The sequence below is a fragment of the Marmota monax genome, unplaced genomic scaffold, assembly GCF_021218885.2.
Source record: "Marmota monax isolate L192 unplaced genomic scaffold, Marmota_monax_Labrador192_F-V1.1 WCK01_AAM20220418_F8-fsc00071, whole genome shotgun sequence".
In the NCBI taxonomy this organism is placed as follows: domain Eukaryota; kingdom Metazoa; phylum Chordata; class Mammalia; order Rodentia; family Sciuridae; genus Marmota; species Marmota monax.
The window spans coordinates 9452356-9513303 of NW_026695217.1; the positions used below are offsets into that span (position 1 = coordinate 9452356).

Genomic DNA, 60948 nt, shown 5'->3' on the forward strand with positions numbered 1-60948 from the left:
TAATAATAAAATCAATTTAAAAAAATAAAAAAGGAAAACGAATAATAAGTGAATCTAGTAAAGTACAGGATACAAAATCAATACTAAAAAATCAGTTGCATTGGGGCTGGGGCTGGGGCTGGGGCTCAGTGGTAGAGCACTTGCCTATCATGTGTGAGGAAGTGGGTTCGAGTCTCAGCACTGCATATAAATAAATAAAATAAAGTTTCATCAACATCTAAAAAAAATTTTTTTAAAGTCAGTTGCATTTCTTTTTTTTAAAAGAGAGAGAGAGTTTTTTAATATTTATTTTTTTAGTTTTCGGTGGACACAACATCTTTATTTTATTTTTATGTGGTGCTGAGGATTGAACTTATCGCCCCACACATGCCAGGCGAGCATGCTACCGCTTGAGCCGCATCCCCAGCCCAATCAATTGCATTTCTATATATTCACAATGAATAATCCAAAAAGGAAAGTAATAAAACAATTCCTTTTGCAATTTCATCAAAAAGAAAAAATGCTTAGGAATAAATTTAACCAATGAGGTAAATACTTGTACACTGAAAACTGTAAAATATGGCTGAAGGGGATTAAAACACACAAACAGATGGAGATACATCCCAACCATGTTCATGGATTAGACACATAATAGTGTTTAGAATATAACAGTCAAAGCAATCTATAGATCTACTGCATTCCCTATGAAATCATTATGGGATGATGATGATGATGATGATGATGATGATTTTGCAGAAATAGAAAAACCGTGTGGAATCTCAAAGAACCCTGATTAGCCAAAACAATATTAAGAAAGGAGACAAAGCTGGAGAACTCACACTTCTGACTTCAATAGACATTACAGAGCTAAAGTAGCCAGGTGTGGTGGTATGTACAGCCTGGAATCCCAGCACCTCCGGAGGCTGAAGCAAGAGGATAGAGAGTTGGAGGCCAGCCTCGGCAACCTAGTGAAGGCCATAAGTGACTAAGTGAGACCATGCCTCAAAACAAAAAGAAAAAAATTAAAAGGGCTGGGGATGTGGCTCAGTGGTAAAAGTGCCTCTGAATTCAAAACCCAGTGCCAAAAAAAGAAGAAAAAGAAAAAAAAAAGACAGACAGGTGTACCAATGTAACAGAATAGGGAGTCCAGAAATAACCCCTTTGCATAAGGACAGATAATCTTGATGAGGGTGCCAGGGACACATAGAGGAAGCATGGTCTCTGCAACATGTGCACTTGGAATGCGTTTGCCATGTGGAAGGAGGAGGTGGACCCTGCCCCACCCCACACGAGAGTGGCCCCAAGTGCAGCTGAGCACCAACACAGAACCTAGAAATTCAACCCCTTCACAGAATGAGGTGGCCAGCCAGTGGCCAGGACAGAGCATCTGAGCCCAGAGCCTCAGCTCAGGAGCTGAGAGACCAAGGTAAAGGAAATGTGTCCAAGCACTTGCAGCCTGGGCTGGGAGTGGTTTGGTGGCAGAGCACCTGCCTGGCATGCATGAGGCCCTGGGTTTGATCCCCAGCACTGAGAGGAAAAAAAAGAAAGAGGAAAAGAACTTGTAGCCTGGGCATTATGTAGAATTATATCCCATATTGTCCTGATTGGAAACCAAGAATGAAAAAAAAAATTAAAGATCCCTAGTCAATACAAAAATGGAGAAAAGTAGTAAGAATTGAAATATCTTCAAGATAAAAATGAATTTAGTATAGTCCCAATTTTTCTGAAATCTCACTGTATCACATAAGTCTTTTTCCCCATGGTTTTGTTGGTGCATTACAGTTGTGCACAATGGTGGGACTTGTTATTATTGCATATTCATACTTGCCCTAACCCTGACCTCCTCCCTCCTACTCTACAGGTCTCCTTTTGATTTTCATGAGTTTTTCCCCAACTCTCTTTCCTTTTCTTCTCTAGCTTTCACATATGAAAACAACATGTGACCCTTGGCCTTCTGCATTTTGTTTATTTCCTTAATATAACATTCTCCAGTTCCATCTATTTTCCTGCAAATGACAGGATTTTATTTTTCTTCATGGCTGAGTAAAACTCCATTGTGTGTATATACCATATTTCCTTTATGCATTCATCCATTGATGGACACCTGGACTGGTTCCAGTTTGGCTATTGTGAATTGTGCTGCTGTAAACACAGGTATGCGTGTGTCACTGGAGTAAGAGGGCTTTACTTCTCCAGGATGAATACCCAGGAGTGGCATAGCTGGGTCACATGGTGGTCCCATGCCTAGTCTATTGAGGAGACTCCATACTGATTTCCATAGTGGCCATACTAATTTGCAGTCCCACCAACAGTGTAAAGTGGTCCTTTTTCTCCACATCCTCTCCAGCATTGGTGATTGTGTGTATTCATCATGACTGCCATTCTGATCGGTGTGAGTTGAAATCTCAGTGTAGTTTTGATTTGCATCTCTCTATTGATATTGAATACTTTTTCATGTATTTGTTGGCCATTTCTTCTTTTGAGAAGTGTGTGTTTAGTTCATTTGTCTATTTGTTAATTGGGTTATTTGGGTTTTTGTTGTTGTTGTTGTTGGTGGTGGTGGTGGTGGTGTTAAGCTTTTTGTGTTCTTTATGTATTTTGGATATCAATTCTCTGCCAGAAAAGAAGCTAGCAAAGATTTTCTCCCATTCTGTGGGTTCTCTGTTCACATTCTGAATTGTTTCTTTGCTGTGCAAAAACTTTTTAATCTGATGCCATCCCACTTATTAACTCTTGGTACTACTTCCTGAGCTTTAGGGGTCCTACTGGGAAAACTGATGCCTGAACCTGTGGTGCTGGCATGTTGACCCTGCATTTCCTTCTATGAGTTGCATAGCTTCTGGTCTAATTCCTTTGATTCATTGACCTGACTTTTGTACATGGTAAGAGATAAGAGATAAATAACTAGTCTTGTTCTTCTCCATACAGATAACCAGTTTTCCCAGCACCATTTGTTAAAAAGCCTCTTTCCTCCAATGTCAAGGACCAGGTGGCTGTATCTGTGTGGTTTGTCTCTGTGCCTTCTATTCTTTCCCTTGGGCTATGTGTCTGTTTTATGCCAATATCATGCAGATTTTGTCATATACCTCAGTAGTATAATGGGAAGTCAGATATTGTGATGCCTCCAGCATTGCTTTTTTGGCTTAGAATTACTTTAGCTATTCTGGGTCTTTTATTTTTCCAAATAGATTTTAGGACTGTTTGTTCTAGTTCTGTGAAGAATGTCATTGGTATTTTGGTAAGGATTGCATTGAATCTTGTGGTAGTATGGCCATTTTAACCATACCAATTCTCCCTGTCCATGAACATAGGAGGTCTTTCCATCTTCTTCTTGGTTTTTTTTTTAATTTTTATTTATTTATTTACCTATTTTGGTATTGGGAATTGAACCCAGGAGCCACATCCCCAACCCTTTTAATTTTTTTTCTTTGACATAGGGTATAACTAAATTGCTTAGGGCCTCACCAAGTTGATGCTGGCTTGAACTTGTGATCCTCCTGCCTCATTTACACAAGTTGCTGGGATTACAGGTAGGTGCCACCATGCCCAGCCTTCTTCAATTTCTTTCTTCAATGTTCTATAGTTTTAATTGTAGAGGTCTTTAACCCCATTGGTTAGATTTATTCCTGGGTATTTTTTAGGCTATTATGAATGGAATTGTTTTTCTGAATTCTTTCTCAGCAGATTCATATTGGTGTATAACAAAGCTATTGATTTTTTGTATGTTGATGCTGTAACCTGCTGCTTTGCTGGGTTTGTTTATCAGCTCTGGCAGTCTTCTGGTGGAGTGTTTTGGATCTCTCAGGTATAGAACCATATCATCTGTAAACAGTGATAATTTGACTTCTTCCTTTCCTATTTTTATCCCTTTTATTTCCTTCTCATGCCTAATTGCTCTGGCTAGAATTTCTGGCACTGCACTCAGTGGAGTGGTAAGAGTGAACATCCTGGTCTTGTCCTAGATTTTAAAGGAAATGTTTTCAGTTTTCCTCTGTTTACTATGAGGTTTGCTTTGGGTTTTTTATATATAGCCTTTATGGTGTTGTGGTAGGTTCCCTCTAACCCTATTACCCCTGTTATCTTGAACGGGTGCTGGATTTTATCAAACCTCTTCTCTGCATCTGCTGAGATGACTGAGCGACTTGCCCATCAGTCTGTTTGTGAGATGAAGTATGTTTATGATTTGCATCTGTTCAGCCATCCTTGCATCTCTGGACTAGACCCACCTCATGGTGGGCTATGATCTTTCTGATGTGTTGCTAAGCACGACTTGCTAAGTTTATGAAGGATTTTTGCATCTAAGTTCATCAGGGGCTTTGGGCTCGTTCTCTTTCCTTGATGTGTCCTCATCTGATTTTGGTATGGGTATGACACTGGCCTCATACAAACCTGGGTGTGTTCCATCCCTTTTTATCTTGTGGAATAATTTGAGGAGAATAGGCATCAGTTCTGCTCTAAAGGTTAGTGGAATTCCACTGAGAATTGACCTGGTCTTGACCTTTACTTTATTGGAAGGCTTTTGATTTCTACTCCTACTTCATTGCTAGTTGTTGGTCTGTTTAGGTTTTCTATGTCTTCTTGATTCAATTTTGGCAGGTCACATGTGTCTAGAAATGTATCTATTTCTTCTGGTTTTCCCATTTATTGGAATATAAGAAGAAATCTATGTGGTGCCACAGATAATGTCCTTGACATCTTTATATTAACCACTGTGATTCACACACTCAATTGCAGGCAGCATGAAGCAAATGGCATGCCGGTTGAGGACACTCTGCATGGACATCGAAGACTAATTCACAGCTACCTGGAGAGCCTATTTTGACTGTGTCAGTGTGTGTGTGTAAGAATTTACAGACTTAGTCTTATCAGCTATTTTAAGAATTATACAGAGTTCCACTATGATTTCTGAGTTGAACCTGGAATATGGAGAGATTTATGTAGCTGCTTGAAAACAGAACCCCATAGAGAAATGGAGGTTAAAATTGAGGACCTAACCAAGATCCAGTCAGATTATACCAAATGGAATAATTTGGCTTTCATTAATGAGATTCTTTTTATAAATTTTTATATTCCAATAAATATCTCATAAAAGTTATTTTAAATTATCAATAAGCAAAATTCTAAACCATTTGTCTCAGCTTATTTTCTGTTGCTATAACAAAATGCCTGAGGCTGGATCACTTATACAGAAGAGAAGGATTCTGTATAAACTGTGCCTCTTTGAGCCACAGTTCTGGAGGCACAAAGGCACAGTTCTAGCACCAGCTCTCTCTGAGGGCCGCTGACTGCCTTGTCATGGAATTCACTCACTGTAACTTCCCATGAGACCAACATTACTCTCTCCTGAAAATGTCTCCATGACCTAGTCACCTCCCACAGCCACACAGGGACAAAGCTCCCTGTACAAGAACCTTTGGGGACATAGGGAACCCATTTTGAAACAATTGCACCATTCTAACCTACTTTAAGATCATGTGAAATTTAAATTTATATGCCAGTGCTATTTGGTGTTCTTTCCATTATTTTGAAAATAAAATGGTGACTCTTAAATGTTTAATTTAAACAGAAACGCAGTTTAATCTAATAACTAATGACCAGGGCTTGCAGCTGTAGTAGACAGGAGCAAGTGAGGCATTCCCTGAGGGTTAGCTTTGCGCATGTGGACAGCGGTGTGCTTTGAAAGGATTGCTTCTCTTCCTCATAGTAGAAATAAATGCCTGTGAATGAGGGTGTTCATGGGGCATGGAGGGAAGGAGGTGAGCAAGAGAAAAACACGGGATGTGGGCCTGGTGAGGAGGAGTCAGCAAACATGCACCAAAACACACGGAGCAACGCAGGATTCGGACGCCAGTGGCTGATGTTTGTCACGAGCTCACAGTGCAGGAAGAAACACTCAGCTGTTTCTATTTCTATTATATATATTTAAGTTGGAAATGTGATGGAAAATGAATATGCTGACTGCCGAAGAGTGAAGAATATGCAATTGGCTCACCAAAAAGTGTTCAAGACTGAATCTACCCTCCATCCTCTCCACAGTTCTGCTCGGGAATGGTCATGGTGAAACAAGCTGGAGCTGGTGTAGGCCAAGGCCACTGGGTTCTGCAGACACTGAGCGCACAAGGTGCCACCCTCAGGAGAAGCCAGCGGCCAGTGAGAAGGATGCTGTCTTCATAAGACCAGGCAGAGGAACCAGGACAGGTTCACTGAGAAAAACGTGGGCCTGTACCAACATTTTAAGCTCTGTCTTTTTCTGCAGTGATGTATGGTAAGAAATTAAGGATTGATGTTTAAGCTGTGATCCAATTTTAGGCAGATACCTTGATTTGCCTAGAATATAAATAATTAGGTCAAATACTTTTCCTTTTCTTAGGAAGGTGTCCTTTCTTGTTGGCAGGACACCTTAGCTGAGTGGCTCATCAACCTGGGTGTGTCATCAGATGCAAGTCCCTGGGGCTTCACTACTGTGCCTAGCACCTAGCAAAGCCAGGACATAACAGTGGCGCAAGATTCGTTAAAACAATGAGTGAATTTTCTACAAAGATGTTGTTGGATGCAAAACAAGATGCCCTTGGACGCTTTTGTGGGAGCAGATGCAGAGGTCTGAGAGGCCTGGATGATAATCAAGACATGGTGTAGTTCTGGGGCCTCACAACATGAGCATGGCTGCAACCTAAAAAAGAGAAGCCCGATTTTCTACATATTACTGGGAAAAGATACATGACAGAATGGGACCTTGGAAATAGGGAATAATGTTTTATTTTTCTGACTTCCTTACTAGTAAAAAAGCATAAGTTTCATGAGGGCAGTTTTTCCCCCACCCTGTTTGGACAGATGGATGAGTAGAAGGGTAGAGTGAGTGAATAGGTAGGTGAGTAGATGGGTGGCTGGCTGGCTGGATGGGAAGGTGAGTAGATGGATGGATGGGCAGATAGATGCATGGATGGATGGATGGATGGGTGGGTGGGTAAGTCAGTAAAAGGGTGGATGAGTGAATGAGTGGATGAGTGGATAAGTAGATAGATGGATGGCTGGGTAGAGAGTGAGTAGATGGGCAGATGGGTAGATGGATGGGTGGGTGGGTGAGTAGATGAGTGGCTGGGTGAGTGAGTGGATGGATGGATGGATGGATGGATGGAGCTGGGAGCTCCAGGGCGCTTGGGGAACTGTGGTCCCTGTCTCTGTCCTACCAGCTACAACACACAGGCATGGTGGCTAGACTCTTTCCCCATGCTGACTGGCCCTCCCCAAGACATCTGCCTCAGCTGCATGGCCCCACATGGCTGCACCCCAGGAAACAGGAGCACATACATTTCCTTCCTTTTAAGGGCACAGCCCTATGGATACACACATTTGGGCTCACCCCCACTGGCCAGAGGGCCACCAGCTGCAAAGCAGGCTAGGAAATGTAGTCTTCATGTGCAGTAGCCACCCTGGGTAAAACTACTATCACTGAGGAAGGGCAGGGCAGGTTCTAGGACAGCACAGAGGACTGGTGGCAGTGTGTTGGGATCATCTGAAGAGCATTGTCCAGGGATTCTGGAACCAATGAAAGCTAAATCCCTGAAGCTGGCAAATGGCGTTTGCAGTTTCCAGTTCTTCATCTCTCCTCATGCTCCACTTTGAAGCACCTCTGGAAAGGTGAGGGTAGCGTGGTGAAAAGTCCTGCAGGACACCTTACAGGACCATGAGCTCCCTGCACACTTCGTCCCTGTGAGCAAAGTCCCGAGACGAATGGGTAGAACAACAGTGCCCCATGAGTGGCTCTGGCACGGCAGCCTGTGGGAGCCTTGTCCTTGGCAATTCTGTGGCTTGGTGACTACGCATCCCAAGTTAGCCCCAGGGACCTTGCTGACGTGGGGTTTCCTGGTACAGTGAAGTCTCTGGAACTGCCTAGCTGAATCAAGTCCCCAATCACAGGACTCCATGAGGGACCTCACGCCTGTGCCCTGCCTGAGCAGCAGCCTGAGTGTTTCTATGCCAGGGAATTCCAGCTACAGGTCACTCTGCTAGCATGCAGCCTCTAGCCTGAAAACGTCTGTGTCAGCATGATTTCCAATGGAAACACATTACAATGGCCAGCCATGTGCACAAGTATCCCTGTGGAGTGGGAAGTGCCACTAAAGTCACAAAGACCCAGAAACAACGAGGCCAGCAGGCACAAGAACTGTAGACCCCTTCTCAGCACATACCCACGCACACACAATAGGGCGACATTTACAGCTCTGACTAGAGATTCATTTATCAGGAGAGGGAAAAGGGACAGATCTCTTGCCAACCTGGGGCACTGGAAATAAAATAACAAAACTCTACAAAAAGCCCAAATCAGAACTGCTTTGCAAATACAATACGAGGAGCTGAGCACCCTGCTTCTCAGTTTTCTTAAATGATCTTTTCATGTTCTGCGGAAATTACAGACATAGCTCTTCTCAAAAAATGTGTAATTTGGATGGAGGAAAGCCCAGAGTTGGCATAAAATTCATCTCTACCCGTTGTTTTTCAGATGTTTCTGAAACAAAATAGAGCAGAAGTGATCTCACATCTCTGAGAAACAGCTATTTCCAAGAGGGGGCAAAGAAAGAGGGGACACCTGCAAATCTTGCAGAGACGAAAGAGATGCTTCCGCCTAGCTCTTGGGCAGTTCCACATGGGGAACTCAAAACATCTTCCTTTTTTTGTGCCCAAAAGCCCTTTGCCTGGAGCCAGACACAGCAACTCAAGCATATGGATCTGGGCAGACCAGAAGGCAGTGGTGAGAAGGCACAGTGGGCAGGTGCTCTACTATGTTGGCTGTTAGAACCCAGCTTCTGACGTAAGGGTGGCTAGGGGCCCGAGGTACCTGCGGCCATATCTCCCATGAGCCTCCTTCTTCTAAGCTTCTGCCGGGGGTGGAGTGAATGGGGTCTGGCCATCTGCCTCACCAGACAGCATGAACACCCTCTCTCCAACCCATACTTCCAGGAGAAATGTGGTCCTTGGGGCCTCAGAGGGTGCATCAGGTGACCTTGGCCTTGGAGGCCCAGTTCTGGAGCAGCTGGCTGTGTGGACACTGAGGCCCCCTGCTGTCGTTTCTGTTGCTCTGGACCCCATAGGGAGGGTCGCTCTCAGCTGGTTGGAGGGCACAGGATCCCGTCTCCAGGTGGCTCAGGAGGGCTGTGCAGCAGTGCTCCAGCCTGCTCAGTCCCAAATGCCCCCACCCGACTCAGCGGCGGGCCTCAGACCTGCCCCTCTTGTGCCCACCCCTCCACCTTCTGTTACCCCCAGCTGGCACTCTAGGCGCCTCTGTGCTAGCTACGAGGCTGGGCATGGGGTCACAGCCCTGGTTCTGGGGAGCTTGCTGTAGTCAGGAATGCTAACAACAGCAAGAGGTATCACAGGGTGGAGGCAGAGCGGCAAGACAGCCATGCCTGTGGGGAGGCCCATGGGCGTGGGTACTGGGCCTTAACACTGCACAGGAGGCCGTGGCCTGGGTCTGGCTCAGTGGAGACTTGCAGCTGTGGGAGTTGGGGCACTGGGGGCCCAGCCTTAGGCCTTGGGATGGTAGCACATGAGGTGGCACCCAAGAGGACAGACAGCAGCCTCCTGCCCACCAGCTCCTTACTGAGCTTCCTCCTGTATCTGGCTGCTACCTGAGGGAGGAGGCCAGGAGGGGCTGCTGGGGCCATTAGTCACTAGCAGAGATGCTCAGCCTTTCCTTCTTTTTCACCATAGGGGATGGAACCCGGGGGACTCCACCATTGATCTTCACCAGCAGCCATTTTTATTCTTTTTTCATTTTTAAAATTTTGAGACAGTGCTTCACTAAGGTCCCACACTGACTTTGAACTTGTGACCCTCCTGCCTCGGCCTCCTAAGTTGCTGGGTGCAAGGCCTGTACACCTGGTTCAGCTGCGGCAGCATCTCTGGTCTGGTGAGCTTGCTGCCTGCCTAGAGTCCCATCAGAGCTGCTACGGAGGCTTGGGCAACGTGGATACAAAGCTGCAAAGAACACCCACAGGGAACAGGAGGAGAGGCAGGGCATGGCAGAGTGACCATAGGAAGGAGAGGCTGAGGGCTGGAGCCCATGTGGAAGAGCCAAGGGCAGCAGAGCACAGGCAGACCAGGGCCCAGGGCAACAGCAGCAATGCTGCTTGTAGCCACACTGGGTGCAGGCTGAGCAGGAGGAAGGAGGAATGGAGCTGCAGCCCAGGCCTCCATGACAGCTCTGATGGGACTCGAGGCAGGCAGCAAGCTCACTGCCAGGACAAACATGGAAGTGCCACACCTGAGCCTGGATGTTCCCTGCTGGAAGGGGTCACAACCTGCACCCTACCTGTGCCCCACCTGCTCTGCTCCGCCCACTCCACCCCTCAGTGCCACAGCTGCACCCCACCTGTGCCGGTGTAGGCCATCCTGGGGCCAGCGTGGCCAGGCCCAGCTGTCCTTCCTGTCCCTGAACCTGGCCTCAAGGACCAACCCAGGAGGCAGGTTCAAGTTCCCATTGTTTAGGCCCCTGAAAGGTGGCCAGCTCCATCTTCAGGTGACCCTGGGAGGTTCCCGCTGGAAACTCAGCAGGGAAACAAACTGCAGCATGGAGCACGAGCAAAAGGCACTGGCGGGCATTAAGTGAAGCAGGTCAGACCCGAGGTCGTGTGTTCTTCCCTGCAAGAGCCAGAGAAAAGGTGTGGGGAGCGGGGGTCCTCATGAAAATGGAAGGGAGGCCAGCAGAGGAACGGGTCGGGCCCACTGAGAATGAAGCTGACTGGATTTCACTATTGCACCTGTGCAGGTATGAATAGGTAACAAGGAACCCTGTGTAATTATAATGCAACATAAAAGTAGGGGGGAAACGGGCAGGGAAGGACCAAACAGGCCGATGCAGAGGACTGTCCTTTCTACACGCAGCCAACGTAGGATGTACAATTAGACTGGGGATGGGAAGCTCTGGCTCTTTCTCTTAGGTATTCAGAGGTGTTCCTCTTTGCCTACTCCAGCCACATACACTTCAAAAACAGTAAGAAAATAAACTGGGCCTCTGAGGGCCACCATCCCAACGGTGCAGAAGTACACACACGGCTGACTGAAAAGGGGCATTGGGAGACTCCCACAAGACAGAGATCAAAAAGCAGACCTCCCAAATGAGACGGACAAGGACGCTGCGTGACCCTCACACAAGAAGCAAACACGTGACTGTGACACCACCCTCATCTTTTAGAGAAATGCAGCACATTCCTGTCAGGGAGACAAAGCCAACAGTGCCAAGTGACCAGGGCAAAGGTACCCCTGTACCTTTCCAGAGGGCAATCTGGCAACACACACAGAAGTCTTATAGCCTGACACAGTTTCCAGACTGCTCACAGGAGCTGGCCCTACACAAAGACTTGGCCACAGGAGCCAGCCACAAAAGGAGATGGGAAAGACCTCGACATCACTAGAGCCAGTCAACCCAGCAGCTGGCTCTGCTTAGTGGACCACTGTGCAGCATTGGGAATGACATCAGCCATCTCCACGGACCCAAGATGACACTGAATGATTACAAATGAAGCCACTAAGCAGCTTTTACAAGTGTACTTTTATCAGCCTCACTATGGTATGCTCACACATCCCTCCTCGTCTACACACAGGATAACGAGGTGCTCCAGGGTGGTGGCACATGGCACCATGAGTGAGTTTTCAAGCTTTCTTCCCTTTTCTTTTGCTCAAGTTGCTCAAATGAAAACATGGTGCTTAGTATGTTAGTCAGCTTTTCATCTAAGACGAAATATGGGACAAGAAGCACTTTGGGAAGCCAAGAACAGTGGCGCACACCTGAAATCCCAGCAGCTCGGGAGGCTGAGGCAGGAGAATCTCAAGTTCAAAGACAGTCTCAGCAATAGCAGAGCAAAAAGCAACTTAGTGAGACCTGTCCCTAAATAAAATACAAAATAGGGGTGGGGATGTGGCTCAGTGGTCAAGTGCCCCCGAGTTCAATCCCTGGTTAAAAAAAAAGAAGCACTTAGGGGAGGGAGAGTTGGTTTCGGCTCATGGTTTCAGAGTTCAGTCTGTGGTGGGCTGACTCCATTGCTCTGGGCCTGAGGTGAGGCAGAGCTCATGGGTGTGGTACAGGAAACTGCCAATTCATGACAGCTTCACAGCAAAAGAGAGCCAAGGAGCCAGGGACAAGACACACCATGCCCAAGGCACACTCCAGTGCCCCACCTGCCTAGTTACCACACAGTGCTCCACTCACATCATTAATCCATCCAATGGATTACTGCACCAGTGAGGTCCCCGCTCTCCTAATCAAATGTTTCCCTTCTGAACATTCCTGCATTGCCTGATGCATGTGCTTTTCAGGAAACACCTCATACCCAAACTGTTATCAATTAGGCAATGAAAACAAAATTATTTTAATAAACTGAATGGAAAAAATTAATTCCAAAATGAACATAGAGCAAAGCAAAAAGAGCCCTGGTGCCTTGCTAGGAGTAGCCACCCTCCAGACAGGTGCCAGGAGCCTCCCAGGTGCCTGCTGCTGTCTCAGCAGACACAGCTCCCTGGAGCCAGGGTGCTGTCTCCCAGGGACATCAGGAAGGTTCTCAGAGGGGAGGCAGAAGCATGGCATCTCAGGAATCTCTCCCCCATTATTTCTGGCTTGAATTTAAAAGGCAGAGGTATTTAAACAGGATTTAATTACAAACTCATGCACCAGAAGCAAAAATCCAGTTCCTTATAGCTGCTAACCTGGGGGGGCGGGGAGCAGAACCCACTGAGCCAGGACGAGAACCAGCAACCCTTCTACTGAAGCAATCTCATTCCAGGGTCTGCTTTCAGAATTCTAACGCAACACATACTTACAAAAAGACACACTGGGCCAGGGGTGTAGTCCATGGTGTGAGTGTGTGCTCAGCGTGTGAAGACCCTGGATATAATCCTAGACCAAAGGTAAGGAGTGATGACAAAAAGACAGACTGAACCACACAGAAGATATATTTAAAAAAACATGATGTAAAAATACAGAGTTTCCACAGGTCAACACGGCACCAGGACATTCAGGGCCTTCACCCTCTACACTGCTGAAGCTTCAAGGCTATGCTGCCCAGGCTCTCCGAGGGCGCTGTACCATGTGGCCCAGGTGGTATATCTGATCTCCTGCATGTTCGGCTTAGTGGTCCCTGAGGTAGTCACTGTGTTGCGAGGCCTAGGCAGTGTACCTCTTCTCTCCTTCATTCTTGGCTTTGTGGTACCGGAGGTAGTCACTATGCAGTTCTTTAAAGACGTCTCTGGCCCCTGGCTGTAGTGAGGTTCGGAGGAACTGGACATCAGGCTCAATGCATAGGTCCAGAATGAGGTAGATGCCCTCCTGCAGTAGGTCCTTCACAGCGGGGTACAAGGTCACCTGGGAAGCAAGGCAGAGCTCCATGAGGACACCTGGGACAGACCTCAGAGCCTTGGGGCTTTGGATATCTGATTTTTAAGGCAAGAAAAAGTCAACCTGTACAGTGCTAGGACCACTGGTCAACATACAGAACACCACTAGCAACGCCACAGTTCCCGAGACAGAGGAGCAGTTCAAAGCACTCACCCCAAGCCAGCCACAGAAAGCCCTGGTGGTAAAGGGGATGGGGCAGAGAAGACGAAAGCTGCAGCAATGTCCTCACCTGTTCCCATGGTGGCTGCTGACCACAGGCGGGACAAGACAACTGGGCTGCAGAGAGTTCTGCCTGGCATGTGCTCACCTGGGTCTACCCATCAGGAAGGTGCTCCCACTGGAAGCAGAGGGTGTGCAGTCTGTCAAGCTCCACCTGCTGTCTAGCACTTATTTAAACCTAAAAGCATTGGACTGGAAAGACTGACGGTGCTCTTGGTAGAAGCTTCCAGTACATAGGGAGCCTTTTTCTCATTACTGAATTTAAAAAACGATGAAGGCTATAACATACACTGCAACCAATGGATTTCAAGATTAAAATAACACAATGGATAAGTGAACACTAGGCCTGAAAACGAGGCCAGGAGACCAGAGGCCTCTCCTAAGGCAAGTGTCGGAATCGCATGACCCAGGGCTCCCATCACTGCTTGCTCTCTCGGCCTTAGTGAAGTGATCTTACTGCCTCATCGTATTCTTTAGTAAAAGAATAAGATGCTGATTTTTCTTTCATCAAAGTTTGCATATTAAAGAATCTGTGCTTGGAAATACCACAATTCACACAAATGCTACACAGTTGCAGTTGCCAAAGTAGGGGTGTGGGCATGTGCCACTCAAGGACCATGCAGGGCCTCTGGCGCTCTGTGGTCTGCACTCCAGCAGGCAAAGACCCAGCTGCTCAAACATGTGGCCAGGCTGTCCCCAGCCCCCACGTCCACACAGAACGTGGACAGGGCCGCTAGCTGAGGCTAGCACAGGTAGGTCATAAGATCACCCAACAGTCTTAGTCCTGCCTGAAGCAGGGACAGGGAGGCGTGCCAAGCAGTCCACTCAGCCAGACACCCTGGAGAAGGAGGCCCATGTCCCCAACGCCCAGTGAGCATCCCAGTGTCCTGATTCGCTCACCATGCCATGCTCGCTCCTGTGCACAGCACGCCTGCAGGGGAGGCTGGCTCCTTCACAGGGAGGCAGAAGCAGTAAGACAGGAATGCACTACACAGCAGACGGACACACGAGAGTGCTCCACATGGCCTGCTCTCTGGACCTGCCTAGGGCCACTTAAGAAAGCAGGTTGGTGCAGCCCAGTTCAGTCCTATGGCAAATGTACTGAGGATACCACAGGCTTCCAAAAATAAGCAAGGACATCCCAATGTGAAATGACTCAGGCCACAAACTCGTGACCCAGAACACTGAGCTGGGAAGTCGGACTAATCTGACCAACTCTGCCTGCCTCTTCACCTTGCTATCTGCTTTGAGCATCCGGGGCTGCTGAGTCTCACAACAGCGGCCCCAAGAGTTAAGATCCCTGCCACGCAGCAGAGGACTCAGATCACCAGCCCCTCCTCACTAGCCTGGTCCCACAACAGTTCTCATTCTTAGTTCTGAGTGGCATGCCACCTGTCAGATCACTCAGGGCATAGATCAAACTAGGTGCCGAGTTTGTGCTAGAGTGACAACAAGCCGAGGAGCCCTGGCACCTCCCAGGTGAGGCTCCACTCAGGCCTCAGGCCAGCCCATAGTGATGCCACACACACTTGGCCATGCACAGGACAGTGGGCTCAGGCCCACTTGTCTTTCAGGGAAGAAGCCACTCATGGGCTATGGAAGAAGACCTTGGGGCAGGGCACAGTGCCTGCAATGCCAGAAGCTCAGGAGGCTGAGGCAGGAGGATCCCAAATTCAAAGCCAGCCTCAGCGATTTAATGAGACCCTGAGCAACTCAGCAAGAACTTGCCTCAAAATAAAATAGGTTTGGGATGTAGCTCAGTGGTTGAGTGCCTCTGGGTCAATCCCCAGTACCATAAAATAAAAATAAAAATAAAACCTAGAAAGACACTCAACCTGTACTTTACCTTTTGCGCCTCCGTCACGTACTGGGCCACCAGGAAGGGGGACGACGTGGTGAACTCCTCGGACCGCATGGCAATGTGGCTATACATGCGCTCCACCAAGCGCGCACACTCCAGGATCACCGGCAGGTCATCCGCACATCCTGCAGACAAGGGCCAACGGGTTAGCTCCAAACACAGCACAGTCAGACCAGCTCCTCCAGTCCTCTACCATAAGCAGACACCTGAGTCTCTACATTTTCCAGGCTCTCTGATTGGCTTATTTTGAATAAAAGAGAAAGGAAAAAACATATGTCCAAATATTTACCTAGACACCCAGGGGAGAAAGAACATCTACAACACTCAAGAGTGCGTGGGATGTTGAAGAGTCCCACCAGGAAAATAAGACTTTCAGGACGACATCTAGAACTGCTCCTGCGTGTCAACAGGAGACGCACGTCTACAAGGTAGATAAAACGGGAAAAATGGCAAGTTGTCTTACAGAAAAACAACTGTGCACTAATATCACATGATTCAAAAAAATAAGATGCCAAATTGCATCTGTGCCGTGGTGAGAGTTGGACAACTGTGTGATGGACAGGTGGATATGGACCTCACCTTGTCACAAGGCAGCCTCTGGCCTTCTGGGACCCACTTTCCTGTAGTGCTATGGCCCTCAGGCCCTAACTCAGTCCAAAAACTCACACAGCCTACGCCTTCCCTGCTTGGCTCAGCTTGGTGGCAGCCCAGTTCTGTAAGTCTAGAAAACGCAGGTGAGAGACTGGGGCTGAGGCTCAGTGGTAGAGCGAGCACTTGCCTAGCACATGTGAGGCCCTGGGTTCCATCCTTACCACATAAAAATAAATAAAAGTATATCTACCTACAACTAAAAAATATTTTTTAAAAAATGCAGGGAAATGTAGTGACACAGAGCACATTAGCCACAGCTGCCTGGGGCTGGGCCAAGAGGTCAGAGCCCAAGGCACCCATAGGAAGCAGCGGTGGAGTGCCCCCCGCCGGGACTGCTGTGCTTTCCACTGCTGCAGGCTGTTGGGACTCATTCGGCCCTGCACTTTGAGCAGAGGTGGTCTGTCACACAAATGCTGGACCTCAGTGAGGCTGATTCTTAGACAGGCAACACGTTCTGTAAACACTGAATGAGTGTACGACCACCTCTAGGGGGTGTAGTCTTTCAATGCGATTCCTGTGAAGCTACAAGATGGCAGCGCCAGGGGGCACTCCACAGCCCATGGCAGCCCACCGCTTCTCCTCCTTTCAGAAGCTCACCCTATTGTTTCCAATGAGCACCTGGCAGGGGCTACTTCAGCCCCTGACTTCATGTATGGCCACTTAAGAGTGCACCAGATAAAGGGAACAAACAGATGCATGTAACTGGGCTAGACAATGTGTGCACGTGGCAAGACAATGACGAAGGACTCAGGGGGCAGGCCAGGCTGCACTCCACACCACAGGCCTCGGCCAGGCCTGCCCATCTCCCATCTAGGCAGACAGCACCATCAGAACAGTGCCCTTAAGGCGCTCGGATGGGATCTATCTGCGGGTCTCAGCACAGGACAGCAGGCAGCCATTAGCTGCGAGCCCAGGCTGGTGTGAGAGGAAATGTTCCCTAGCCCTGCTCTTCAGCAGACACAGTCCTCCATCCTGAGCACAGAAGGCTAAACTTCTCACTGTGCCGCTGCGTGGTCTCCAGCAGAGCAGCTGAGCACTGTGCTCTGCTCTCCATTGCAGGCCAAGGACCTGGCTTACTGCCGCAGCCTGGGGCACCTATGGGAGGTGTCGAAGCCTGCTCCTGTCAGCCCAGGCTGCTGGGTTGGGCTCCCCAACATAACCTCCCATCTGACCAGGGCATCCCGCAATACCTGGTCCCCATGCTTGAGTACCATGTCTCAATTTCAAAATCGTGACGTAAAACAGCAAGTCCTACTTCAGTGCAACCCTTCCCAATAATGAGAACTTCCCCAAATCAGAAATGCAAAGAGCATTCACACCTTCAAAGCTGAAAAAGACCCAGACACAGACCCTGGTACTGCCTGTGACAGGGTGAGTTTCCCTGGAGAGAGGCATGACCCTGTGGGTCAGGTGAGAGGGAAGGTGCAGGGCCTTGCCTCAGCTGCGTGTCAGTGGGAAGCTTGCACCCTGCTCCTTCTGCCTCCCAGAAACCACCCATTCAAGGGCAGGAGCACAGTGCCATCTGTCTCTGTCTCTTTTGGTGTTGGGGCACCTTAGCACTGAGCCACAGCCTAATCCGTTTTGACTTTGAGACAGGGTCTCACTAAGTTGCTGAGGCTGGCCTCCCCTGTAAGCCGCTGTGCCTGGCTGGCTGTAGTCATAAAAATGACTATAAATGTAGTCATAAAAATATCTCCTATATAAGCTATGTGGTCAAAAAAATTTCCTAAATCTACATACTTTTCTTTCCAGAAAAAGAATTGTTTCAATTAAAGGTGACAAACATGTCCATTGTTTTGAACAGGATAAAATGAGTTTTATTTTTTCTTTAATATCTTGAGTGTTTATTTGATGACCTAAACTCGGCTTAGTAGATTTATCTTAGTTACATCTGTGGCCACATGATAAATATACTTGGAACTGCCTCTGAGGCTGCTATTCTGAATTACCTTTGTCTTTCTGCCGCCCTTCATGCATAACTGAGAACACCAGTCTGTTGAAGGAGTTCAGGAAAGACGGGATGGCCTTCAGCACCACCTGCAATGGCAGATCAGAGAATAGAGTGAGCGTGCAAGCATCTGTCCACCTGCTTCTCTCTTCACCTTGCCTTGCAGGCTCACAACAGGCGTGCCCTGCTGCCAGGAGGCTCCTCTGGCCTCATCTCTGGTGTGACTGCTCACCCACCCTGCACTTGGCTCTTTAACCCTTGCTTCCAGTCTGTGGTAGAGGTTCCACACTGAACAATTCTAGAAGCTGGTGGATAAGCTTGGCCTAGAGCCTGCTGAAGCTGTGCTTTCCCCTAAGCTGGTTCTAACACTCCTGGAAACAAACAGCAACAACACCTGACTCATTCAGATAGAACTGGTGCTAGGGAAGGGCCTCACAAGCAAATCCACATAAAATGGGGAGCAAAACTCCTCTGTCCAGAGGGATGAAAAGGTCTGCTGGGACTGTTTTAAACATGTGCCAAAATGACAAAATGCTTCCTCACATTCAACCCTTTTGGGAGCAGACCACACGCCATCCCCAGCAGCCCCGTGGGATGTGCACACATATGGGGAGCAGACCACACCATCCCCAGGCAGCCCCAGGCAATGGGCGCACACACCGCCAAGGCAGCCCTGGACGATGTGCACACACACACCACATGTGCACACATGCGCCGTCCCCAGGCAGTCCCGTGCAGTGTAATACTCAGGTTAAACCAGTGCACACGCTAAGTACAGCTAGGTATGCATCTCTAAGTCAGGCCAGTCTGCAGACCACACATGGCCATGCTGTTAGGAGGCCAGTGGTCACTGTGCTGGACTATACAGAAGCCACTGAACCCTTTACTTGACAGCATTGCCCTGCTGTGACTCAAGCGTGGGACTGACTAGTGTCTTTTGTGAGTATCCAGCAACATTCTGAGCAGCACTGCACAGGTCAAGTCACTGCACGCCCACAGAAAGGCGGGCTCTGCCAGCATCCCCAAGAGCTGCCACTCCCCAGCCTCTCCTGATGCTCTGTCACCTTAGGGTGAAAAGCCACAAATCCAGGAGCAGACCCTCTAAACCACCTCCTCACATGACTGCAACAAGTCATCTGGCCTCTGTGTGTGTGTGTGTGTGTCTCAGCTTCCTCCTCAGCAAACGAGGACAATGATGGGCTCTCACAAGGACTGAGACAAGACACGTGGCCGCCAAGCGTGGCACTGGCAGCCAGCCTTCTGCTGCACCCTCAGGTGTCCCTGAGAATAGTGGGCATCTGTGTCAGTGTGGATTCACAGTGTGGTCACCTGTGTGTCCTCCCATTGCCTAATGTTCGGATCACAAAACGCTCCCATGTTCCTGTCTAGGTCTGCTGAATGCTCATGTGATCGTAGTTTCCTAGATCCACACAGCCTCTTCGCATGTCACCACTTCAGGAAATCCTCCATCTCTTGCAAAACTCCACAGCCTTGGATTGTGACTGACTGGCACTGCAGGGGCACTTCAGTTACCTAACAACTGACAAGGACCTGACAGGAGAGGCAGGGCCACGGGTGATGGCTGGCTGGGGAAGGCTCTGGAGTAAGCCCAACTTGGTAAGTGCTTAGCTTGCCAGAGATGATCTGTCTGAAAAACTGTGCTACTGGCAGGTCTCCCCAGAACTGCCGAACCCTGGAGAATACCTGGGTGCTTGTGAAGATGCGAGTACTTCACGTTCGGGAGTTCTCACTGCATGCAGTGAGCCTTAGAGCCCTGGCCCAGGACATCCCAGTGCTGACCTCCACTGCTTCACCACCAGAGGGGTGACTGCCTCCCTTGCAGGCCAGCAATGGGGGAGGCAGCAGGTAGGCAGTGAGTGCGCTCTGCTGCGTTGTGAAGCACCAAAAGCAGTCAGTCTACTCTGAAACCAGAGCCAGGGACCTCAGTCCTCCACCCACTCAAACTTGAGCCTAAGAGACTTCAGCAAAGCAGGGGTCTATTCAAATACGAGCCCTTGAATATCAGTAACGAGCACCATTTGATGTGCGAGACTCAGCAAAGAACGCACAGAGCCCAGTGCTCGTCTAAAGCCTAGAACTTCCTGGAGCCAGTCTGCTTAGCAGAGCACCCTGCAGGACAGGCCGTGTGCCCTGCTGAAGGCTGGAGTCCCCTGCCCATGCTGTGGAGACTGCTGGCACCCTTGCCCCCTCACCTTTGGATGACACTGCAGGATGGAGAAGAGCACATTGTGTAGCCCCAAGAAGACTCTGCCATACTCTGGTGGCCTCAGGTGATCCAGAGGGACTGTCAGCAGGATACTGAAGGCCAGGTTGACGTGGTGGGGGTTGCTGATGGCCTCCTCGCCCTGCCGCAGCAGGAGAGCCAGGACATCTAGAACAGGTTCAACCACTGTGAGGACCACGGGCCGCTCCTGACAAGCCTCTCGGCTTTGCAGCTAGAGGTTGAGAGAGGTAAAGGAAGAGAGCAAAACTGATTCTCCAAGAAACAACACGAATGCTGAGCACTAGCAGGCAGAGGAGACCGTCCATGCTCTAAATGAACTGGTGAAGGGTAAAGGAGGCCAGTCACACCCAAGGCACCTGCTGTGGATGCAGACACTTCTTGCTGGACTCATTTACTGCACAGAGAAGCTGTTTTCACAAAGGAGTTGACACATCCAGGTTCCCACAAGAAAACTAGACGTCAGACACACATGATAGCATTTTCCCAAAACAGGCCATCAGTTCCACATCTGGGACCAAACGTGACTTTTTAAACTTCTTATAAATCCCATCAAAGATGTCTAATCATTGTTCCAGAAAATAAAGAGAACAGACTGGAGAAGAGGGACAGCTTGAACCTTCCCCAAGTTCACCGGGGACACCCTGCGCCGTCTCTGACACTAAGGGCCCCTGCTGTGCTGGCCATGCAGAGGGCTTGCCACACATGAAAAAAGTGAAGTGGTTCCAACCTGCGCAGCATGCAAATGACCACATGCCATCAGCACCCGACCCCCCACTGGCCTTCCACTAGGGATGAGCAGCACACATGCGGGAACCACCTGCTTCAACCATGGTGCAGACTCGGGAAACACAGGGTGGGTGAGGGCCACTCTCCATATCCTCTCTCTGGGTGTACTCAGACCCAGAGCACATCCCTCAGATAGCAGGGCCAAGCAGCACTGGGGACAATGGTGAAACAGACACTGCCCTGGGCACCATCGCCAGGAGGTTCTGGTCAGGCTCATCCCAGGGTGGAAGTGCCAAGCCTGGACCAAACTGAACTAGGGTTTTGTTCAAGTGAAACAAAGTCAAGTGACCGCTGGACATAGGTCCTGGGGAAGACAACACAGGACCCTCCTGAACCTGACACTAGCAGCCACTCCAGGGGCATCTCCCTCACAGTGCCGCAGGCTTACACCCCCTCCAATGCACACACATTCTGCATTGAGCACAACATCTGTGGGGATGAAGCAAGCCCCAGCCCCTCCTCCCTGAGTCACGTCACCCAGTGCTTCTCATGCCTCCTTCCCCATCCCCATGCCAGGGCTGCAGACGGGACACACAAACTGGGCTGCAGCTCATAGCCACCAGCAGGAAGCAGCCCAGAAACACTACCCCAAGCCAGAGCCCCGTGCTGGCTGTCTTCAGGGAAGAGGGGAAGAGCAGGAGAGCACATCCCCAGAGGCCACTCACCGTCAGAGCCGAGACTATCTGGGGACATGCACGCCACAACAGGCTCGCTTTCTCTCCACTGAGCGGGCAGCTTAGTAGCAGCTTGAGCAATCCAACAGCAGACAAAACAGCCTGAAACAAGGGGGGCACTCAGCGCAGACAGCTCCCAACCTGGAGGAGGAACCTTCACTGCTGCTGATACCTTGACCCAAGAGCCCTGAGAGCCATGCCGAGGGCAGTGACAAGGCCTGAGGATGAGTTCTCACCAGCACCTAGAGGCAGGGAGGCGAGCACAGCTCTGGCAAAGTGGGGCCTTTCAGGAGCCTCTCAGCCAGGCTCACAAAGGGGCCAGGACAATGAACTCGGCCATTCACCAAGACTCTGCGGAGGACGCTGACTGTCCCTCAGAGCAGGAGTACCAGTTTTCAGATAGGAGGGGCTGGAAGAAGACACTGGGTGAGGTGCCATGGCCCAGGTGCTGGCCTCAAGCCACAGTATGGGTGCCCACCAAGCACATCACACCTTGGGTTTTGGCCTCATGACAGCCTCTTCTTCCCTAATACTGTGCAGCCCCACACCCCTGGCCCACACCCTGCTGCTGCTCTTGGCCACTAGCCCCGCTCACCTCTCTCTGGCTGTGCACTCTCGTAAACCCATGTACTCCCACACCCCTGCCCCTGAAAGCCTCATGCCCAGCCACTTCCTCCCCTACCCACCCTCTGCTCTGGCAGACCAGCACACTGCCTGCACTGTGCTTCTCCTCCTATCCCCCAAATCCTGCCATTCTTCAACCCTCAGTTCAAGCCTCCCTCCTCCTGAAGACCTCTGACTGGCTGATTTACATAGAAACCTGGAGCTAAATTGCCTCAATTTGCTGGAGGAAGCCCCAAAGTCCAAAGGCCAAAGTGTGCTCCAGAAACACAGTCCAAGTTCCAGAGATGGGTCAGTGCGCAGGCAGGGGAGTGGCTAGGTAGAGCCCTTGTGCCCACCAAGAGACTGTGCTATCCCTGGACCCCCCATTCTTCCCCAGAATTCCCAAATTACCCTCCCTAGCTCCCCTCCCACCCAATCAAAACTGATCACAAGGCATCAACTAGGACCAGGAGTGAAGGCAGCTGGACCAGAGGCCATGGCTACAGTCCTGGTCACCAACTGTCAGCTCCATGTGACAAAGTTTCTCTGCAGTCAATGACTGGGACCACCCAGAGGAGCTGATTCCAATACCCCAGTGCTGTGTGTGAGTCATTCCCAGTAGGCCACGCCACAAGGGCTTTCTTAGGACCTGCACTGGGCTGCGGGACTACATGCTTCTCCAGTGCTGGCCTGTGGACTGTGTTCATGTCAGGCTGTCTTCACGGAAGTGTGGCGAACAGGTGGAATTTAAGCATTCCGTGAGTCAGTATGCGTGTGTGTCACACCTAGCTTCTGTAAGGTAAGAAGGCAGTTTGTAACCTAGGACAGTCCCCTTTGAAATCAAGGGTTCCTCCCATGGCTGAGCTTCTGTTCTCAGCAGGGATGTGCTTGCTTACTTTAAGAATGAGTGGAATCCTAAACAAGCCCACTGGCGGACAATATGTGAGCCTGCCATGCGGGCAGAGGGAGGGTACCTGCCTGCATGTCTGCCGTCCACACATGACGGATGTCCAGTCCCTGGAGAACAGACTGGACCACCAGCCCAAAGTCCTCCATCGTCCCAGCCTCCAACATCTGGGTGAATAGGGCTCCCAAGTGAGGCTCAATGTCCTGGGCAGCCAGAGCAGGGATGGCAGGATCTGTAGGAAAAGAATCCAAGGTATAAAGAAGGGACAAAAGCCAGAGTGGCTGTGGGAGGCGGTGAGCAGCCATGCAGACTAGCAATCCCAGCTCGAGGGGCCTGGGACACTCAAGTGCTGGTGAACACAACCCTGGCAGTGCCACTGACATAGAGCTACACCAGGCAAAGTGTGCATACACAGTACACATGCCGGCCACCAACAGCAGGCTCAGCAACAGTGCACTCTGCCCTTGGCAGCCTGTCAACTGGTGCCTATTTCCTTGGTGAGTCATATAAATTCAGTTAGGGGCAGCAGTGGGAATGTACTTTTCACTAGACAGGAGTACTGGAAAGAGCAAGAGAAACTTAACCCCCAAGAATGCTACCTGAGTCCTCCAGCCTTCCTTCTCTGGCCCCAGCTTGATCCTCCAGCTGACTGACCACCCCATCTTGCCAGAATGCCTTCCACTGACCAGTGTGTGCCCACTACTCTCAGAGCTGGGGGCAAGGGACCAGAAATTCTATGAGACAGAGCTAGGTCTGAGACTCCTACAAGCTGTGAGACCCTAACTCCTGGCCACTCAGCCTTAATCCCCTCATCAGTGAAGTAGGCACTATAGCATACTCCTGCAGCTGGCAAAGAGGAGGATGTCATGGTGAGCCCTCTCGTGCATGCTCCCCTCCACCCACCCACCACCCTTCACACAGCTAGGCTTGGCTGCATGGTGTCCCCGAGTCCTGGCTGGGTGTCTAGAATCTCATGGCCTCTCTCCTGGGATCCATGAAGACGCTGTCACTTCTCAGACCAAAGCCAGCGGCTCACTGCTTCAGAGCAGGAGACAGTTCTACACCCAGAAGGACCAACGGTAAAGCTGGCTTCTGTGACCCCAGGGAGGAAGTCGTTCACTGCCAGGAAGGATTCTTCATAAAGGCTCATGTGTCCAAGCCAAAAGCCACACCTGAGCCACTAAGGAGACAGGGATCTCCACAGGGTAACCTGTGTGGCCACTCTTCAGTTCTCTGAGACCACCTTTGCATTCCCTGTTCCTTGCTAGTGCCTTGAGCCACTCCTTGCATGGCATCTCTCCAGATGGCTCTCTACTCTGACACTTCCCTGGACAGTCACATGGCTCAGGTGTGAGGGCTGGACTAGGGACAGGCAGCACACTGGTCTCACCATAGCTGAGGCTCTGTCCCTGGGGTCAGAGGCACTACATGCACAAGGACACAAGAGTCAGAGCTTAAAGACTGCCTCAACTTGCCACGGCTTGCAGGGGATGGGGGATAAGGCATTCTGTTAACAAAAGGGCCAAGCGGCCAGAGCTCCAGACCCCAGCTGCTGTTGCCTGGGAAGCCCACATAGGAGGCTATTGCTGGTCTCAGTGAAAGGCTCAGTGTTAGCCCCTGTAGGAAGGGGAACACCACTCCTTGAAAGACTAGCTGATAGGAAGATACAACATCATGCCGAGCTCCTTCAGCTGACCCAAAGTCCAGCCAGAGGAGGGCACTGACAACGGCAGCCTTGTTCAGACCAACTTCAGATTTGGCACAGACCCAGGCAGACCAGGTGGCTTTACTTCCTACAAGGCCCCACTGACCCTCACAGCTTCTCTGTGGAAAAGGGAGCTCAGCACATACTGAGGGTCAGGCTGGGCCCAAATCCTCAGCTTCACCTCAAAAGACTTGTCTTAGGTGGGTGTGGTGGCCATGACTGCAATTTTAGACACTCAGGAGGCTGAGACAGGAGGATCACAGGCTCAAGGCCAGCCTCAGCAACTTAGCAAGGCTCTGTCTCAAAACAAAACAAAAAGATTCTGTAGGTGTAGCTCAATGGTAGAGCATCCTGGGTTGAGTCCCTAGTACTATAAAGACAAGACTGTCTTAACGCCTAGCCCAGTCCTTTAGCAAAGCCCTATGCCAACCATGGTGAACTGTCTTAAAACAGGACAGACTCTGGTCCCACTAACCTTTGTTAGCCTTTGGAGAGAAGTAAAAGTCTATATTATTTTCATATACTAGTGACTGTAATAGATTTTCATGATTTTTTATTGCATTATCTACTTGTTTTTACATAGGCTTGAAAGAGGCACTCAAAACCACTAATCTATCCTTGCTTATAGTAAACTAAGTCATAGAAGAAAAGTGTTTATCCATTACGACATCAGTGTGAAAATGGTATATAAAGAGAGCATGGCATTGCCACAACACTTGAACACATGGCTGTTCTAAGTTCTGCATGTGCTTCCAGCCCTTGTATACATACATGTACACTTTCTGTAGTTGTAACGATAGCACATTTAGCACTTTATGTTGTGGGATTCTGGCTTAACACTGATGCTTGCCCATTAGTTCTAAAGCGCCTCCATAGTTATCATTGTAGGGTTTCAGTGACCCATTAACCTCAGCCCTGAGATGGAGGGAGAAACCAGCTCTTTCTCGCTGAGCTGTTTGAGGTCCTGGCTAGCTGGTCCATAGGGCAACCTCCACTAACATCCTGCAATGAGCCACAGGCAGCATGAGGAGTGGGGCTGGGAAGGTGGCACTATCATTAAGGAGCCATAGGAGGCCCCTACAAACTGAGCCATTTGCAATTTTTTTGAGTTGGCAGATTTTACATCTATTAAAAATCAAGGGCTGGGGATATAGCTCAGTTAGTAGAGTGCTTGCCTCACCTACACAAGGTCTTGACTTAAATCCCCAGCACCACACACACACAAAATCAAAAAACAAAATCAAGGTATAGCCCTGAGAGTCTAGGAAGGGTGAAATTAACTAATGCCAGGCATCCACAGCCAAAGCAGGTTAAAGGCCAAAAGAGAAAGGGGGGCTAGATTTCAAAACACACACACACAAGGGCCAGCAGAGCAGAGCAGCGGTGAAGCATCTGCCCAGTAGGTGTGAGGCCCTGGGTTCAGTCCCAGTACTAAGGAAACCCCCCTCACACACACACACACACACACGGGACCTTCTCCAGAGTCGGTGAGAAACAAGGCACTGAGGGGCACACCTGCAGGCCGTGCTGTGCTGTGGGAGAGCCACAGACCCACTGTTCATGCCTGCCTGCGGTGTAAACAGAAAAGGAAACCCTGGGGCCAGCACTGGGAGGGCACCCTTCCCACTGTCCCTGTGGGGCACCTTGCAAAGACAGCAGGTATCACTCCTTGACCAAAAGGAGAGGCATGCTGGTGACAGGGCTCCAGCTGCCCAAGCCCCTGCTCAGGAGAAGACATCTTACCTGCAAGAACTGTCCTCACGGCATGAAGTATGGAGACAAAAACAGGTCCTTCTGGGGGATGGAGTGCAGGGGCCGAAAAGAACAGAGTTAGAAACTGCAAAGCTGCCTGGAAAGACAGAGTGTCCCTTGCCAGGGCTGGCAACTCCAACAGCAGTCGGGAGTAAACACTCCGGTAGAGGGCAGCGTTGGTGGGCACTACTCTGTCCATCCCTTGTGAAATCCCAACCCAATCTGGGTGCTGGCTTAGGTCCACTTCCAAAAGTGTGGCAACAGCTGAGAGGAGGGCTGAGGGCAGGCAGTGGCCCCTGGTCCCTGGCACCAAGCATGGCTGCAGACCAGTGGCCATCTGCAGCATAGCCTGCTGCAGCAACTCGGGCAGTGATGCTGGTGCCTCCTGCAGCTGCCTCCGGTCCTTGACAAGAGGCCCCAGGACTTGGCACAACTTGGTTAGACACACCAGAAGCAGCTGGCTGCCCAGAGGGCTCTGGTTTCCCAACTGCTCACTGAAAGCTGCCTCAGTGTGCAATTTACACCTTGAGAGGAATGTGGTGATTTTCCCAAAATTGAGCACCAAGCTCAGTCTGCTCTGGATGAGCATCTGCATTAGCTGCTCCAAGAATGACCCCACCACCTGGAGGAACTGCAGCCAAGAGGGGTCATCCACCTCAAGGCAGAATCCACCACTGGTTGGCAGCAACGAGGTTAGCACAATCTCAAAAATATCACTGACGTACATGACCCTGAACACACAGCGGGCATTCCTTCCCCTCTGCAGGCAAGCAAGAAGCTGGTAGCAGGTCGTCAGGAACTGGAGGGCCAGGGAGGAACAGGAACGCCCCTGTGTGCTGACAGCCATGGTCAGTAGCAAAAGAAAGTAATGCAGATGATGGGGTGGCAAGAGGCTGTCCAGGTGCAGAGCAGAAATAATGTTCAGAAGCCCCAGGAGGTCTCCTAACTGTTCATCCTCCAGCTGGATCGGAAAGTCACTCTTGAGCAGGGACAGAAAGTTCTGGGCAATTTCTCCTCTTGGTCCTACACCTTCAGGTCCAACTTTTGCAAATCTGGATTCCCAGTGAGCCATAACTGTGTGGTCCTTTTCCAAAAGCCAGGGTAACTGCTGGCTGAGAGAACCCGGGCCACTCTGGGAACCGGAGCACAGAATACTGGAACACCTTGTAGCTACGCACCTCAGGAAGGCAGAATGGAGGGACTGCACCTCTGGAAAGAGAGGGCTGTGAAGGAGGGATGTGGACACTCGCTCAAGTGTAATGGATGGCTCTTCATCTGCAGAGGCTCCCTGGGCTTGGCTGGTTGGCAAAGTTCTTAACAGGACCCTGGCCAGGTATCTGACGTCATCCAGACATAAGTAGGGTATTAATATTGGGAGGTTTGACACTAACAAGTGCCAGTGTGCTGCAGGATATGTAGATGCACTCACTGTTCCTACCTGCCCGTCCCAGGAAGCTGTCATCCTTAAACTCAAGCTGCCCCTGCCAGAACCAAGAATATAGGCAGCATCACACCTCAAAGTCTGGAGGACTTGCTCGGACTGGGAGCTAGTCTGCATTAGTGTCCTTCTCATTCTCTGCAGGTAGAGCTGTTCCAAGCAATATCTACCAAGAGATCTGGACTGGGCTGTAAACTTCTCGACCTTCTTCCAAAGCCGTGCTTCCACACCTGGGAGTAACGAAGGGTAGTTGGAGATCTCCAGCTGGGTCCCAGCCACAGAGCAATACTGGCCACAGTTCAAACTGAGCATGGCATCCACCTGGGCCCAGGTATAAGAGAGCAGGAGTGCAGAGTCACTCACCTTCTGTAGCCACAGCTCAGACTCTGGGCCTGGGGTGTCCAAGAGAAAGGCCAGAAGGGGCTTCACGAGCTCTCCCAGCACCCTCTCCATCATACACTGTGCCCGCCGGATGACAGGCAGGGGTGTGCTACTGTCCAGGCTGGGCATGTTGAACATGACGCAGTGTAGCAGTGAGCTGAGGGACAAGGACTTCAGGGCCATGTCAACATCACTTTGCAAACAGGGTAGGATTAAAGACTGGAACTTGTCCAGCACAAGGGACCACATGTCCAGGACCTGACTTGGTGGCAGTTCCAGGAGGCATGCGCAGAGTGCAGCAGAGGGGCCCGCAGCCAGCACAGGCTGCCTCAGTGCCTCTGCAGCTGGGCGGCAGATCACTCCCAAAAGCTCCTCAAACAACCGTGGCACCTGTCGGAGTTTGGCATATGTCTGGAAGAGGGTGTGAATAAGCACCTCCTGGGCTTTTTTGGTTCGAAACTCTGTTACTTCTGCATCAATCCAAGCTGAAGACAACAGGTCATCCAGATCTGGCTCCAAAATCAAATGATTGAGAGATATCAAAATCTTGAGGCAGCGGAACCAGGCTGGCACAGGTGCTTGTGGGTGGTTTATCAACAGCTCAGCCACCCCGCGGTAGAAGTGGAACTGCGCCTCCCCATGTCGGATCCTGTCAGTGGCCACATTGTAGATGCTGCTGCTAGCCACGGAGCTTAGCAGCTGCTCCACTACCAGAAGCTCTGTGGTCCAATCTGGTATGGACATGGCTTTCCCTGGCTCCTCTTGAAGGTGTGAAATTCGCAGGCAGCCAAACAGCCTGGGGAGAGCCTGGAAGCAGAGAAACTGGTTTCCCTCCTTGAGGTAAGAATCCAGAAAGAGCCTGTACAACACAGCGACCGAGGTGGCCACAATGGTGGCATGAAGGTGCAGTTCACAGTGGCCAGCATCCAGCAGTCTGGTCACCACTGTGTCCAGGGGAGTGAGAAGACTCTTTGGGGTCCCGATCTTTGTGTCTCTTTGCTGCTGGCCCAGGAGCTCCTCTGTGTAGGAAGAGAGCATATCAGGCTGAAAAACTCCCCCTCGAAGCACAGCCTCAAGCTTATTCCTGACTTCCCGGCAGAGCACCTGGGGCACCTGGCCCTGGCCAGCCTGTGTCCATGTACCCCCAGAGAGAAGGTGCCTCAGGATCAGGCAGGGCTGGAGCAGGTGCCCGGTCATTTCCCCAAAGACACGTCTGGGGTTGGCCTGCTGCTGCTGAATCAAGAGGTAGTGGCCCAGGGCCAGGTGAATGACCTCAAGTAGTGGGGCTGCCACAGCTCCCTCTGGCTGCCTACAGGCTGACCAGCACAACTGGCTCAGCAAGGCCACCAGCAGTTCTTGTTTGGCCGTATAGATGACAGCCAGGGCAGGCGTCGAGAGGATGCCCCGGCAGCTGCTCAGGACAGCAGAGATGTTTCTTTGGGATCCTGAAAGAGAGAACTCAGCTATTCTCTCATTGATGATCTGAGATTAAGAGAGAAAGAAAGCTCATTACTTCCCTAAATTCACAATTACACAAAATAGTACCACAGAATCAATCAGCTCGTTCTTCTCCCACACTTGGTAAGAAAGAGATGTCCAGACTATCATATCTACGTGAACTTGACATTTGCTTAGAGCACTGAAAGGCAGCCAAGCGCCTGCTTTGATTCATTCACACACCTACCTTTTGCCAGTATCAACTCCAAACAGGATTAGTGCCTTTGTAGGTTTGTTCGCCATTTTTTAAAGGCTGGGCTTTAAAAGGTTTAAATGTTCTTCTCAGCCCCTGAATCTGTTAACTCAGCTCTGATAATACCAGGTAGGTAGACAGTGGCATTTGGATCATGACCGTGTGATCTAACATGTTTTTATAGTCAATTATATGTTTCCTTCTTTAAAAAAAAAAAAAAAAAAGATACTCTATAAAGGAAAGCAAATTGCCAGTCACTGCTCATCACTATACAGCAGACCCACTATCTGCTGCTCTCAAAATTCCAAAATTCAAAGACAACAGAAATGAGAGCCAAGCAGATTCCTAAATTCACTGACAGGCAGAATGACTCGCTCCCTATGGGAGGTAAGAATCCAACCTGTCCAGGATGCTACGCTACCTACGAGAAGCACCGTCACTTCCACCTAGCAAGGGCTGACTCCGAACTTCAGGGCTGCTCTGGAAAGCTGCAGCAGACATGCTGAGTCCTTAGAAGTCAATGTGCCCCCATGGGCTCATCAGTAAAAATCTTTCCCACTTTAAAAATTTAAGTGTAGTAAGTGTGGTTTCTTGAACATTGAGATGTTCTAAATATTCCTTCCATGCTCCAAAGGATGGTTCAGAATGACCCACTGTCTGTTACTTCAAAGCGCACAGTGGAGGGCCTCATCCCAAGAACCACCTGCAGCTCATGGCATTCTCCTCCACTTACTTCCCCTCTGCCCATGCACCCATGAGGGTGAGGCTTAGATCTGACGGCAGGCTTTGTAATCAGCTCCAGCTGGTTCAAATCCCAACTCTACCTCATACCACCCACGTGATGGGAGGCAAGTTATGTAACCTCTTTGAGCCTGTCCCATACAAAATACTCCTTAGTAGTAGTCCTTGTGTAATTAGCTATTCTCATGGCATTTCAAAGTACTATGCTGACAATGAAATTCACATCTCTGACTTCAGCTTTCAAAATTACTTTCAGTCAAAAATCTTTGAGGGCCAGGGGTTGTAGCAAACACTTGTAATCTTAGCTAGCCAGGAGCCGAGGCAGGAAGATCACAAGTTCCAGGCCAGCCTGGGCAATTCAGTGAGGCTGTGTCTCAAAATAAGAGATTAAAAGAGCTGGAATGTAGCTAAGTGGTAAAGTGCCCCTGAGTTTAATCCTCTGTATTGAGGGTAAAAATTAAGACTAGCATAATTTGCTGGCTACTTTTTCCAATTAAAAAGGTAATCAAAATCTGTTCTGAATAGTTCTAAGCTCTTATTTATTGACTGAACCCAGGGGCACTTAACCACTGAGCCACATCCCCAGTCCTTTTTAATATTTTTATTTAAAGATAGGATCTCGCTGAGTTACTAAGGCCAGCTTTGAATTCATGATCCTCCTGCCTCAACCTCCCAAGCCTCTAGGATTACAGGTGTGCACAATTGTGCCAGTCTAAGCTCTTCTTTAACATTACATATTATAAAAAGCTTATTAGCATAGTCCAGACCACTTGATATAAATCAATAAGTCACCTGAAATTTCCTGAATGTTCACAAGTTACCTTGACGAGGGAGATCTGAAGATTGATTGTCTTTCCATTCTTGAAAAGATTCTGCAATTTTCTGCTATGTAGAATGTTATCTACATAGGCCCAAAGCCTTTCAACAACATCTTCCGTCAGTTCAAGTTTTTTCTTATAAAATGCAACCAACGACTGTCTTGCCCAATCAAGTAAAACCTGAATTTGAAGGAAACATATAAGTAAATGAATTTCTTCTACAAGAGAGAAAGATGTTGAACACTCTGGGAACATCCAACCAAATCCAATTGCAAGGAGAACACTCTCCTGGAAAATTCACTTGTGGTAAAATTACATCATGTCAACGCCAGGGCATCTTAACATATTTGCTTTTAGAAGAATAAAAAGGGCCAGGCCTGGTGGCTCATGCCTGTCATCTCATCAACTAGGGTGCTAAGGCAAGAAGATCCCAAATTTGAAGATAGTCTCAAAACAGTACCAAAAAAAAAGGATTTGAGGATGTAGCTCAGTGATAAAGTGCACTTGGGTTCAATACCCCAAAAAGGAAAAGAAAGGGAAAAACAGCCAACTTTGTCTTCATCTGGGACCAATTAAAAATTCCAGAAGAAATGCTAACATCTTATCCTCTTTCCCACGCTGTGCTGAGTTTTAAGAGGTAGAAGCTCGACTGCTCGGAAGGTGGCCACAAGTGAATCACACACAGAAAGCAAAGGCGAAAAGAGTCAGAACCCTGGGATCTGTGTGGTGCTTCCCCAGTCCACCTTCAGCGCAGCCAGGAGACAGTCAGTGTGGACTGATGCACAGGGCTGGACAAGAGGGGATGCATACATGTGCCCTCCATGACTGTCCATGTGAGAGCTGTGAGAAGTGGTGAGGCCTCTGTTCCAAGTGCCAGAAATCCCAGAGCTGCCAGGAATAGTAGGAAGAGGGGTCAAGCAAAATGGGAAAACTCTCAAGGTAAGGACAGTGAAGATTCCGATCACACAGCCTGTCAGGCTACCCATATCCGACCCTGAGCAGCACCAGCCAGGCAACCACCAAACTGCGAGGATGACTCCATGTGCAACCAGGTGAGGACAGGACAGGTGTTCTACAGATTTCCCCTGAGCACTTCCACAACATGATCCATCTCCAATGTCTTATGCTGCCTCCTTTAATACCAGTATCAGGATGTGTGTCAGTCCAATCTCATGAGTCTTTAGTCGGCCATCCTACTGTTATCCCATTTTTAGCCAAATAAGCTTGAGCAAACAGCAATGTCTGTGGGACCAGCCTATTTCCAGCATGGCTTTCTCCACACACCCCACAATTTTGGGGATGAGACCCAATGCGAGGCAAGTGGTCTGCCACTAATCTATATCTCCACCCCTTCTCTGCACAGATTAATACTAACACTTTTCCACTTCCCAACCTTCAACCTGAAAGAAGTCAGGAAGATCTGACTCCTTTTTTCACTGACGTTACCTTTAATCAATCTCCAGCAAAGTTTCCTTCCCAACTTTTCTAATCTTTTTTTCTTTTAAATAAATACCAACATGCAATTTGTACAGTGATTATTTTATATCATAAAAATATAAGTGTCACATTAAACTTACTTGTTCTTTATTTGGAAGGAAGCACTGGTGGGAAACCCAAGCAAAGTGAGCAAGCTTTAGTTTATCTTCCCAGGAAGTCGTCTTGCTCTTAAGCTTAAGGGAAATGCCAGAATATACAGCAGCCATTGCCACCCGTTATCTATAATCAAAACAACAGAAAGTTGTATTACAACAAGAGCAAACTTAACAGGCATCAGAAAAGAAACAGCAGGGGTCTTATTGTATACTATTAAACATTTTAACAAATTAAAACACATCAATGACAAATTTCCTAGGGGAAATTCAGACAAAAGTGTGCAGAAGACATGTTACAAATATTTCTGCTGTGAACACACGCCCAGAGGTAAGTGCAAACAAGGCAAAAACCAAACCACTGGAATGGAAAGAATCATTAACTCTTCACATAACCTCTAAAGTGTACTATGTATTACCTGTTAAGATAAATTCTGTTAAGCAGTGCAAAGAAATAAATATGCAATACAGTATTAGAAAAAGATGTTTCTCCAAGGAAAAGAGGGGGCATTAACTCATCCCAAGAGAAACACTGTTATCTCTGCTGCAACAGTAACTCCCCACTGTAAAGTCAGTACTCACAAAGAAATTTACACATCCCACACACCCCCACATACATATCTGCAGAGAAGACTACAACAGATACACCCAGTTATATAAAACTGAGGCAAGCAGCTTTGGATTTAAGTCATAAGCAAAATGTTAAGTTATTTTCATCACAAAAAATGAGCAATTTAGCTCAAGAGAAAAAACTTTCTGATACACTACATACAAATAGTTATCATAAATAAAAACAAAATAGACTAACTCAAGAACTGAAAAAACATCACAGTGATTTTTATCTTTCGGTCAAACCAAAGGAGGGCTGCTGCAACTGCAGCCACCTGGCAGGGGCATCCCTCCCGGGGGCGTGGCCACCTCCAAGCCCCCAAGCTGGCCCAGAGCCACCAGGGAGGAGAGCGGGTGAGGCTCAGTTCTGGTGGGTTCTCCCTCTGGTGGGGCCCAGCCCTGAGCGAAGAAGACTAAAATGGGGGAAGGGGCTCACCCCTTGGGGGAGATTCAACGCGGGGGTGGGGTGGGGGCGCCGGCACTCATCCCTTGGTTGGAGGCAAGGCTTATCGCTGGGCTGTGGGGATCCCGGGGATGGGGGTGGGGGTCTCATTCCAGGAAGGAGATTCATTTCTTGGGGGTGGTTCATTCCTTGGGGAGGTATGGGGGGGTTGTCATCCTTGGGGGGGGGCATTCCTGGGAGGGTCCATCCCTTGGGAGTGTCATCACAGGCAGGGCTCGCCCCGTGGGCGAGGGCTCCTGGATGGATACCTCATCCCTTAGAGGCATTATGGGGGGTAGCTCATCCCTGGGGCGGTTCGTTGCTTGGGGGGCTCATTCCTGGGGAGGTTCATCTCTTGGGCTGTTATCACAGGCCGGGGTCGCCCCGCGGGAGGGGGCTCATCCCGTGGGGGCCTCGTCCCGGGGAGGTCCATCCTTTGGGGGTCCCACCGCAGGCGGGGCTCTCTCAGCCCTGCCGCCCCCACCCGCAGGGACAGCCCCGGCCGAACACGCCGGCCGCGAGGGGCTCACCTGGCAGCTCCGCCGCTCCGCGCCCCATGCGCTGCGGGCGCTTCCGGCCGACGCTGACGCGACGCCGACAGGGCGGGGCGAGGCGGGGCGAGCTGGCGCGCAGGCATCGCCAGCCGAGCGCCGAGTGCGCCCTGGCCGCGGCGTCGGCGTCGGCGGCCCAGCCCGGCGCGCCCGCTCCGTCTGGCGGTCATGGGGCGGCCGCGCAGAGCCGCGGGCGCGGCGGGGCGCGGGGCGCGGGGCCCGGGCTAGTGGCGGCGGAGCGAGGCGCTGCAGCGGAGGCGGCCGGTCGCGGGCGGCGGGGCAGCCGCGGCCGCCTGGCATGCTCAGTGAGCGCGGGCGGGGGGCGGGCTCCCGGGGCGGCACCTGCGCGGCCGGGTCCCCGCGGCGGGGGCCGCACGTGGCGGCGGGGCGCCTGCGCGGCGCGGGCGGCGGGCACCGGGGCGCGGCGGGAGGCGGCTGCGCGCTGGGCCGCGCTCGGCCGGCGGAAGTGGGCGGCGGCGCGGACCTCGCGGGCGCGGAGGTTCCGGCGGCGGGAGGTGAGTCCCGGGGCGGGCGAGGGCCGTGGCCGCTGCGCTTGGCTGGCGACACGTGCGCGGGGCAGGGGCGCGGGCCGGTGGGCGAGCTCCGGCCACGCTCAACGCCGGGAAGCCCGGGGAATCCCTGGCGGCGGACGGAGCCCGGGGACCCGGGACCCGGATTGCAACCTTGTAGCTGGCTAGCTCTGGTGTAGCCTTTCCCAGTCCTGGTTTCCTTCTCTGTAAGCCAGGACGGTAACTCGCCTGGACCTTTTGGAAGGTATCCATATCAGGGTGCAACCTGGCGTGCAGAAAGCACTCTTAGGAGCTGCTGTGACTTTCTTTGGGGCTAAGTACCTTCTAGGTTCCCGGTAGGCCTAATTTTCTTGTGTTGAATGTTATGCATGCTGACTTTCTCTTTTCTGTTTATTATAAAGCCTTTCTGCCTTAAACGTTAGTGTTTATCCAGGACACCAAATGTGGGTTTGCGTGAGCGTCTTCCTTGCCATCAAAGATTGGGTTAGGATATCTCAGGAAGGCCTTGTTCCTGCCCTGTCCCTGCTTCTAACTGTGAGGTTTGGGTGTGGTCTGTCACTGTGAAGTTAGGTAGAGACTTCATCTGACTACTTGGTAGCTGATCTTATTTTTGTTTCTGTAGTCAATGTATTCCTATCTATGAAAGACATCTCAGGAAAAAGTAATTTTTTTCTTGATTGGTGTTAGCTGAGAGGGTCCTAGGAGTCCGTCAGTTGTTAAGCTAGTACTATTCAGTGCACAGTACTGGCTGTCACATTCCAGCCCCTTCCTCTAGCCATCAGCATCCCCTGTGGGATTGTGCTGCTCTCTCTCAGCAAGTGTCTGGTGTGCATTCTTCGTTCTTGCTCCCCCAGGAAGCCCATGGTCCCATGTGAGATCTGTGGAGAGCTGCAAGGTCCTGCAGAGAGCTGGGGCCCAGATCCTGCAGCCAGTTAGCCTCAGTTCCCATGTAGAAACTGTGTGACCTTTGGGCAAATTTTATGACTTGTGTGGGCCTCAGCTTCCCATCTGAAAAAGATTGCCTGCCTGGTAGACTGGTTGCAAGCTTAGAGGAGACACTGAAGCACCAGTGCTGTTGTCAGTAGGTGTGAGCTCCTAATGGTGGTGTAGGAGACACTTAGTGGCATGGTGTTCTTGGGTTCTGTGGGTAGAGAGAAGCAGTGGAAGCAGTAGAGGCTTTTAAGCCTCACATTAACCTTTCAGGAAGATGGTGCCTAGCTACTTCTTGGCCTTGGTTTGGAAGTGGGAAAGACCATGATTACTTATTCTAGTAACTTTGCATCTATTTAGAGTCTGAAAGGAAATGATGGCTTCCATAGATGGGCTTCCAAAACCATCTGGAAGTGTAGAGAGCACTGACAGAAGGCACAGAGCAGCTGCTGGGCTATCCAGGCAGCTTCCCCCTGAAGAGTGCATTCTGGCATGTCTGATGACTGCCCATAGAGGATGCCACCCCAGCTTGAGGACTGTCCTACTGCACAGTCCCTAAGTCACCATCCTGAAAGGGCGCTGTATAAGAAAGATGAACTAGGTCAAATAGTTCTTCGGTCTTACCAAATCGGTTGTGTGAAGGAAAAACCAGGAAGGGTTTAGCAACTATTGCTTAGTGCCTCATAGTGAAAGTGTCAGGTGCCACTGGAAACAGCTTGTGCAGGTGGGGGGCAGGGTCAGTACAGTAAGTGATTAGTGGAAAAAGTGCCATCCACCTGCATGGGTTGATGGCTTGGGATAAGATTTCCAGTAAGAGCATCATGTGGATTCAGGAAGTTTCTACAGTAAATGAGTTGGTGCTTGTGAAGGTGAGGTGCTCTGAAAAGTGGAATTTGATGTTCAGAGTGGTTTAACTGGTCAGGTTACTGGTGTTTGAGATGTATGCAAGTGGATAGAGTAAAAGTTTTTCATTAATTAGTATGTTGTCGTAAGTATTTTTAAATATGTGTAAACTAATAGAGATTAAAATTAAACATTTTTCCTTCATCTACAATGCATACAGCTCTTACTATTGTTAATTTCCATATTTTAAGATGACTAAAAAGATTTCTTTCCACTTCCCATTTGTAAGAGTGAGGCAGGCTGAGCCTACCTTTGGTTGGGCATCCTTCCTTCCTTCCTGTTTAGACAGGTTGAAGTGTCTTACCCTGTGATGTGATGTTTGTCAGTGGTAAAGATAGCTCTGTCTTTACAATCAAAATGCCAGCTTAGGGACAGTTTGTGATTAGAAGTGTCATGAGCCAGCATTTTCAGCTCAGGTGCGATGCTTCTGTTTCACTGAGTGAGTGCGTCCGGAGCTCCTTGGTCTGCACGTGTGGCTGCTAGAGTTCAGACACAGCTCCTCAGGTGCAGTGGCCGCACATGCTCAGAACTCGCACGGCTAGTGTCTGCCGTGACAACCTGTGTGGACCAAGGATGGACACCTGAGGACTGTCCTGTTCCAGGCTCACTCACGTGGATGTCCTAATGTCATTAAGGCATCTGAAATCTCATGTGCCGCATTTAATTCAACCTTGGGAGCAGTGGTGAGCACAGGAAGCACTCACCCTATTCCCCACGCTGAGCACTATGTGTCCTACCTGCGGTGGTAACAGCATACACCAGTGTTTCATCTGTGGCAGACGTAGGCAGAGGTGTATAAATACCCTGTGTGGACATCACCGTCTGCCGTGGTAACAAGGCTGTGTACTGGTCAGCTTTTCTGTGTTATGGAATCAGTACTTAAGGAGGAATAAAATATGTGTGGCCTTTTCATTTTATAGAAATCACAAAAGACCACAAGCTAAAGGGAACCATCAGGAATTTCCGGCAAAAGCTGGACAGTGCTCCATTAATTCTTCTCCAAAGGTGAGAAGAACTTTCCCCAGGGTGCTACACCTGCTTGGGGAGAGGGAGGAGCAGGGACCCCTGGGATGGGATGAAGATGGAGCTGTTGTTTATTCTGGCAGTGTCCAGGAGTGATCTGGGTGGGAGTGCCCCGCCCAGTGGAGAAGGACCTGTGCTGTGGGCAGGGAGCAGGGCAGGAAGTGAGGGAGGGGGAGGGGAGCCTGAATGCCAGGCCTCTTGCTCTCCAGGAGTGCTGGTTAAGGAGGGTCTGAAGGTAAGACTCAGTCTGTGCACATGAGTCTTGCATCTGCATCGTCCACATGCAAGTGTCTTGCCAGCCCCTTGCTCAGGAGGGTGGCCTGTCTGAAGACTGAGTCTCCTGAGGGTAGTGCGATGCTGGGACAATGAATGGGGGACAGCAGAGGACCCGCTCACAGGGAGTGACCTAGGAGAGTCTGAGGGAGGAAGTGCGCCCAGCACAGTCCTGTCAGCCACGAGCCCACCAGGGACAACACAGTGCTGAGAGGCAACTTGGGTTGGCCAAGAGTTGGGTAGTCAAGGTCATAGTCAGGTGGGACCATCAAGCCAGGTGAGGAGACTGGCGACTGTTGAAAGCAGCCAGGGTGGGGTGCAGAGCATTGTGGTTGTCCCAACTACCTGCGGTTTCTGGTGGCATCTGCTGTGGTTCTCTGCCTTTGCCTGTGGACACCTTGGACAGGAGCACAGCCTATATAGTTCAGGTGTGGCTGTCAGCTGGGCAGAAGGGTCTGGGAAAGCCAGCATGGTTGTGGGATTTGCCTTGCTCAGGGAGCAGGGGCAGTTCCTTACTCTCAGCTCTAGTGGTGTTTCTCAGCCAGGTGAACACACTTGTCTAACCATGAGTGCAGCACTCTGCGTTGAGGTCCTACCTAGAATGACCTTTCGACAGACCACTTAGTGGAGAACTAGTGTTAAGCACCTCATGGGTACTTGACCTCATTCAGCCAAAGTACAAAGTGACTTCTCATCTGTTTTAAGCATAAATTTACAGTGGGAAAAATATATTTACTTGACAATAACAGAAATTACACCCACTAGCCATTGGTCAGAGATTCCTGGGAGCTGAGCCAAGGGTTTATTCTGAACCACCCTGCTCAGACTGCCGCCTTGTGAAGGATGGGCCTCCATGTGATAGCTTTGTGTGATTCATGATGCTCAGCTGGGACATGGTGGCCTGGGGGTGCTCCCAGACGCCCTCTGTCAGCCATTCACATGTGCACCAGGTGGGAGGGGTTGACATGCAGTGTGTGGCCAAGCCTGAGGCCCATCATGGGCAGGAGTCAGGGCTCCAGGATTCTGGCCCACATCTCCAAGGTGGTCGTCCAGAGCCACCCATTGCTTCAGTTGAGGTCATCATGCTGGGGGTCTTGGGGCAACATGGAGTGTAGGTGGAGCAATAGGAGAAAAACACACTGTCTGAACCTCCTTTCTGATTTCTAGAAATACAAACCACATAAAAAGAAAGGTGTTTGACGTATGTTTTGCTTTTAAGGATTACAGTTGAAAATACAGGAAATTTAAAATTTCAGCAAGGGGTGTACAGTTATGTCCAGACCTGGTATCCACTGAAGGGGTTCTGTGGCTCCAGGAAACATGAGGTGGGCAGTGGAAAGTGCAGTGCTGGGCGGGTTCTGAGCCTGGAGTGGAGGGTGTCGTAAGGAGGTTCTTATCTGCGGGCATTGATCTGTGGAATGCAGCCTGGGGCTGATTTCTCTGAGGTACCTTCTCATTTATTCCTCTCCAAGTATGGCCTGGGGATCACACCAGCAGGGGCAGTTGCACCTTGGCCCTGGGCTTCAGTCTGCATGGCCAAAGGAGTCACACCAAATGCCTACCCTGAGATCTGCAACCCCACAGTTGGTCCACACCACCTGCAGAGAGGTCCTTGCCCCAAGTCCTGGCATGGATCAGACAGGGTGCCCTTGGGCCAGGTGTTGGCACACTGGCTTCTTGCCCAAATGCAGCCATTCTGCACCGATGGCAATCTTGTGTTTGTCCTTTCAGAACATCTGGCCTTTTCCCTCCTCTACAGACACCCTGTGTCGGGCCACCTGCCTCCCACTGGTTGGTTGGTCCTGCATCTCATAAGCAGGTTGTCCCTGCAGAGGGGTCTGACTAGACTGCTTGGGGACACGCTCCCCCATCAGTAGGAAGTGGCAGCGGGCCACCCGGTGGGCCATCTCTGTTCAGGAGGGCAGTGGGCTGGTGTGGACAGCAAGAAAGCACCTCCCGCAGCTGCTGTGTGACTCCGAGTCAGAATCTAGTCCAGGGCTGATATCACTGGTGCACAAACCCCAGGAGACTCACACAACAGGTTAGGGACCATGGAGAACCAGAGGCACAGTCGCTGACCTCGTGCATCCTAATGTGGTGACTAGTGGTCTGTCCTCAAGGTGGATGGGTGATGCTGAGAGCGGAAGGTCACTTCCAAAGCATCAGAACTATGTCAGCAATTAGGAATGTCAGCCAGGGAAGAAAGGTGGGCTTCATGGTGAGACAGCCTCTGCAGGTCATCCGGGCTTCTCCCTGTGCTGCCAAGCCACGACCCAGCACCCCCAGTGCTGCTCCTTTCCAGGTGTGCTTTGTGTTCCTTGCAGTCCCCTGGAGAGGAGTTCTGGGTGGCACCGTCTCAGTGCTTGTGGTGTAGCAGAGTGCTGTCTTCTGCTGCATGGATGTGGGTGTGGGCATTGTCTGTCCAACTCCTGCCTCCCTGTCAGGAGGCCCTGAGAGTTGAGCCAGGTGCCTGCAGAGCACCACCAGTCAGCATGGAGGAAGGTTGTGCTGGCCACAGGGGTCCAGGGAAGCTCCTCACCACAGGCCATGCTCTAAGAAACTGCAGATGGATGACAATTTTCTGGAAAAGGTAGAATTTTTCATTCTTAAATAATGAGAGCACTCAGGAGAAGACTGCCATGGTCCTTCTGGAAGGTGGACCCAGTGGTGTGGGTCAGAGGCAGGCTCCACGCCCTGCAGCCCTGGTTCTCAGGAGCCCACTGGGGTCGAGGTACCTGTGGGGCACTGTAGTGGTGGCCCATGCCCCGATGCTGGAAGCAGACTACTCCCTGTGTATATTAATGGGGGAACCAAGTGTTCTTCGTCCCACTGTCTAAGGTCATCACATGATAGTGTCTTAGATTCCTGCAAAGTTGCATTTGTGGCCATGGCAATGCTAGAGGTTCCTTTAGTTCTTGAAAGTAAATTTAGTAATGAAGGAAAATAATTCCTCTGCTCGTTCCCTTTGTGTGTGTGTATGTGTGTGAGAGAGAGAGAAAACACTCCCTGGAATGAGTTCAGATTATTACAAATTATTAATTTGCCCCATTCAGCTCATTTCCTGCCACTTTTCTTCCTGCCTGATGAGACCTGAGGTGTTCCACATACTTACTTGCCCTCTAGCAGCTGTGGCGCTTTTCTGTGCCTGTGGTTCAGACAATTTGCACAGAAGTGATTTGTTTCGCATGAAAGCACAGTGTCTTGACCCTCGCTGTGGCGCTGGCAGGACTTCCTGACCAGTTGTGGGTTTTGTGTCTTGGGTTCTCTGCTGCCTCTGCCCACGTTTAGTGGTCTTGCTGCTGATTCACACCGCTCAGGCGGGGAAGAGACAGGCCTGGCCCGCTGCCTGTCAGCTGCTCTGATGTGGGGTCCTGGGGCTGACTGAAGTAATGGTGTTGGGGTGGCCTGTGAGTCTGTTGTGCTGCTGTTCCCACTTCCACGACTGATGTTGGCGATGTGATCATGGGAAACAGATGAAGTGGAGGAGCATGCAGTGGGCAGCTGGCTTAGGTTGCACGTGCGGCCGCATGGCCAGTCTTCCTGGCCCCAGCCGATCTCTGGTGCAGTGGCCCGTCGCCCTTACAGTCCCACCTGTGCTTCCCCCATGAAGGTCATGAAACGTGTGCGCACGGAGCAGCTCCAGACGGCAGTGTCCTGCTACCTCAAACGCCGGCAGTTCGTGGACTCCGATGGCCCCTTGAAGCAAGGCCTGCGGCTATCACAGAGTGCAGAGGAGATGGCGGCCAACCTCTCAGGTGATGCTGGGACCCTGCAGGTGGCCTGGAGCCGGGCTCCTCTGCTTCTAGATGCTTTACCTGTACCTGGTGGTTTGTACAGCCTCTTTGTCCCCCAAGACCCTGAGGGGCAGGTCCCCTCCACTGGTGAGAAGCAGTTTGCAGGGCGAATGAGCACTTTGAGGACAGTGTTTTTTAAAAGATCTTTCTGTGTACAACCAGAGACTTGGAACGTTGTGCTCTATTTGTGTACAATGAATTGAAATGCATCTGCTGTCATGTATAGTTAAGTAGAACAAATTTCAAAAAATGGGGGAAAAAATGAGCCTCAACAACTTAGTGAGACCCTAAGCAACTTAGTGAGACCTTGTCTCTAAATAAAATATATAAAGAGCTGGGGATGTGGCTCCGTGGTTAAGTGCCCCTATACCAAATCCCCAGTACAAACAAACAAACAAACTTAACTAATATACAAAACCATAAAAGTTGTGCATATTAATGGGGGACCAAGTGCTGTTCTGTAATGTTAGGGCTGGGGTGTAGCTCAGTGGTAGAGCACTTGCCTAGCATGCATAAGATCATGGGCTCAGTCATCGGTACTGCAAAAGTGATAAGTAAATAATAAATTTTTAAAAAGGTCTTATTGTTCTGAAATCGGGTTTTGTAGAAAAACCTGTCCTCCACCTGGAATAGCAAGTGGTGATTGCTCAGCCATTTTGAGTTCAGGCTTCTCTGTAATGTGACTTTCTCGGCTGAGTCCCTGCCCAGTGCTGGGGCTGGGGATGTGGGCCAAGGGCCTGGTGGCTATGTGGAGGTGGAGCAGGAGCAGCGCCTTCTCTCTCTATTCCTGTACTTCTGCTCTTGCAGACCCCATCCCCATCTTCCATCCTTGCTCCCCTCACTCTGCTGTCAGCACCCGGCCTCCCTGCTTCGAGGGTGGGTTGACTTTGCTACAGGAAGAAAATAGGATGGTGAAACCCGAGGATATCCTCAGGCAGGTTCCCGGCTCCCTCTGAGGCTCTCGCGGGCCCAGGGATCTTTAGACTGTCATCCTGGACAAGATGGAGCCAGGTGCTAGTGTGGTGCAGGTTAAAGGGCCTGGTCTCCTGGAGCAGCCCGAATTGACCTCGCCTGTGGCTGTGGTGCAGTGATGGGGAGCAGACAGTGCAGCCTGATTCTAGCCTGAGATAAGAGGAGAGTGCTGTTTGGGGAAGGAGAACTAAACACGTGGTAGTGGAAAGGAGAACTTGGCAGAGGACTGAAAGTCAAGGAGGCCTCCAAGGAAATGATAAGACCCCCCACTGCCCGCACCATTGCATGCTGTTGCACGGGGAACTCAGACCCGGCATTTCCAGATGTGCCTTAGCAACGTGACAGGCTGTCCTCTTCCCTTTCATGGGTCCCATGCTCTCTGCCTTTCCATTCCTCTGCCCTCACAGTAGGGTGTTAGGAAAGAGGGGGCAGACAGGTCAGCAGCACACTGGCGGCCACCTATGGACTGCCTGTGCCGCTGGGACAGCCCAGCACCTCCCCTGGCCCTCCACCTGTCCTGCTATTAATCTCATTCCTGCCTTTCTCTTTTCCTCCTCAGTCCAGTCTGAATCGGGTTGTGCCAACATAGTATCTGCAGCCCCTTGCCAGGCAGAGCCCCAGCAGTATGAAGTACAGTTCGGACGGCTGCGGAATTTTCTCACTGGTGAGTGCTCAGCTATGGGAACCTTTCCTAAGATAGAGCAGTGCAAATTTTTCTCAGAGCTTGTCATATAGTGGGCACAGTGTTGAGACTGTGTGCAGACAAGCCTCATGGAATTGGCAAGGGAGTTGAAGTTCTTGAGGCTAAAGTTCACAGAGTCCAGAAGAGAGCTCAGGTGCTTGTTCTATCTTGCCACAGCCCTCAACACAGGGATATGATGTGTGCTGAGTAGCTCGAAGCAGGACCAGCATGGGGAATGCCCCTAGGTATTGCGCCAGTCACAGCACGTCTTGAGGTGGTCTCAGTCCTGTGTTTCCAAAAGTGGGAGACTGCAGTCCTCCTGGATCAGCAGAGGCTGCAGGACAAGTGATCTCTGTAATGCAAGTCAATAGACGGGCATTCCATCTGCTCCTTTATCACCATGAGGCCAGCTCAATGCAGCCACTGTTGAAAAACAAGTCACTTAACCTGTCTGGGACATCTGGTGTCTGGGACAGAGGCAGTCAAAGGCTGAACCTACCCGTCCCTACAGCCTTAGGTGCCTGGTGCCCTTGTGGTGCTAGGAGGTGGCAGCAGAGAAAGCAGTGAGCGGCTGGTGTCATCTGTTGTGTGCCCTCTGTGCAGAGCCCCTTGTAGGAAATGGGGAGCCTGCCCCACCCTTGAACCACCTTTGGTTTAAAACTTGGAGCCTTTTTTTTTTTTTTTTTTTAAGTGCTAGGGATTGAACTCAGAGGCACTGGCCCACTGAGCCACATCCCCAGCTCTATTTTGTATTTTATTTAGAGACAGATCTCACTGAATTGCTTAGTGCCTCGATTTTGCTGAGTCTGGCTTTGAACTCATGATCCTCCTGCCTCAACCTCCTGAGCATTACCGGCTTGCGCCACCACGCCTGGCACTTGTTCTATTTTTATTTGAACAATTCACGTGTTAATAATTTTTAATGGTAATGATGCGTTTGAGGAGACCCACAAATACAATGATGCCCCTGGACGTATACATGAGTAGATTATCCTAGTTTTCTTTGCATAATTTACGTCCATAAAAACCCTAGGAACAACAAATCTGGCCACCACCTCTGTCGCCGGGCCCATGGTTGTCACTTCCCAAAGCTTCCCACTCCTCCTCCACATCTTCTGTGGGTGCTGTCATGAATACCATCTGCCCTGGGCAGCCTCCTCTGACAACCCCAATAAGCACATTCTGCCCACACTCCCTGCAGTGGGCCCACGCCTCAGCACAGTCATCCTGGCTTGGCACAAGCTGGCGCTGTTGCTCTTCCGCAGGGAGACACGGGTGGAAGAAGGCACACGCTGGTCGGAGGGCAGGTGCCCCCATGGAGAGGAGCTCATTAGAGTGAGAAAACGTCAATGCAGGAGCAGGGTCTATGGTGGGAGTGCCTCGCCATCCCCAGGTCCTGTCAGTGGCCTGTCTGAGCACGTGGCCACGTGCAGAGGGAACAGAAGCAATATCAGTGGGTGCTGAGCAGTGGTAACTAGGTCTCCCCAGGCTTGCTGAGCTAAAGTAAATGCCTCTGTTTTGCAAGTAAGCCTAAAATCAAAATTCTAAGGAGTCAGAACAACCTGCATCTCTGCAGGACTTGCTGGAGGTCAGGCAGGATTGGGGCTTCTGTTCCTGTAGTTGGTACATAAAGCTCATCGCAAATTGCAATAGTTAAAGAAGCATCAGAATCTGTATCAGCTGGGTTCCCGGAGAAGCAGAACTAACAGGATATGCAGAGAGGAGTTTGAGGAATTGTCTCAGGCAGTGTGCTAGGGGTCCAGGGACAGCTGGGGTTGTAGTCAGAATTCCTTTCTGGAGCACCTGGGTTCTTTTCTACTGAGGCCTTCAACTGATTAAATGAGACTCACTCACATTATGGAGGTCTGTTGCTTGAAGTCTGTTTAGCCATTAGGTCAGCTGACTTAGAAACTACTTGCTTGCAAAAAATGCCTCCACAGCAGTAGTCTAGAATAACGTCTGACCAAACGTTCGGTGCTGTGGCTCAGCTAGCTGAACACAGATTCACTCCACCTTGCACCTGTGTGCCGTGTGTGGCCTCCAGCATGCTCCCTCTTTAGAGAAGCAGCCCTTCAGGAGCTAAGCAGGAGAAATAGGAGATAGGGACAGTCACATACCTGCAGCTGGCCACAGCCTGTAGGCTGAGCCAGGCCTATTGCCTAGCACGCTCCACCTGCACTGGGCTGTGGTTTTCACAGGCTGATGGGACAGCCTCGCCGAGAGACACAGGGTGACTTCAGCCATGTGGTCTTCCTTGCCCTACATGGAACAGCCATCCAGCTCCCCTGGGCAGTGGTGCTGTGCCCTGACCAGCCAGAGGCTCTGAGCTTCACCTGTGGGCCAGAGGTGCCAGCAGCACAGTGGTCAGGCATCTCACCCCAGGCAGTGGGAGCATTTGTTGCCATTGTGGACAGTGGTCTCTCTGTGGAGGAGGGGATGGCTGCCTACACCACACCTGGCACTGTTCCCTGTCTTTCGGAAGGTGGACGTTCGGAGGGAACTGTGGGGATTGCTGTTGCCAGGTGAGGCAGGCGGGTTCTCCCACTCAGCATGCCTGCTTGTGCCAAGGAAAGGCCTGCAGAGCACAGTGCTGACTTGGAGTGCTGTGTGACCTGTCTTCATAGGACGTTATGCTGCATGTGACCCTCATACCTGCTGTGTCTGTACAAACCCAAACTCACTGCAGATGAGGACAAGTAAAGTCAAAGTAGTCAGCGGAGCTCAAAGTACAGCAAGCAACTGGATTTTACTGCCACTGTGCCCGTGTCCATGTGGCCCTGGTAGCCATACTGCTGCCCTACTTTCTCACTTGGCTGCCCAGCCTGACAGCATGAGCATTTAGTATCTCACACCTCTGGTCTTGTTATCCTGTGACAGTTAAAGTTGGAAAGTTTTCTTTAACCTTGTTAGTCATGTAGTGTCCCAGTAGTGAAGTCTCAGTGTCTCAGTAGTAAAGTGAGTAGTGTGGTCCTAATGGCATCAGAATGTCTCCTTTGTAAATTACCACTGAAAAAGTATTAGATTTTATGGCACATATCCCAGTGACCCAGGAGGCTGGGCAGGAGGATCGAAGTTCAAAGCCAGCCCCAGCATCTCAGTGAGACCCAGTCTCAAAACAAAAAGGGTTCAATTTCTAGAACTGAAAAGAAAAAATTATATTTTAACCAGCAATGTCTATATGAGGCTGCAGGTGGGTGGTTTTGGGTGTAGGTTGATTCAGTGTCAGGACACTTCAGTCTGGAGAGTGGGCATGTTAGATGCCCATTGAGTAGTGCTCTAGCCTCGGTCCAGCTGTGTGCAGCTAGAGTGCTTGGGGAAGAGGAGCTGGAGACCCATTTGCTCTTGCCACAACTTCTTGCCACAACTTCTTGCCACATGGCCATGTGAGTGTTGAATAAACTTGTGTTCATTGTTTTTAAGGTGATCGCCATCCATTTAGAATTCATTCTCCCAAAAATACATTTAGGGCCAGGCTGGATCCTAGGGCCCTTGCTTTTCCTTCCTCCACCAGAAAAACTTTGAAGTACAGAGTTCCATTGGGCTGCCACATCAGGGCACAGTTGGAGGAGGAGCGGTGTGGCAGGGCTCCCCAGCCGGGTCACCTTATCTGCGCATGCTGCATCTTGAAAGCCCTCTCTGTTTCTCATTGCAGATTCTGATTCCCAGCACAGCCATGAAGTGATGCCCCTCCTCTACCCTCTCTTCGTCTACCTCCATCTCAACCTGGTCCAGAACAGCCCCAAGAGCACGGTGGAGAGTTTCTACAGCCGCTTTCATGGGATGTTCCTGCAGAATGCAGGCCAGAAAGAGGTCATTGAGCAGCTGCAGACCACACGAACGGTCCAAGACGTCCTGTCCGACTCCAGGCTCCGCGCATTCCTGGACAACAAGTACGTGGTCCGCCTGCCAGAGGACAGCTACAACTACCTGGTGCGCTACCTCCAGAGCGACAACAACACCGCACTGTGCAGGGTGCTGGCTGTCCACATCCACCTGGATGTGCAGCCTGCCAAGAGGACAGACTACCAGCTCTACGCCAGTGGCGGCCCCCGTGGTGAGAGCGGTAGCCTGGAGCCCCCAGATGTGCCCAGCCCTCTCTTGCAGAATGAGGCCGCCTTGGAGGTCTTGCAGGACAGCATCAAGCGCGTAAAGGACGGGCCTCCCTCCCTCACCACCATCTGCTTCTACGCCTTCTACAACACGGAGCAGCTGCTCAACACCGCTGAGGTTTCCCCCGACAGCAGGCTGCTGGCTGCCGGGTTTGACAACTCCTGCATCAAGCTCTGGAGTCTGCGGTCCAAGAAGTTGAAGGCGGAGCCCCACCAGGTGGACACATCACGCATCCGCCTGGCTTGTGACACTTTAGAGGAGGAGGTAGGAGCACCACTCCCCACATGTCCTTTCTGACTGCTAGCGTCTGCCCAAACCTGACAGAGCTCCCAGAGAGCAGACACCCCTGCTCCCGTCATGCACAGAGCCGTTCTCATGCTGCGTGCCTTAGCCACTGAGTCCTGCCCATGCCCAGCCCAGGATTAGATGCCGTTTCTCACGGCATTATGTAGCACTGTTAACCAGAGGTCAGTACCTACCCCTTCCGAAAGCATCATTGAAGACCTCTTGCCAAAACTGGATGAGGCTGCATCTGGGTGACCCTGGGCGTGTGTGGCAGTGCAGGTAGGCTGCAGGGCCAGGTCTGTACTTGTGCTGGGTAGTGTCTCTCTCACAAGGCAGTAGTGCTGTAGACACCACAGCACAGTAGAACGTGGTGTGGAGGGATCCACCCTCTGACCCAGGCAGAGCCTCCCTGCCCCTCAGGCAGTGTGGCAGCTGTTGTCAACCTGTTACTGCTTTGAGTTGGTGGTGTTAGGCCCAGGGCCAAGGTCCTGGTCACCATCATCACTACCTTAGGAGAGCATGGGACAGGGTGGTGTTGTCCTGTCACCACTGACCCAGGTGGCATGGCCTCAAAGTACCTGAGTAGGAGCTCTGCACAGCGTGGAGACACTTAGCAGGGAAGTCACTCTGGGCACGTGGAAGTTGCTGTCAAAGACATCAGGACCTCCTGGGCGCCTTGGGAGCTGGCTCCCGCTCTGCCTTGAACCCCCGGCCGTGAGGTTCTGAGGCAGTGCAGTGGTCTCCCCGCTGCACCCAGGAAGGGAAGGTCTCCCGCCAGGAAGGGACTGGACCTCACGCTGTTCCCTGGTCTGCAGTACCCTTAGCATGCTTTTCACTGCTCTTGAATTTGAATTTTCAGACTTTCCTCCATTGGAGCAGTTCCAGCTGCTATTCACCTAGAGCTGAGAGCCACTGCCCTCTGCCACTTGATTTTTTTTTTTTTTTAAAGAATTTAGCCTTTATTTATTTGTGTTTATGTGGTGCAGAGGATTAAACCCTCTGCCTCACACGTGCTAGGTAAGCACTCCACCACTGAGCTACAACCCCAGCCCGTGACTTAAGTTTTCTGTAAAGGAAAAAGAAAAACATTCCTGTGGAGCTTGGTGATGCCGGCTTTGCAGACAATTCTGGTGCTCAAAATTAACATAAAGGATGATGACTTTGGGGTTTTTAGGAGTCAGAGGAGGTGTGTTTAAGGTCCAGGTTTAAGGATTAGCGGGAGGGACTCCAGGAATAGTCAGGAATGATGGGTGATTGCAGCTGGGGTGGGGCAGGAAGCCTGCAGCTGTGCCTCCCCCAGTCCTGGTAGCTGAGCCGGGGCTGCAGCCGTGGGAAAGAAGTGGTATGGGGCAGAGCCCAGTTGTAGGGTGATAGGCAAGTGGGGGAGTAGGAGGGCACTCTGTGGGACACACTGGGGTGTGCTGCCCACGTGCCCACTCTTACCAAAGGTGCTACAGACGCTGCCTCTGCTTCACTAGGCTCAAGTGCCTCTAGCCAAGGAGCTGATGCTGAGGGCTTCCTGCTTGAGTTTCTGCACTCCACCCGTTTGTCATGGTGGTTTGGGGAAGTGTCTGGTTTCTAACAAGGAGCATCTTGGGAAAAGCCAAGAATGATTTTGTTCTGGTAGTTGTTTTTTAATGTTTCTCCAGTGAGAACTTGGACTTGGCTTTTTCCTTGTAGAATTTATAGTTAAAAGTAAGACTTGTACTGTAGGGGTCACTAGCTCACATGCCCTTGGAAGGTAACAGGTAAAAGTCAAGGTGAAGCCCTGAAGCTGTAGACAGGTGATAAGAAACAAGAGAAAACCATGGTAACCAGGTTACAAGGCCAGCACGCAGCCTCTGCTTTGCTCTTTCTGACGCAGTTGTTGCATGAATTAGTGGACTCGAGGTTTTGACGGCAGGCTGAAAGTGTCCCGACCTAGCAGTCCCGTTTCCATGTGTATACCAGGGGAGGTGAAGATGTAAATCCTCCGAGAACTGGTATGAGAACCTTCATAGCGTTGTTCACGGCAGCCAAAGAAGGAGGCTGCAGCCCAAACGTCCTTCAGCAGACAGACACAGGGCATGGCCACCCCACTGGGAAAGCCAGGGCACCACACACTGGCAAGATGAGCCTGGAAGACTCGTCCTGTGTGAAAGAAATGGCCAGTGGGGAGAAGCATGTTCCCATCTCCCCGTGACCAGGAGGGTGGAGCTTGGCAGTCACATGGGAGACGTTGTGCAGGACTGCTGGCACACAGAGGACCGGTTGACCATGCCAGGCGGGGTTTCTAGATGAGGCCATGGCAGTCTTGGCAGGTAGTGATAATGGCCACATGTGCACAGAGTCCTGGTGCTCTATTTTTCAGAAATGTGGATCTGACAGTCTGTAGGTTCTTAGCTTAGAGGTTGACAGTAGGACTGGTGTGCAGCCTGCTGCCAGGTGCTTGCTCAGCAAGTGCAAGGCCCTGGCTTCAACCCCTAGCACCACAAGAAAATTCTAAATAACAATCATCATAATAAGACAATAACCAAAACTCTCACATGTGTCAATCGTCTCTAGGCAAGAAGGGTCTCATGACGATCTGCAGCGCTAGCCCATTCCTCGGTTCCCCACTTGGCAGTGCCCACGTGGCTGTGAAATTGTACGATTGGCCAGGCAGGGCCTGCTCCCCCAGGGCCATGTGCCCAGGGTGAGACCTCTGCTCTCTGAGTCCTCCATTCTCTGCCTGTGCTCCGTGCGACACCAGGCAGAACCACTCCTGCCTCTGGCCCTTGCTGGCCACAGGGCAGGGCTGCAGACTCCAGGCTGGGGTTGCCAGCATAGCACTTCTGCACAGTCCTTCAGGCCTGGGGACTCCTGCCCTGCCTTCCATCCTTGAATTTGAAAAGTAAAGAGGTCAGAGTTTCAGTCAGCCCTGTAATTTGTACCTGAAACTGTCCCTTAGGTCTGCAGTGGTCACATGATATGAGCCCTAAACCTGAGTGGTCTAATAGTTGCTTTAGAAAAGGTTAAAAGTGTCAGAATCTATTTTAACAGTGTGTTTTATTTGATCCAGCATGGACAAAATGTCATGGTCCGATCGTGTTGGCATCATGAAGCCATCAGTGAAACAGTGGTCTCTTCCCATTCTAGTCTCGGGAGCCACGATCCACGAGCACACGCAGGCGCCATTGCTGCCACAGGTCAGGCAGCCATTGACTCATGTTTGGTGGGCTTGCCCTGTTTCACTCCTCACAGGCCCCGCCACAGGTGACACTGCCAGCTGCAGTGCAGACCCCAGGAATGCGTCTGCCCCAGGAGACACGAGTGTGAGCCATTGCCCCATTGCCAGTGCAGTTGCAGGCAGCCTGGGCAGCTGTGGCCTAGGAGGGGCCAGCAATCCACAGCCCCCAGTGCCTGAGATGATGTGAGGGTCCACCGTGCTTGGTCCCTTAACCTTTAGATCTCCATCTGTTGCGAAGTTCCCAGTGTACATAGTGTAGCTGATTATTGTATGAAAAACTGCAAGCTGACACTTGTGCTTGGGGTGCATGCTTGTTTACTGTGGGGTGCTATGTCAACACTGTTGGGAGCCAGAGCCCCGGCACTGGGGTATGTATGAGTCGTGTCTGGGGGCCGTGGTCCTGGCAGAGGGCTGACAGTGATGGCTGGCAGGCATGTTCTGGTGCCTGGTTCCTGGCCTCTTCAGTCAGGCAGATACATCTCCAGGCCTGGGACAGTTGAGGACCTCTGTGGGGCAGGTGCCCAGTGCCTGCGCATTGTCTCTTCTTCAGGCATATGCTCAGTGCCCGGTGAGGTGGAGACCCTCATGCCTTAGCCCACAGTCCATTCCCAAGGGTTTTTGCTCATGTGCCCAGGGTCTCCTTTGGTTCCACAGTCCTCAGCGACTTCCATGGCGGGGCAGTGAGTCGTGCTTAGAATTTCTAAGTGTTGCTGTAACCTCTTGAGAGAGGAAATTGCTGATATTCTGGGCAGCCCTTGGTAAAACGCTGAGCTCCCAAGAGCTGACATGTTTTTAACCTGGAGTGTCTGCAGTTGCCATTGGAGCATTCTTGGACACCAGTGTTGATTCTTTTAACTTCCTAGAAACATGCACAGTGGAGACATTGATTTCCACTTTCAAGTTGGAAAAAGAGCATCCTAAAAAATGCTTCTCATGGTTGTGGCTCAGTGGTAGAGCACTTGCCTAGCATGTGTGAAGCACTGGGTTCAATTCTCAGCACCACATAAAGCCTTGAAGCAGGCTGTCCTCTGAGCATCGGGGCGGCCATCTCCTTTCCATCCTTGGACCGGGGTGGGGGGGGGATCCTAATGCTGACAGCTGCCCTTGCTTGCCTCACGCAGCCATGCTCTGTTTTGGCTAAAGCCTCCTGAGTTGTGCCTGAGCCCTGAGGCGAGGCTTGTGTGCTCCCGGTGCTTCCTCATCACTGACTCCCAGAGGTGGCAGGGCGTGGGGGCATAAAGCAGCCAGGGCTGATGAGGAGACAGTGTGTGGAGGGGGCCCTAAGGGCTGCCTCTGGATCAGGCTTTGAGATGCGTAGCTGCCCTCACCCGGGTGTGTGCTGGGCTCAGTGCTCTTGGCAGGGACCCTGCTCTCTCTCTCTCTCTCTCTCTCTCTCTCTCTCTCTCTCTCTCTCTCTCTCTCTCTCCCCTGGCTGCAAGACCAGTTAGTTGGTAAGTGGTGAGAGCAGTTCGTTGTCCCGTTCCTGGCTGCCCTTCAGGGTCACAGCTGCGTCTCCCAGGAACCCTGCACGTTGCCTTTCCCTCTCCTGATCCTTGCCTGCGAGACCACTAACCGCCCTCTCATATGTGTTTTCTTTCCTGCCACCCCCACACCCAGGACACTGAGGATGACGGCACGGGCACGGAGATGAAGACGCTGCGGGGCCACTGTGGACCTGTGTACAGCACACGCTTCCTCGCGGACGGCTCAGGGCTGCTCTCTTGCTCTGAAGATATGTCCATCCGATACTGGGACCTGGGTACCTTCAGCAACACTGTGCTGTACCAGGGGCACGCCTACCCGGTGTGGGACTTGGACGTCAGCCCCTATAGCCTGTACTTTGCCAGCGGGTCCCACGACCGCACTGCCAGGCTGTGGTCACTGGATCGGACGTACCCCCTGAGGATATACGCAGGTCACCTGGCGGATGTGGACTGTGTCAAGTTCCACCCGAACTCCAACTACCTGGCTACAGGCTCGACCGACAAGACTGTCCGGCTGTGGAGCGCCCAGCAGGGGAACTCTGTGCGGCTCTTCACGGGCCACCGCGGGCCCGTGCTGGCTGTTGCCTTCTCTCCCAATGGGAAGTACTTGGCCTCCGCAGGCGAGGACCAGCGGTTGAAGCTGTGGGACTTGGCCTCCGGGACCCTCTTCAAGGAGCTGAGAGGCCACACAGACAGCATCACCAGCCTCGCCTTCAGCCCAGACAGCGGCCTGGTGGCCTCTGCCTCCATGGACAACTCTGTGCGCGTCTGGGACATCAGGAGTGCCTGCGGCAGTGCGCCTGCCGATGGCTCCTCCAGCGAGCTGGTGGGCGTGTACACGGGGCCCATGAGCAGCGTCCTGGGTGTGCAGTTCATGGCCTGCAACCTCCTCCTGGTGACGGGGATCACACAGGAAAATCAGGAGCATTAGCCTTTTATCTTGGTTAGGGTGGACTGAGCCGTAGCAGAGGCCTCTGGCTGCAGCCGTGGACGTGTGGATACCGAATCACTGATGGACTATGACAGAGCCCCTCCCTTCCTGCTGGGCCCCGACCACGCTGCAGGCCCATGGGGCTCGTGGGGTGGGCAGAGCATTGGTGCCTGGGCATGGGCTGAGGACTGGCCCACTCCCAGGGCGGCTGCTGGCCTTGAGGACCCCCGGGACCTCCTGCACCTCCCTCTCCTCCTCGACTGACCTGCCTTCTCCTGTCCGCAGGCTGCAGAGTGCCCACAGCAGCAGCGCAGTGTCACTTTGGCCACCTCTTGCTTCTCGAGGGCTCCTGTTGGAGGCTGGGGTGGGGCCTGGGGAGGGCTCATCCTGGCAGAGTCTTTCCTTTTTTCTTAATGACAGAGAACCAGGATTTTTTTAATTATTGTTATTATAATTATTATTATTATTATTATTATTGAGAAGAGGAAACTAGCACTGGCAGAGGGGCCCTTCTCTGCTTTAATCTTTCAGGTTTGACTCCTGGCACTGGCTGTGATCCTGGGAATTTTAAGGTTCAGGGAACTCTCAGAAGCTGGCAGCACAGTGTATTGGGAGAAGGGAAGTCTCTGTGTGGCCTGGTGGTGCCAGGGACCTGTTTCTGGAAGCAGGTGAGGGCGCTGAGCACTGGCTCTGTAGTGGCCCTGGGAAGGGAAAGTCCTTTTCTCAGCTGCACTTTTGTCAGAAATTCTCCCCTAAAAAGAGAGATGATGGTGGGCTGGTGTGACTTGGCAGCAAACCGCTTGCCTAGCAGGCGTGAGGCCCCGGGTTCAGTCCCCAGCACCAGATAAAAAAATTATGATAAAAAACAATTTGGAATAAGTCACAAGATATGGAGTCTCCAAAGGACTGTTTGTCAAGGTAGCCCTCAGCGCCTTCCTCCAGCGGCGGCCACGCTGCGCTGTCCTGCCCTGTTTTGTCGCGCTCGCCCTGAGGGCATGCCAAGCCCAGCTATGCCGAGGGTAAAGCAAGTTCTGACATGTGGAAAAAGGGTTAAATATTTCTGTTTTCTGAAAAGAGTTATTTTGTATTTTGTTTTCTATTAAAATGTATTTAGTTTCAACAAACAGTGTCTCCTCTTTTTGGCCATGGCAAGGCAGGTGGCAGCCAGGACAGTCCCAGGCACGGCATCGTATCTGTTCTTGGGTTCTGTGGGGTTCACTTCAGGTGCAGTTGCTCTAGACCTTTGCCTGGATTGCTGTTGGCATTCCGCACTGTAGAATATGGGAGGCACATATTCTACCACCTGTGGAGTTGTTGGGAAAGCCCTCCTTTCAGCTCCTTGAAAGACCCTCTGAAGATCTGTAAGGAGCATAAGAACCAGGTCATTTCATAAACTTGAACTTATAGACAATTCTGGATAAGGACTCAGAGGTTTCTAAATGATGCCAAAATTGAAATCGATGCTAGTAAGCCCTGATGGAGTAGATGCCCTGTGGTCAGAGGCTGGAGGCCCTGTTGCCTAGAGTTGTCTCAAATCAGCAGCCTCATTTGGTAGAGAAAGATGTAGTTCCTTCTCTGTGCCTTGAGACATGATTCCTATGTTGAGACTCTCATAAAATAATACAGGTAAGTGAAACCATAAGGCTAGTTTCAGTTTTTAAAAAAGTAGTGTACTTTGAAATAACACAAGAATTGTCAAAAAATTTCGTAGGAATATGGGCATATTATTCCTGATTTTTAGCTTGACCTGCACTGCTAATACCTGGGAGTGCTGTGATGCCTGAAGCCTCTCTGAGACACAAGGAGCATTCTGTGCAACCCAGCCCTCAGGCCACCCTCATGTGCTCTGTGGGGAGAGCTGGAAGCTTCAGCAGATTCTGAGTGACAGAGATCTTGGGGGTATCTGTGGCTGAATTATTCTCAGAGGTGAAGTATCACTCTGTAGGAAGATTTGGGAAGATTTTGCATGATTTTACCAATGCAGAATCTCCTGGTCAAGCACACAAGCCACTCCAGCTGGTCCGGCTTCTCATCACCAGCACAACTGGTCCTGTGATGGGTTTGGGCTTTCAGGACCTGCAGAGTGAGCCTGGCTCTGGCTCCCTTCTCTGGTGAACTCGCATTAGCATCGGGTGATTGGCTTTACAGATTGCCCTCCATAACTTCCCCAAACTTGTGCAAGTATTAAAAGGGGTGTGTGTGTGTGTACCTTGGTGCCTATACAAGGTCACCCTCCAGAGTGTGCCTTTTCCCTCAAAGCAGCACCCAGAGGATGGTGGGGAGGAAGTGCTCAGGAGCTGTTATGTTATATCCTGTTATGAACTAAAACGGGAGCCTAGCAAGGTGTGCTTCCCTCCCAGGTGTCCTGGTGATCTTAGGAGGATAGTCCTGGATGTAGAAATAAAAGTCCTTTAAGTTGGGTGTGGTGGCCAAGCCTGTGATCCCAGAGACTCAGGAGGCTGAGGCAGGAGGATTGCAAGTTCTCAGCAGCTTGCTAAGTTCCTGTTTCAAATAGTGAAAAGGACTGGGGATGCAGCTCAGTGGTTGAGGGCTCTTGGGTTAATCCCTAGAATCAAACAAATGAAACTAAAAAGGGAGTCTGTAAATATGACGCATCTCTGCAGTGTGTGATCAGGACCTTCATGATTCAGTGCAGGGATAGTAAATGCAAAACGTGGACTATCCTCAGGATGAATTGGAATTGAAAAAAAAAAATCTCTAATATCTATAGCTAAAACATACCAGGTTTTTGGCAAAGCAGACAATTGGGGAATCCCCAATTGAGCAGGTCCCATAATAACCATCTCATTATTAATGGCTCTTAAATCTTGCAATAATCTCCATTTACCAGATTTCTTTTTGATGACAAAAATGGGAGTATTATGGAGAGATACGGAAGGTTGTATATGTCCCTCCGCTAATTGTTGTCTGACCAGGTCATGGGCTACTTTTTTCTTTAGTCAGGGGCCACTGAGGAACCCATACTGGTCTTTCTGATTTCCAAGTAATTTTGATTGTCTCAGTGACCCCAATCCATGTCTATTTATTCCTTGATCTATTTGAATTGGTGCTGCTATACCTTGTTCTTGTTCTCTTAATCTTTTTTCTTTCCTAAAACCTTGTCTAGCCCTAATAGTGGGCGCATTTGGATTAATATTATTTGTTAATGTCAAACCTAATTGATCTAGGACATCTCGTCCCCATAAATTTATAGGAAGATGATCCAATATATATGGCTGTATAGTTCCTTCATATCCTTCAGGATCCTTCCAGTCTAATACCATTGCACTTCTATGGGGATTAGTCTCCACTCCTAGGCCTCGAAGCATTTGAGTGGCTTGTTGTAATGGCCAATGTTTTGGCCATTCTTGACGAGATATGATGCTAAGGTCTGCACCTGTATCAAGTAGCCCATTAAATTTATGTCCTTGAATATTTAGTTTTAGCATGGGGTGAGAATCTAAATTTAAAGACAGCATAGCCCAATCTACACCTGTGGAGCCTAATCCCCTGGAACCTCTTTGTACAGTACGGCTGGAAAATTTATCATGCAGACTGGGTATTATTAATAACTGTGCTATTTTATCTCCTGGTGAAATTACTGATATACCTCTTGGAGAACTAGCTATAATTTTTATTTCACCTTCATAATCGGGTTCAATTACCCCAGGACTTATCATAAGTCCTTTTAGAGTGGAAGAACTGCATCTCAATAATAAGCCTACTGTTCCTTGGGGAAGAGGTCCTTTTACTCCTGTGGGAATGATTTGAACTCCCATCTCTGGAGTTAGTACTGCTCTGGCGGAGGCGCAGATGTCCAACCCTGCACTCCCTCTGGTTTGTCTGATGAGGGATCTAATGGATAATGTGTCCTGGGCACTACCCTGATGGTGTTGCTGGGTTCCTCCATTGCCCCGTGTATTTGTGGTTGTGGGCCCCGGAGCATTGGGACCCCCTGTCCGTTTTTTGGCAATGGAGCCCGATGCTTTTCTCCACGATATTATGGGTAAACACCTGGTCCTTGTCTGTTTTTTGATAACGGAGTACCCTCTATGGTGGTTTGAGAACGGCATTCATTAGCCCAATGTCTCCCTTTACGGCATCGTGGGCAAATACCTGGTATTCTACTCCTTTGATACCTAACTTTGTTAAACCCTCCTCCTATGGGGCAACTCCTTTTAAAATGTCCTGTTTGTTCAGAATTGTAGCATATTTTCGGCCTGGCATCTAAAGCCTGTTGTACTGCAGCTGCCAGGACTTGCCCTTGTTCATTAATGTCTCTACATAATTTAATATATGTGTTTAAATCTCCATGTTTCCATGGTCTAATGGCCTCCTTGCACCATCTGCTTGCTCAAAGGCTAGCTGTTTAATTAATGGCATTGCTTGCTCTGTATCCCCAAAAACTCTGGTAGCTGTTTGAATAAGCCTATCTACAAATTCAGCATAAGGTTCATTAACTCCTTGTATTACCTTAGATAATTGACCTTGTAAATCTCCATGTCCTTGTAAAGTCTTCCATGCCCTAACTGCATCTGCAGCAATTTATGAGTATATAGCAGGATCATATGCAATTTGCTACAGCTGACCCTCACAACATCCCTTTCCTAACAACATATCTAGATTTTTCTGAGGATAACCAGCTTCTGCATTTCGCCTAGCCGTCTCCATGCAAAATTCCTCATTGGCAACTTTCCATAACAGGTATTGTCCTCCATTTAGCACAGCTTTACACACACTAGTCCAATCTGCTGGCATCATGTTCAAGTTGGTAATGGATTCGACCAGGCTTATAGTGAAGGGTGCTTGAGGACCATAGATTGTTACAGCCTCTTTTAGCTGCTTCACTGTTTTGAAATCTAAAACATGGTGAATTCGCTGCCCTCCTGCCTGTTCAAATACAGGGCATGCTAATCTTTGAGGTCCTGTCTCAGGATCCCATCTATCAACTACGGGGGTTGAGGGCCCCATAGGCGGAGCTGTTGGTTGGACACTTACGCCCTCTGGTGATAGAAACGTGTTAATAGCAGCCTTCTGTTGTAACTTTTCCCCTGATGGCTTTTTCTGCTCTAAACTTTCTTCCCCTTTCTGACTATCTCGAGAGGCCTCCTCTTTTTCCTGATCTAATATGTCTTCTACCATAATCTGAACTGAAAGGTTTGGACTAGGCAAACAAAATCGTATCATCATCCACAATGGCAGTGTGCCAACTGGCAGAGTTCCTGGGTTTTTCTTTTCCCTGTCCCTTAAATCTTCGCCATGATGGTCCCATTGTGATATATTCAACAACTCCTTAAAAAGCCATGGGCTACATTTTTGTATTGTATCAATGTATGCCCTGACTCTTTTTGGTTTTACTGGGGTGCCTCCTTCCTCTAACAATTTACTTAACATTCTTTTGGTTTGTTTTTTGTTAATTTCTGACCCCATATTTCTGCTACAAGGATAACGCAACTGAAACAGATAACTCAAAACAAAACCGAAGCAAAACGAAACAAAAAATCGTTGTATCAATTTTCCTATTTTTTTGAAATGTGTATTCGTGGTCTATCTCTATCTCTTCCTCAGGGCCGAACAACTTCAAACCTTGAGCCAACCATTTTTCCCAGTTTGCCTGAGAAAGTTCTAGGGATAGGCAGCTTGAAACAAAAACAAATCAAAACAAGAACACATTGTTTTTTAAATGGTCACCCATTCTCTCGCCTTCCCTCAGGGGTGAGCAATTTACCTTATCACTTACCCTCAGGCGTTCCCCGCACGGGCCACCAAATGCAGCAGTCTGGCTGGGCACAAATCCGAGCCACTGAAGCAGGAACAAACTTTATTTCCGAACTCCCGCGAACGCCACGCACGTGCCCTTCTCCCAGGACACACCACACCAACCGGAAATCTCTCCTCTGGAAATCCCTCCTCCCACATTTCCCCAACCAATGGGAACTCTCAGGAAATCTCCAGGAGAACTCCAAAGTAGCAAGCCTAGGCGGACATCAGGGGTCTAATATGCAACTGAATACACAGCTTAATATAACCATTATCATCTCAATGGCTTGCTGGCGTCACCTCTCAACCACTCGTTCTGGCAAAAATGCCATGCGTCATTCCGACTTGGCTGTGGCTCTGAGCACCAGGGAGTTTTTGGACAACGGGGCTCAGAGTGCTGTTTTAATTTAGCAGAAGATCTCCTGAAAGGAAGAGGGAAAATCAAGGGAGCCTTAGAGCAGCACAGGAGCAGCCATCTTGTGCTCAGAGCCCCACGTGTGCACACACCAGGACTCCTCCTTTCCATGTCTCGATTCATGTGTTAAAATGCCCTGGTTGCATTAAAACTATGGGGTATGCAGATGTAATTCTGCACTACCCAGGTTGGTATTTGATAGAAGATACATATCTATACTGGCCACACCACCCATTGCCCTAGAGGCCTCCCCTGTGCTGGCCACGCCAGGCAGACTCTTCAACACCCATGTTGCCTAGACAACTCAAACTGTTTGTGGGAATCAGGTTTCCACCCCAGAATGTCCAACGCACATGTTCTTGTCAGGGTGACTCACTGAAGGACAGCTTACCTGTGGGTAAACATTTCCTAAGAGAAGTGTCTTCATGTAGTTGTGTGTGTTTCTGCAAGCACCCAATGTGTTAGCTGATGGCAATGCAGAGGTCAGCAAAGCCCAAGTGGCCTCTACCTTGTGCTTACAGTGCGTGCAGGAACCTGGTTCCACAAGTACAAGCTGACTGGAAGACTATGGATCTGGAAAGGCTTCTGGGGAAGTACAGGCCAAGAGCAGCTGGGAACAAGCTGAGCGCAGGCCAGGAGGAGGAGTCTAGATTTTGTCCTTCAGATGAGGCC

General features: G+C 50.5%; 2 protein-coding genes across 6 annotated transcripts; one reads left to right on the forward strand and one right to left on the reverse strand.

The window, feature by feature from the left end:
• Positions 1-12906: 12906 nt before the first annotated feature.
• Positions 12907-35066, reverse strand: Urb2 (URB2 ribosome biogenesis homolog). Its single transcript, XM_046432023.1, has 10 exons — positions 34956-35066; positions 33363-33501; positions 31789-31965; positions 26709-30018; positions 23332-23492; positions 21742-21852; positions 20259-20501; positions 18047-18134; positions 15432-15571; positions 12907-13333 (listed from the first exon to the last, which is right to left on the reverse strand). The coding sequence occupies exons 2-10, from the start codon at positions 33486-33488 to the stop codon at positions 13136-13138; spliced, it is 4554 nt and encodes a 1517-aa protein (XP_046287979.1). The 5' UTR covers positions 33489-33501; positions 34956-35066; the 3' UTR covers positions 12907-13135.
• A 108-nt stretch (positions 35067-35174) lies between these two features.
• Positions 35175-55225, forward strand: Taf5l (TATA-box binding protein associated factor 5 like). Of its 5 annotated transcripts, none has more exons than XM_046432025.2 (5): positions 35175-35281; positions 42246-42390; positions 43961-44065; positions 47736-48457; positions 53304-55225. In XM_046432025.2, the coding sequence occupies exons 2-5, from the start codon at positions 42249-42251 to the stop codon at positions 54099-54101; spliced, it is 1767 nt and encodes a 588-aa protein (XP_046287981.1). In that variant the 5' UTR covers positions 35175-35281; positions 42246-42248; the 3' UTR covers positions 54102-55225. The 5 variants fall into 5 exon arrangements, with proteins under 5 accessions (XP_046287981.1, XP_046287982.1, XP_046287983.1 ...); XM_046432026.2 differs by lacking the exon at positions 35175-35281 and adding an exon at positions 35399-35491; XM_046432027.2 differs by lacking the exon at positions 35175-35281 and adding an exon at positions 35574-35750.
• The last annotated feature ends 5723 nt before the right edge of the window (positions 55226-60948 follow it).

Coding starts and splice junctions, on each gene's coding strand:
- Taf5l (XM_046432024.2), top strand. CDS start 42,240: ATGAAGGTCATGAAACGTGTGCGCACGGAGCAGCTCCAGACGGCAGTG. Junction 42,391..43,960: donor GATGGCGGCCAACCTCTCAG/GTGATGCTGGGA, acceptor TTTCCTCCTCAG/TCCAGTCTGAATCGGGTTGT. Junction 44,066..47,735: donor GCTGCGGAATTTTCTCACTG/GTGAGTGCTCAG, acceptor TTCTCATTGCAG/ATTCTGATTCCCAGCACAGC.
- Urb2 (XM_046432023.1), bottom strand. CDS start 33,488: ATGGCTGCTGTATATTCTGGCATTTCCCTTAAGCTTAAGAGCAAGACG. Junction 30,019..31,788: donor TTCAGATCTCCCTCGTCAAG/GTAACTTGTGAA, acceptor TCTTAATCTCAG/ATCATCAATGAGAGAATAGC. Junction 18,135..20,258: donor TCCTGCAGTGTCATCCAAAG/GTGAGGGGGCAA, acceptor CTGCCATTGCAG/GTGGTGCTGAAGGCCATCCC.